Here is a 72,089-nt window from a genome sequence, read left to right as displayed (position 1 = left end):
TTAATCTCTCACCATCATCAGAAGATGTCAGGATGTTTGGCATTGGTTGCCATGATTCTGTCTTTAAGGGAACTGAAGTAAAGGGATATAGATGGACACTGTGGATCGGTCAGTAACCCAACGTTACACCTAAGGTCACAGCCAGAGTAAAAACTGGAAATTACATGCCTAAACCCTTGTGTATTTTTTCATTGTTCAATTGAAAGAGGCAGGCTATTTTTTAGATGTGGTTTGCTTGCAATTTTGCAACTTGGAACAGAATAGTATACTCTACTTATATAGCACCATTAAATTTCCTCTCATCTAATCATCACACAAGTATTTCCTTAGTGAACAGTGTATGATCAGTCCTGTGAGAGAACCAATGTCACTTTTGCTATTCTCAAAGAACTCCATGTCCACATTATGTTCTAACATAAGGCACAGAAGTGGAAACCATGTAGTAACTGTTGGAAGAAAGCACTAGGGAAAAGATCAAAGGGCGTAAGCACCCCTCAAATATTTTTTTTTACTTTGTTAAATTTAGACCTAGACCTGGGGTATGTGCTCATTTAAGTTGTCATATAACTTGCTAACTTTGTAATTTTTTAATATTAATAATATAAATGCATCATTTTCCCCTTCCTTTTCTTCCTCTGAACCCTTCCATATACCTTGCTCTTTGTTCTCTTTCAAGTCTATGGCCTTTAAAAACATAATTGGTGTGTGTGTGTGTGTGTGTGTGTGTGTGTGTGTGTGTGTATGTGTGTGTGTGTGTGTGCATGTATATTCCTATATACAGAAATATAAACTGTTTAGTCTATATAATGTTAGTTGTATGTACCATATGGTATAGAATATACAGTCAGTATGTTTCTCCTTGGGGAAGACTTCTCCACATTTCATCATTCCTTCTTTGCCTATAGTTATGTACTTAAGGTTGAGGATTCATGAACTTTCCTCCATCCACCTTAACAAGTCTCCTTTTTCAGGTCCTGTTTAAGCATCCATGCCTGGGCGACTCTATGGACGTAGCTGCTACCATTTCTAGTAGACACACATTCAGAGGGAGGTTCCTCCTCACCTTACAATGTTTTTGCCTTCACTTATCAATGACTCCAGAGCCTTATGTGAGTGAATTGTGCTGCAGATATCTCCATCATTGGGATTGGGATCTACAATTCTGCATTTTGACTGGTTATATTTTGTTTTGTTTTGTCTTGTTTTGTTGTAAGGGTATCCATCTGTTTCAAGGAACTTTTTCTTGATGAATAGTTACAATTATATTCATCATTTAGATTATAGTTAAGTATTACCTTAGTTTAATAATGTGGTAGTAGATGATTCTCTTCTAAGATCTGTGATTTCACTGCCCTGTGAAGTAGGCTAGGTTTTAAGTACCAAACATGATTTTCTTCTAGTCGAGCATGTAGTAATTAATAGTCGTTTACTGCCATGGTGTGTGCACCACTACTGCTCCATTAGGCTGATGGTGTCATGCTGGACTTTGCTGTGGTTATAGGCATCATAGCTGGTTCGGTCTGTTAGTTGCTTCCCTGTTTTGGAAATTAGGTTTCTAATTTGATAACCTTTAACTTTTTATTTAGCATTTATTTATTTGTTTGGATATAAGTATTTGCATAACAAGCAAAAGGTCACATCTTCTAGTTATTAATGTTAAACATGTATATTTATATAAGTTCAGTATAAGAAATTTGTAGCTTTCAAGAAGAGGTGAATATCTTTTTAGTATCACATGCGATAGCTAATGTCTGAAATTTCAGTATGTTTTTATCTTGACCATTTGGTTTTCCCTGGACATAAACATTGGGACTTCATGGGTTCCTGGTTATTCCACCATTGAACCCTTGTGACAAATGAAGGATGAATTCTATGTGGATCCTAAATATTGGTATCCCTTGATTATCCAGAGAAATAGAAATGACTGGTTAAAACTGGCAACTTACTTATATTTCAAAATATTATTCCTGCACACATTGTTTTATATAGCAACAATCAGCTGTTGTACAGCATGACATAAATATTTTCACCTGTGTTTTCCTGAGAAATTTAGAAGAAATTATAGAGGACTTTCATTCCTCGGTTAACTATCAGAAGTTGAGATCAGATAGAAGGATTGGATATGTTTCTTATTTAAAGGTATAGTTTCATTTTCCATTGAAGCTATTTTAGAAACAACCATGGAATCCCTCCTGACTACCTGGAGGCCCAGTCACAAACAAAATTCCATTAGTTGGTGTGAGTGAAGGACCCAGACTAGATCTGCAAAATTTCCAAGACTGCCTCTTAAGATAGGAATCATGCAATTTTGCATATGGTTGGTTACTGTCCTGAATATACATCCCTGTGTCCAGGAAGCTTCCTGTAACACTTTCTTGTAGAAACCATTTTCCTTCCTTTTAGACACAACTTCTCTCTTTGCTGGTGAGTGGGCACATCTTTCTCACATTACAACCACAAATAAATTGATTTTTTTAATAGAAAATGTTTCTTTATTTACTCTGTATAACTCTCATTCTAAAACTTAAGCTTTTACCACATATGTATATATCTATATCATGTATATATCTATATATGTATTTATATGTATATATAACCATATATGTAAATGTTTATATAAATATTTATACATATACCCATACTTCATATGCATTCATATATTGTATATATTGTACATGTATACATATATACATGTACTGTATATACATATATGTATACATAAATACTCATTTTATTTTCTATAACTCAAACTACATTTCTAACTGGCCGGAAGTTAATCTTGGTCATAGAGGAAAATATCCTCTATATTCAGTAATCATTAATTTAGATTTCCCCAGAAATCTCACACTTCCTGTCTTCATCTCCCTTTCACTCTTGCAAATTCTATGAGAAATAACAGCAAATGTTCCAGAATTATTATACATGGCATCTGAAAAGATGGTTTTGTGTTTATACATACTGAATTGATCTCAATGTTGTGTAGCCTTACTTTTGGTTGCTTTGAATTATTAATTATATAAATGATTTGAAATGGGTTGACTATCACATCTGTTTTTCAACATTTCTGTTTCCCTTGTATATCTGTGATACTCAAAAAAACATATATCAGTATCTCTTTAAATATTTTTATAAACTTTAAAATAATTCTCTAAAGCGTTCAGGCAGAACATACAATTCATCTGTTTTGGAATATAAGATATTTTTTCAATCAGTGGTGTAATTCTTTGATGTTGTAATTTAAACTTGAGTTGTAACAAATGACTCAAATTTTAGGGTTACTGTGTTAACTTATTGAGGTATTCAGCTTGAATATTAAAATTAAATATACAAATGATAAAACAAGTAAAAATATCAAAAGAATCCCTTATAGTAAACTGATTACAGGAGTCTCTAAAATTACTTCTCTCTAATGCTTGGGTAACTTGATCAATATGCAATAGGCTGCCTTGTTCATTGTGTTAGAAATCTTTATAAAGAACTTGGTATAGCTAGCATCATATTTCCAGTTCAGATCATTAACTTTAGCTCACTCATTCTGATTCTTTAGCTACTGTTTGAGTGATCTATCTTGTAATCTGACTCTAGTTTATCCTTTCATCTTTGTGGAGCTCTGAAATAACTTTCAAGCCTGTACTGTATTGATCCTGCCATATTTAATTTTTTCAGCAGTAGTCTACTATACTTGATGAAAATTTGATTCCCACTTGCTTGAAATCTTAGTATCCACACTCTGTATCAGTGAATTTCAATACACTAGCTGTTAGACACTGATTGAAGATTTCTGGGGTACTAGCAACTTCATAATGAGTTCAGAAATGCCAGTGCATTAAGAATTCCCAAATGTAAGGTGCTCAAGAATCAGTGGGGAGGTTCTTAGCTGTGACTCAAACATTGGATTTATGGAATCTGAAGTGGCCACCTCCTTTAGCCAGGCAGGAACCCCAATGGAATGATAGGGACACCAACCCACCCACAAAACTTTCAACCCAAATTTTATCCTGTCTACAAGAAATGCACGGGCAGGGAATGGAGCAGAGGATGATAGAATGGCCAGCAAATGAACCTGCCGATTTTGAGATCCATCCCATGGGCAAGCACCATTCTTGACACTATTAGTGATAGTCTGCTATGTTTGCAACAGAAGTTTAGCATAGCTGTCCTCTGAGAGACTACCCCTCCTCTCAGAAGCTGACTAAGACCCATAGCTAAACACTGGATAGAGCTTGGGAACTCTTATGGAAGAATAGGAGGAAGGATTGTGGCCCTGGAAGGGATAAGAACTCTGCAGGAAGACCAACTGAGTCAACTAACCTAGACATTTGGGGCTCTCAGAGACTGAACCACCAACCAAAGAGCATACCTGGTCTGGACCTAAGCATACCAGCACATATATAGTAGATATGCAGTTTTGTCTTCATGTAGATCCTGAACAACTGTGTGGGAGCTATCCCAAAGCAATTACCTGTCCATGGGATATGTTCTTTTAGCTGGGTTGCCTTGTCTGCTCTCAGTGGGGGAGAATGAGCCTAGCCTCATAGAGACCTGATATGTCAGATTTGGGGAGATACCCAGCAGAGTCCCCATATACTCATAGGAGAATGGGAGGATGCGGGGGAAGGATTGAGAGAGAAGTAACCAGAAGGAGGGCAATGAGCAGGATGTAAAGTTAATAAAGAAAAAAATTTCCTATTTGCTTGAGCAAAAACACTGAGCTATTTTTACCTGGCAAAATCCAGAATCATTCAAGGGAGCAAAGGAAAGTTACTAGATATAAAATTGCTTTGCTTAGCTTTCTATTATTGTGGACTCTGCTCAAGCCATGCTTGATTACATATATTTTTCTCTTTCTTTTATGATTTCTTGCTTTTACACAGGCTGTTCCTTCAGAATAACCATTCTTACCTTTTAAACAGGCAAATTCATACCTGCTTCGTTTGAGGCAGAAGGGACAATTCTTCATCTTTGAACTCCTCCCTGAACTCCTGTATCCCACTGCGAGCCATTCTCACTCCTCTAGGTGACCTTATCCCACTTTACAAATACATCATCACATGAAAAAGGACTCAAGTTAAGTCTAATGGGCAGCTAAGTGTAGTGTGGCCAAGGAGAGGGCAGGAGCTAGTTCACTCAGACACATAGTTAGACCCATTTTGTATTTTCTATAAATTAATATTTACTGCAGTGACTGTAGTATTGAAGATATTCAGTAAGACTTAAAGAGATATATTTAAAAGTGTGTGATAGAAACTTCAATAGGATTCCCCTGTTTATTAAGAGTTAATAATTCAAGTCTGTCCTAAGCAAAAAAAAATATCAATAGCATAAAACTTTTCTCAGGGTACCAAACCTAGAACGATATTTCTCCTCTCAGGATTAGTTTAGTATAGGCATTGCTGTAGTACTTAATACATCCAAATAAAGGTGAGAGTCAAGAAACAATGGGACTGTCATCAGGGTCACTTGCCTCAGGGAAATGTAATGGTAGATAGTGAGGTTCTATACCACTCCCCAAGTTAGATACTGTTTTCTACGTAAGTGATAAGGATTCCTTCAGAGAGTGGCACATTAGTACTTTAGTAAAAGAACTGACACGTATCCCTTCAGTTTGAATATACACTAGCTTACTTTTTACTGTGTTTCTGCTCTCCTCAGAAGAAAAGAGGATTAGAAAGAAGGAACAAGAGAAGAATGGAGCATGTGAAAAAGAAATTTACCATGGGCTAAGGAGTTTTGAACATCCTTGGTGTCAAGTGCACACCAAGGATTAGAAGAAGGGACCTGGGTTCACACCTTCCATGTGGGAAGTTGTTCAGGAAAGAAAGTAGCCAAAGCAGATCGATTAATAGAAAACAGATTACTCAATGTTGAAGCAAAGATCATGGTGCAAGAGGGTGGGCTTGAACTCCCATTTCTTAGCATTATGTAGCTAACATAACAGCTGTGAAGAGTGTGTGTGCATCTGAAGTGCCTCCTTAGAGAGACATACTAGCATGGAGAAGCCATCCATTGGAATTAGGCATTGGCTAGAAATCAACAACAGCCAACATGAAGAAAACTGGGGTAGAGCAGTTAATGCGACAGTGCTCATGATTTTCACTGCTTTCTTTTTGTGCTCATTATTGTAGCAGCTACTTGCTCAAAAACAGAAGAAAGCCAAAGAACTGAAAATGAAATATATCAATTTTCCAATTGATTCCCTAAATCTGAAATGAGAGCCAACAATGGGAAAGAGCTAGCCTTTACACGAATCAGCATGTGCAATCTGGTGCTGAGTTGGAACTTGGATAGAAGTGTCCAGAAAGCTGCAGAATCCTTCTCTGATGCTCATTAGAAATGTCTGTCTCCTGTAGAGAATGAAAACTCCACAGAACACGTTAGCAGGCAATGATTAAAGAAAAATAATATATTTCATATTTTATAACATTTCATTGGCCTTACCTTCCGAAAACAAGTTTACTTGAATGAGAGTAATGAATGCTAGAAGGCAAGAGGAGTTCACTAAGGAATCGTTATAACACTATAATGCCATTTTCGTTGCAGAACGTGTTCCTAGAGGTTTGAGAATACCATAGTCTGATTGTGATGAACAAAGAGGCCTCAGGATAAGACTGGAAATAAAAAAAAACTTACATTTGTACAAGTGTCTGAGGGAATAAAAGTGTCAACCCCAGTGAAGCGAGGTTTATATTGAGATAGAAAAGGATTCAGAAAACAAACACAAAAAAAACCATTGAAGCCAGTTTTTACTTGGCTTTCTGCATCTTGGAAAGGCATTGTTGTGACAGAGGATATGAACATCATGTTAAAGAGTCTCCAGCTTGGTTTGGATGTCAAACTTCCACTTTTTCAGTCGGTGAGTGCAGTTCCCAACTTAAACTTATCCTTAGTAACGGGTAGTAAGTGTGTCTCTCATTTTGACTTGGAAAGCAGATTTTGCAAACTTACAAGTGTTCATTGCATGGCACCTGACTTAGAATGAACCCTAATAAATGTGCTTTTTTCTCTTCCCAAGAGAAGTGTTTTTCATCATACTGGAGAAGCTATTGGTTCCACATACATTGTTCAATAAGTTAAGAGATTATTCACATTTGTCTTTTGGCAAAGCTCGAGAGTGTTCTAATCTTCTATTAAAGAACAGACCAAGACTCTGGTTTTGCAGTATGAGGTATATGCTGAGACTTCGCTAGTGTTGCTTGAGGAAATCTAGAACTCTGCTGAACCAATGAAATATTATCTCTTGTGTTTGGTTACTTACAAGCTGGCTTGATTCTTGAATACCTGATTAGATTTTGGAAAAGTGATAAAATAATTTTTCTGGATTAGCAAACTTGAAGGTCAGTTCCTGGAAACATTGACCCCCTTCAAGGAATGGCTTGCTATACTCTAATGACTAAAAAGTCTGCCCACGTCATATTGCTTAATATTAGTTCAACCCATATTTGGAGTTTAATAATTGACTGTTTAGTGTCAGACATTGGGCATCTCTCTGTATGTTGTTGGAAAGGAAAACACTGAATTGTTTCATAACAAACATACTAGTATCATTGTTCTTGATTGCCTACCTTAGAGAAATGACAAGGCCTACTGACGAATATATAAAACACATTGTTTATAGGACAGTCATAAAACTGAGACTGACTCAGAAAATTATTCCCTATTGGCTAGATTTTATGGTGCCAGAACATGAAATACAGGCCACCAGAAAAGGAAAGTCATCAATGCATTGACCTTAGAGGAAAACATACTGCTATTGTTTTGATAAATAGATGTGTCGTCAAATTATTTTCTAAGTACTTACTTTTATATCCATTTATTCATGCTGAAGAGCTTCTCTGTGGAGTGGGTTGTGGTTAGTGAAGATATTCACAACTAGTCAAAGTACTGGGAGTGAATGTGGCAGTTAACGGCTCTGCCCTAAATGAGGAGTCTGTATTAACTCCCACAAGGCTCAGAGAACATCATGGAAGAGAGGGCAGAAAGAAGGTAAGAATGGGAGAATAGGGAGGACTCTTGTGAAACACTGTCTTCTGGACATGACATGGCTAGTGCACTGCTGACCTCAGAGCAGCTGTGAGGACCTGTACAATATCAAGCAAGTCAGTACTCCAGCATGGATGCCCTTACCAGTATCCATCATTAGCTAATGATAGAGCTGATGCCTACTGGCTTCTGAGGGAGTATGTCTTCTCTTACTAGTGGTGTGCCCAGGGATGTTGCCTCACTGATGTTTATGGTGCAGCAGTAAAATGGATCAGTATGCTTAAAAAATGAGGACATAAAGTGGCACTGGAAGGAGCAGCAGTGTCTGGATGAAATGGAGGTAGAATTTATGTTGGAGGTGATCAGGATACATGAAAGGAAAGAGTAGACGATTTTGGAATCAAAGCCTTTCTTGAATGTGTCTTTAACACAGGCACACACAAAACAGCCTGCTCATCACACAGCCACAGTTAGGCAGCTCAAACAGCAGGTGTACTCTGCTCCACAGTGCAGAAAATGACACGATACCTCACGCAGGCATTAAGGGAAAAGGTTCGAAGTGTTAAAAATTGTTAGCCACCTGCCAGTACAGCACAACAGCAGGTGCATATGTTAAGTGTCTACAAAGTCAAAATGACTTTAAGGCTGTTGAGTGGTTATAATGTCACTCTCTGCCCTTCTAAATTTTAGCTAAGACAATTCAAGGTGCATCGTGTTTTGTAAAACTTTGTCTGCGGAAGCAACTATAATTTTACTTCTTAAAATAATTAAATTGAACATAAGATATAAAATTACAATTCTGATATAAATCCAAGTACATATATTTGTACAGTTAAAATTTTAAATTTTAACCTCTTCCCATAACACAGCTTGTTTAGACTAAGAGAATTCATGGGAAAGTATATTATTAATTTCTTCAGACTTCTATAAAATCCAGGGCCAATTATGACTATCAAGAAGGACAATAAAAACAGTCCTTGGGTTTTATTGGTGGTGGGGAATATTAGAGCTATTTCCTGAGACATGGGTTTACTTAAATATTATGAGTTAAATTCTTTTGAGTGTTTTGCTAGAATTGGTTTTGCATTAGTTTAAGAAAATATTATGTTTGAGGAATAAATATGTTTTTTGTTCAACCACAACTTAAGTTTTACAGTTCAGTGTGTTATGAAAAAATACTGTGATTTGGAAAATAAAATTTTTAGAATCACTGACATTTGTTGAAGAGTAAAAACATTTATTTCATTTTCTTCATAACAATTTCAATATTGAAGGGTAGAAAAAAACAAAATGACCTACATGTCACTATTATATCCTAATTCAAAGAAAACAAATCAAATATTTTCCTATAATGTGCAATTTTTCTGTTAAATATCACATAATTGGATGTTCATTTAAATAATATAAAATGCATTTTCTACATACTTTTACTTATTTGTGAATGATAGTTTTTCTTCTACTTTCTATTGGAGATTGCCAGTAGTTGTTGAACACAAAGACTGATGTGACAATCTAAAACTTTGTTTGTTACTGTCATTGAGATAATATTTTATCATATATACTTCTTTTAGTTGAGTTGCGCTGTTACATGATATATTCAAATGTTATAAAATAGATTCTTTTAGTTTATCCAGTATCCATATGTTCCCGATGTTTTCCAAGCAAATGGAAGGAAGTATATGAGTATCACAGGCAAAAGGACTGACAGAGGAAATGCCCGTGTTTCACTTCTGAGCTGGAACACTTCAGGCAGAGGTATTCAAACAAATGTTTTGATCACAGCCTGACTCTGGAATCCACGAGTTGAGATTCAGTGGCTGAGTGGCTTCCTGTGTCACCTTCAGGAGAAACGCTTCTTTCATCTTCAATCATACTGTGGGAAAAGCTGAACTAAATTAAGCTAGCCCAGAGGGAGACTTCCCCATCTAAGGGGGATGGGGGAAGGAGTTATGTGAAGAGGTACTGTGAGGAGAGGAAGGACTGATATTAGTTGCAAAGTGAATGTATACATAAATTTAATACTCATAATAAAAACAAAACTAAAACAAACACTTGTCTCCTGTGAGGTACGAGGATTTCTAAGTTTGACTGGAAGGGCTTTGCCGTGTCTATGGTATTTGTTTGCTTTTTATATTTTTCATAATTCGACCCATCTTTCTATTCACAAATATCACAAGTAAGATACATTGCTTACACAGTTGTAGGAGGATGGGGGATACTGAAAAATTTGTATTTGAAGGTTCACACATATTTTAGTTATAGACCATTCCTCGTAAGCTATTTTAAACTGTTTCTTCTTTTCCCATCATTTTTGGCCTCTAAAACTAAGTCTGAATTGAATCGATGGTGTAAAATTTCACATGTCAAAATGTTCCACTAGTAATAACCCACTAATAAATTAGATGTGACTTAATTGTATAATAAAAGAAAATGAATGTATTAAATGTTTCAAAGATTTCTTGGCAATTTTTAAGACTCTTGGTGCTAAGGAGTATTTGAATATGTGTTTAGAGTGGTACTATTATACAAATTGTGTTTTTATTGTGTAGTGAATTAATAAGTAGTCACACAAATTAATTTGGTAGTTTGAAATGAGACTGTGATTTGAAAACATAGAAAGCAAAATGAACTGGAAGTTCTGCTGTAACTTATGAAAGATGGACAGAATTCCATTAATTTTTTGGTCAGCACTTACCAAGCACTTACATCATGCTAGATCATGATTTAACCTATTTTTACCTACTAACTTACTGGATATTACTAACAATCTTATGTTGTAGATATGATTAAGTCTAATTTATAGATGCAAAAATGGTATAAGAAGATTTCAGTTACTGCTTAAATATTACTCCAGATAACTCTTGTTATAAGCAAAGATTTTTTTAAAAAAGTGATCTAATAAGATCAAATAAGGTAAGAGTTCAAATTATCTATATAATTTTGCTGAGGGATTTGGGTGATGTCCATGAGTCTTACTGGATGAAAGGCTAGATTAATCCTCATTAAAAATAAACTCCCTTTGAAGGAAAGAACCAGACAGAAAGAATACTTAGTATATAGGTACACAGAATGGACTATATTTGCAATATTTAACTACCAAAATGATGGTGCTGTTCTAGTAACCAATAACAGTGCGTGGGTAGATATACACATAGGAGAGGATGGCAGATGGTACATGAAAAGAAATGATCTTATTCAAATTGTGTCAGATTTAAACTTAGGAAATCCCAACACCATTACATGCTATGAAAGGACTTTGTAACTGTTTATATAATACTAGGAAGAATAAGAAAAGAGGCAAAAGAGAAGGAAATGCCAACTAGCTGCAGACAATCCACCTATCCACCTCCCTCTCCTTTCTTTCTCTTCCTAGTGTTACTTGTGCATGTGTAAACATATATCAATTTCATATAATATGTTATATATACATACATATATATACATATGCATCATATACATATAGATCATATACACATATATATTTTCACTTCACTTAGGCAAAGTAATTCTGAAACTCGCTTGTAGTTGACTGGTTTGGTGAATAGATTAGCTAAAGTTTTGGGATCGGGAAGAGATCTCCATATGAAGCTACTTCATAAGCTTTAATTTCTCCTTCTTCCCTTTGTTCCTTCTCTTGGAGGAAAAGCTGGGTAAACAGGGATGGAACTACATCTGCATGAACATCTGGAGGGTAGAAGCTATGACTGTGAGACGTCTGAGAAGTGGCAGAAAATTCAAGTCCAATTCTAGTAAAGCTCCTCTTACTCAAATCAGTTTTCTCCTGCAGCCAAACTCATTTCCTAAATTGAAAATAGAGAAGTAGAGAGTTGTACAAACAGTACGAAGAAGGAGATATAGTGGTTTGACACAATGTTATGTAGGGTGATGACCTATGACGAAATATATAGTACTGACTTAGAGAACATATTCTAGAAACATCTATTTAAAATAAGCAATGGATAGATAATAAAATTATATATTGAAAGTAAAGTTAATTAAAACACTATGAAATTCATCACCTTATTCATTTATATATATCATATATATGTATATCAACATGATACATATCATAAAATATACATATATTAAAGCAACATGTGAAAGAGTAGTTAGGCCACTTTTGTAGCACTATTTTAATTTTAAATGTTTTAATATTTAGATATTTTAAATGGCAAATATATTCAATTAGCATTTTTACGGTGCCGGCAAGTGACAGTTTTCCTAGAAGAAAAAAGTTAAACTTCCCTAGGTTTTCTGTGTGCAGCATCTTAAAGAGAGACTGGCATTTACATTGGATCAGTTGGGTGAAACTCTGCTGCCCTTTGAACTTTAAGGAGACAGAGACTTAGTCTTTCCTCTCAGTCTTCAGTGCTTTGCATATGCCAAGTTTGCTAGATTGAAACTTTTGGCCGGCACATTTAGAACTTTTTAATCCCCCCTTTTGTGAGATCAGTATAATAATCTGCCTCTACTGCCTGTTTTATACATGAGGGGATTCTCTGAAGCAAGCGAAATTCAATAACAGCGGTGGCTGACTTGCAGGATAATTTAAAGACGCAGCCTCCTGACAGCTGATTCTTCAGCGACTCCACTTCTACTGACAGAGGTAAAAGAAAATGCTGAAGTTGTCAGTCCGCTTCTATTTTTTATGAGCAAATTTGGTACTTTTTGGAGAGATGGGATGGAGGCACATCGCAGGAATGAACTTCGTGTGCCTATCTGCAAAGCAATCCTTGCTCTCCCTTGTGTGGGAATAACATTGGTGGAACATTTTTCACCCAAGGATGGCAGCGTGCCTCATTAAAATGGATTTATTAAGCCTCCAGGGCCCTGTGTAGAAGAGGGATGGTCAGCTGTTAGTTCATCAAGATGGAAAAACTGGGTAGAAATAGCCCAGTGACTAGGTTATAGGATACCAAACTGGCAAATTTTATTCACTTTCTGCCCTGATTTTGTAAGTGAGGCCAGTTTAGCCATGCAACATGTTGATATATTAAGCCCAATAATTGTATAAATTTAAAGCACAGGTCTGTGCAAAATCAGCCTGTCTGACACTCTGGGTCAGCTGATGCTTCACTGTGGGATGGTTAGAGCAGTCTTGAGTACTACTGCACGACCAATACCAAAAGTGTGCTGGTCTCTACCCACAAATACTAGAGAAATGCCTCTATTCTGACCACCAAAGGTATCACTAGACTTGGCTAAATATCCTGTGAGGAGAAATAGGGTCCACTTTCCCTCCAACAAGGACTATTGTCCCTTCTGCAAACCGAAAAGTGTTCTGTGATGTACTTTAATCGTGGTGCTGCACTATTATATAAGAACTCAATTTTAAAATCAGAATAGTTGAAAGCACCAGCTGATACAAGCTTGACTTAAGAAAACTGTAATAAGACACCAAGATTTGGTACCCAAGATTCCTCTCGGTGAGGAGTAGTACTAAAGCAATTGGTACAGGCAATGTCATTTAATGCGAGGGATCCATCCATTTAGCCAGAGAGGAAGAAGTTGGCAAGAGGCAGGTACCATAACAGCACCTCACTGGAAATACTGGGCTACAGGACAGGGGAAATGCCAGGCCGGAAACTGCAGACTAAAACAAGTACTACATTGCATTCCCAGAGTAGGATTGCATCTTCTCTCGCCTTCTCCAGGCTGCACCAGATGATGGCTTCTGGGGTTGAGTATACTCTCCACAAATTGTGTCTCAGGAGAGCATGATTGTGAGTCTGCTGGACAAAGACATCAATAATTATTGAAAGGAGCTCTGAGAGCAGAAGCCATCCAGGAGGACTTCACCTTTTCATGTATTTTCTATGGGTTGCTACATGCTAATCTATCCCCGGAGACTATGTTAAATCAATTCCTAAGCTATAATTATGAGAAGAAGTAATTTCCTATATTTAAATATCATTTAGTAATTTCCCAATGCTAACAGTAAGAGAGCACTGCTATCATTGATCTTGTCACCCAGTTTCTGAAAGAAAGACTTCCTCTTTGGATCTGAGAATTCTTTTCCTTCTCTATAATTAATTTTGATTTCCCTTTGCAAAGCACTGAAATTATTTTCCCTAAGAGTAAAACATGTTCAAACTATCTTAGGCTTTTCATGAAGCATATTAGCTCTATAATAGCTTCTCATTCATTAGTACATCAATTTATTCACAAAGCCAGTGAATCTACAAACATCTTTTGAATGTATTCTGGTGTTAGGCACACATGTGAATAAGGAACATACAAATATTCATAAAGTGATCCATGGTCTTACATAGATTTTAGTACACTAACACCTTTTAAAATTAATACATGTAATAAAATGTTATGTATTCACTTATATATAAAAAGCATTATATTTTAATATATAATATACAATAAATTATGATATTGTTACCTATAGTATATAAATATATCATTATAATATAAACATACGATGGGTCTCTATATTATAATCAGAACTCATGAAGACAGTTGTCATAAGCTATAATAGATAAGCCTACTCAGTACCAGGATGGGTCCATGTCCTAACTGAGTACTCTAAATAAATAGGAATTTGTGTAGAATACCTTAATACAAACGAGGGCCTTGGCTAGACTCATATTGTTAAATGCTTATTCCACTGACATTATGGAAGATGAATTAGTCTTGAAAGGGGAAGGGAAAGTGGGGGAGTGGTCAAGAGAGAATGATATGCAGGCTACAGTAATTGTATATGCAAGTGGCAAGTAATGGTGGCCTGACTTGAAGCATTGGTAATGGGAGAGATAGAGGTGGATTGGCTGTGGAAGGTGTAGGTGGTAGGATAAAATTTGTAGGTAGTTACAAAGATTGTATATAATGATACCAGACTTGAGAAACCAAAGTCTAGTTCTAAATCAGTCTCGGGTACATTTTTCATCATGGGCATGGACGTGATTGTATTTTAAGAGTCATCATAGACCTTCTGCATAGTTTCCTGCCTGATCAATGACACTCCTTTTGCATTCCCAAGGCTATTCAATCCTGTTCTTACCTCAGATTTCCGTGCATGTGTATACTGTTCCTCTCTTTCTTTTCAGTGTTAATATTCATTATGTTTTTATTCAGTTTTTACTTCTTTTCACTTTGACTGTCTCATATCTATAACCACTAAGTTTTTCCCACTCCTTGTATTTAACCGCTAAGCATAAATTCAACAACCCTTATTCACACATAGTGTGAGTGTGTGTGTGTGTGTGTGTGTGTGTGTGTGTGTGTGTTTCTTAAAGAAATAAAGACATGTAGGCTAACAAAACTCACAAAGTACAGTCTCAAAACCAGAAATGCCAGGTATGAGAGAGGGGACTTAAGGGGCTGTGTATGGAGGAAAGAGAAAGTAAAGAATGATGTGATTATATTTATTTAAAATGTATAAAATAGAAGATATCAGAAAACAAAGAATTTGAAGGTTGTGAAACAAAGAGAAAAATAAAAGAATTTTCTGGTAGAATTAGGAAGAAAACCATGCACTCAGGTCATAAGGACACCAGTATCTTCACATGTTAATAGCTGTATCAAGGCAGGATGGCATGTTCCTGCAATCCCACTTACTTAAGAGGCCAAGGCTAAAACCACAGCTTGAATAGCACCTCAGCAATATAGCAAGTTCAAGGGGCACATACTAGACATCTTAGTGAGATCATATGTCATAAAGAGGGAAAACAAAGTGGTAAAAGTCGGTGATGTAATTAATAGCAGAGTCTTTACCTAGCTACTGGTACCAGCCTCTGTGAAGAAAAATACTTACATGTATCTTTGAGAGAAGAAGCCGGACAATTAATTTAAAAGCTAACTACTTGAACTATGAGAGGGATCTCATGCCTGGTACTGCCTGGGTGGCCAGAAATTAGAGATTGAATAACCCAGACATTCAGGGTAGTACCAAAGACCTGTAAAGAAAAAACAAACTAAAATTAAACAAATACAAACAAACAAACTAAACTAATGAAACAATTCTGAATGCTGTTCTGACAGACTTATAGATCAGTGTCTTGTTCAGCCTTCATCAGAGTCTACCTCTAGCACTGGCTGGAGGGAAAGAATCTAAATTTCAGGTGTCCATTGGTTCCCTTCCGTCCAAGAGGAGGGAACCAAGGGAAGAGGGGAAGGCACGTTTTGGGAGTCAGAATAGATGGAGGACACCAAGAGAACATGGCTCATGGCATCAAACTATGCTGTGTTTTTAGGGACCAAAGAGTGAGAAGCAGCAAAGCACAGAACCTGCATGGGTCTGCACCAGGTCCTCTGCACATATGTTATAGATGTGAACTTAGTGTTTTTGTGGGACTCCCAAGAATTGGAGTACATGTGTCTCTGACTGCTGTATCTGTTCTTGACACTGTATTTTTTTTCCTTTTGTTTCTTTGTTCACCATTGGTGGAAGGACATTTGATTTGTCCTGCTGTATTTTGTTTTGTCCTGTTTGATTGTTGTCTCTTCAAGGCCTGCTCTTTTCTGAAGAGAAAATGAAAATGGACTGGATCTTGGGGAGATGAGTGTTTGTGAGGAGGGCTGGGAAGACCAGAGGGAAATTTTGGTATGGATATACTGTATAGAGAAGGATCTATTTTTAATAAATTTTAGGGGTTGGAGATTTAGCTCAGTGGTAGAGCGCTTGCCTAGCAAGCACAAGGCCCTGGGTTTGGTCCTCAGCTCTGGGAAAAAAATTAAATATATTAAGACAAAAGCTCCCCATCCCATGAGATTTGGAGAAAGGAAGTGACCGGATACAATAATACAAATTACTTTATTAAATAACAAAGGTATATCACTATGTTATGGAGGAAATGAAGAAAATAAAAGAAAATAAAGTGTATTCTTTCAATGACTTTAAAAAGAGCATGAATTGCAGAGCAATGTATTTAGGAAAAATGTAATGAAAGTTAGTAAGTATACAGTGGAGAACAGTGTGAAATCTCTAAGAAAGATAAAATACTATTGCCAACATAGATAGAGCTGTCAATCTTGGGCAAATATGGGGCATGTCTTCTTTTCAATACCAAGGAAGAAAGAATAGGGTAGGGAAGGTAGGCTTGTATACATATGGGAATCTATACATTTGTAGGTTGTAAGGAAAAGGTTGATAGCCATCCTGACTCATTCATACCATTAGATTCTTTTTTATCCAGTTGATAAGATATAATTGCCTACCTAAGCATACAAAGCCCTGTACACATCCATCCCTTAAGAATATTCATAACAACCTGTAAATGTGCAGAGAAGAATCTTAACATCAGCCTCCATGTTCTCTCTGTGGCTTCTTCTCCTCGTTCCCAGTCTCCTCCTCTTCCTAAAACTTTTCTCCCGCCCATCCTTCCTTCTCGTCCAATGACAGGTCTGGTTCTATCTTGTACCTGCCTTCACCTGTATGACATCATCCTACATTTCACCCTTTTGACCATTAGATTCTTAGAGAAATGCAAAGGACTGTAATTCTCTAGAATTGGAAAAAATGTGGAGGTAGGAATAAAAAAGGCTTAGACTTAGTGAAGGAAAGAATACTTTCACATTTATCATCAGAAGTTTTAGAGACAGACATCTTTTATCATTTAAAGATAGAGATCATATTGGAGAAATTAAAATTGATATGTCTTAGTGCTTCAGAGACAGCAGGATTTTAACATCTACATGCCTTATTTTATACCCAGTACACTTTTGATCGGGTTAATCTTAATAAGGATTAGCAATTATTTCATTTCACTGGCTGTTGGGTCCAGATGGATTGCAGAAATAGTTGAAACATAGAAAGGACATACTGAAAGAATAGAAGACGCAAGGGTCAAGGCAATGGAAAATTAAATTTCTCCAGAGTATGATTGGTACATTTGGAGTAGAGTCATAAGAAATGGGAAAGAGTAAGCAAATGACAGGGAGCTCTGATGTGAGATCCAGGAAGCCATGCTTTGAGTTAAAACTGAATTGTTTTGATTTTGAAATTAAAAAAAAACATAATATTGAAAAATGTGAAATTGAGCCCATCAGGTAACCACATGAAAACTGGAGTGGAAGTGACAGCAAATAGATTTAAGTTGACAAAGAACTTGAGCTAGATAGGGAGAGACAAGAGAAAAGAGGACACAGACTCTGCTGCTTTTGGTCTTCCAATTTTTTTAAGTAAGATAGTGTTTAGTTTTTTATTCTAGATTCAGATTTTTATTAAAGATGATTTGCTTTTCTCTTAAAATGTTATGGCTTTACATCTTTTTTGAATCAGTATTTTTCTATGCAGAAAGTTGATGTGAAAACAATAAGTAAAAATCCCCAAATTAAAAACGAAAACATTTTCTTGATGGGGACTTCCAGGGAGTTGCATGGATTTTCTTTTGTTTCCATGAAAATATATTAATGCGAGCATTTGAAATGGCCATTATGAACTCATCATTTGCAATATATTGCCTTCATGTATTTTTCTCTAATATTACTCTTATAATAAAACTATGTGGCTAAAGGAAATTGTACTATTGAAACAAAAGAAATGCAGTGTGCTTTTAGTGGAATGCTTAATTTCCAACATAGATCAGCAGGGACCTAAACCCACTATGTACACCATTCTGCTTTTGAACTCACTGAAATTCACCTCTGCCCCTCGAGTGCTGAGATTAAAGGTGTGCACTACCATGCCCGTGGTCTTCAGAAATGTAATCTTCTCAAAATTCTGAAAGATGAAAGACAGGAGAAGAGTGCAGAGGAAGCAACTTACTTTATAATTTCTAACCATTTTCCTTTTGATAAATTTCCTACTCTCTGTTGCTGATTTATTAAACTGTTACAAAATTAAGCACTCCGTAACCCTCTAAGGGTTGTTGAAACTTTCTTTCATCAAAAATGATTTGTAAATCTCTTTATTTCGCCTCAGTGGCAGTGGTTAGAACCCAATGCTCATTCCACTGGAAAATTGGAAATCTTCTTGCTCAGTTTGCTCGTCCCTTGGCCCTTCTCCATTTATTGTGAAGAACAGAATAATAGAATAATAAATTAATCCTCCTCAATATATTGCACTATATTATCACCCAAAGGTTACTTTGATAAGTCAGTTAGGATCATGTCTGAACATACCATAGATAAGTAATCTTACGATATGGAATTTATTCCACGCCCAATTCCTGGGTAAGTACAGTCTCTGCTCTTGTAATCACAGCACTTCCTATTCCTAGGTGATGATTTCTCTAATGGGTGCCAAGGTTCTAAAACATAACTTTCATTCTTAACAGAATTAGAGAAAGAAAAGTGTTTGAACCAATAGCAACCATCTGTAAGTGGCTCTAAATAAAATTTTCCAAGTGTATCCCATGTAGCCTGTAACCGCGGGTCAGAGAGGCACACCCATTGTGTATCACTGTCTCAGGGTGCAACTTTATCACAGTTATATTTTCATTATCATCTGATAGTCCATTCTGGAAGTCATATGTTGCCAGAAGAACTAATATTAGCACTGATGATGTGGAATAGGGCATTACAAATCCATTTGGCAAATGGCACTTGTAATAGGAGCAAAGCTTCATCTTTTCCAATCAGAGAAAACATTTATAGCATCTTCCCTATGCAAAGAGGATGCTTTTAATCTCTAGTGTATTAATAGTTTTCAATGTATGGCATTCAACTGTTTTGTCTTTTGAATTTTGTCACTGCCACTTTCATTTATTGAATAAATAAATATACTTTTATTTAATATGTTTTTCAAGCATGTTACCATGGACTATTTATACCACAATTCTTGGAAATCCTGCTTGTTCATGATTTGCTTGACTCCCTCTGTGTTATTAATGACAGAGTTGGTTAAAAATAAAGCTGTTTGCTGAGTTAATAATGATAAGGTTAAGTTTGGAGAGTTAGAAGTTTCTTACATTATAAAATGGAAGGGAGATAAAAGCCAAGAATTGGAGTTGATGAATCTCTAAAACAAAATTTTAATTTGAAAACTACTATATTCTGGAGGTTGAATGTCCTTCAAATATATATGGAATAAAACTTAGTATTTGGGTATAACCATAATCTTTTCTACCTGTGCTGCCAGTTAGACTTAATTATTTATGAGTAAATGCCTAGACCATAAACTTGGGCTTATTCCCCAACTATCTCATTAACTTATATAATCCATTTATTCTATTCTATATGTGTCCCATTTGTTATCTTCCTTTGGGTTCCTAGGACCATCTTCTCAGAGTCCAGGTGACAAATTTTCCTGCCTGCCTATCTCCAGGAGATACTATCTCTCTATATGTGAGTAGATGTCCCACATTCTATTCCTATATTAGCTCATTCCCGATCAGCTTTTATTGACAGGTGCCGCTTCCACATAGTACATAAGAGATTTTTTTCTATGCTTGTAACTGGAAGACCAGTTGAAAGTTAAACCTAATGAGCTGTTTGTAGTGCATTATTTAAATCTCCTGGAAGGAAGTTATGAGTCTCTGTCTTTCTTCATTTTATCTTTTGCTTCCTGATTCATGATGTAAGTGTCTTTGTCTAGCATATGCTTGATTTCTGTCTTTGTCATTCAACCCTATGTGTGTGCCAAAGCAATTGGACCACCTATTCATGAAGCGTAGACTTAAAAATTTTTAGTTGAGTAAACTCTTTTAGAAGTCAATTATCTCAAATATTTCTTACAATGACAGAAAGCTGATGTGTAAGCATGTTCACGAACATTGTAAAATAATCAAGCATGGAAAGGAGACAGTGTGAGTAGTTAAACTATGGCTACAGAATGATTCCTTGATGGCTCCACTCAAGTCAAATGCATGGTCACCTCCTTTTGTTTCCCTTAACTCTTTCTCTTAATAACTTTATGGTATCTGTGAATATTTTTTCTCCTTTTAGTAAATGATGTACCAAGAACCACTTGAATATGTTGCAATTTTTCTCTGCCCACTTTTCTATATCCCACAGTGATTTGTATATTACACATATTTTATTTAACAGGTAATGGATGTTTGATCTGTTACTATCATCATCTACCACAATGCAATGAAGAAGGCTCATGGCTGAGTTTAGTTTCTCATGGAGGAGCGAGAATCTTCTGATATCTGTAAGATCACTATTTCAGAGCTCACATTGTGTTCCTTAACTTTGTCCTAATTTGTTTTTCAACAGGTTCACTTAAAAATAATATTTTTGTCTTCTGTGGTTTGTAGTTTGAGATATGTCTTGCTTGGACTTTAATTGTAAAGCCAAAAGTTCTGTCGGAAACCACTAATTCATACAGAGCATACAGACTTGCACAGAACTCCTAAAGAGATTTTGAAGCTCTTTCACTGTTTTTTGTCTCTCATAATTGATTGATTTTTTTCAAAACAGTTATAAGTGAAGAAGTAATTATGTTTAAATTATTTGTGGCATCCTCCTACAATTCTAGAATCTTTGAAGAAATTTTTACTTTAACTCTTACTTAGGTTAACTAGATCAATTTGGAGAAATAATATAATATCCTAAAATTATAAAATTATATTCCTTACATAGTGTTTTTGTCTGGGAGATGAAACATCCTTAGGCACAATCTGCTTAAGAAGCTGGCATCTGAGTTCTTCTCATAGGATTTTAAAATCCTATACATTATAAAAAAGTTATATAAGCCTTCAAAAAAACCCCAATGATCCATTCATCCATCCATCCATCCAAAAAACACAATATAATGCATATACATAAACACAACAAAACAAATCTAAAACTAAACCCAAACTTAGCATATCTTGTTAAGAAAGCAGTGCTAAAAAATGTGGTCTGAATAGGATTCTGTTACAGTCTACTCCTGTTGTTCCCAAGGCAGAGAAAGCGTCTCTAGAAAGATCAGTGGCTAAAAGCAAAGCATGAGGAAAAAGAGCAACCCCCAAATAAATGATACTTAGAGTCCTTCTGGTGCAAATTGTAATTCACACAGTCCGAAACCAGTACTTCATCACATGGGATGCTGTGCTGTCTAACTGCTTTCTTTAGGTCATAGATCCAGCATGCCTGGTCTGCCTCTCATTTTCCTGCAAGAATTGTTTTCCACACTGATCATCTGCAAAGTTATCTCCCCAGTGCCTTAACCTAAAAATTGCAAGTCAATTTGGTTAACACTGACTGAATGGTCTCGATCTTTGTGTGTTACCTTTTTCGCTGATATTAATTTATAGATTCTTTCTGATGGTTACATAATGAAGTAGCCATGTGTAGTTTAGTTTCCACCATGAAACATTAATAAGAATATATTTTTAAGAAACAAAGCCCTTCTTGACATACCTTCAAAACTCATTAACAAGGATTAATAATCATCTGGGTGATCAACTGTGTTTGCTTGAATTTCAGAATCAGACACTAAAGCTGCTATTGTGGGTAAGGCCAACTGTTTTAAACCCATGACTCAGGACTGAAGTTGTGACTGCATTGTTGGTCAAAGGATTGCTTTCCATATTTGAAACAACTCTGCCTATGGTCATATGGGCAGCAGGCCCAAATCTGCTAGCATTTATTCATCAAAAGTCAAAAAGAACCCGGCAACAAAGTATGAACTCCACGTTGTCTTTCACAAATTGGTCAGCATCCTGAGCTTCATTTCAGACACTTGCATTCTTCTCCCAACAGTCTCTACTGAAGCCTTTTAACCTTCCTCAGGTTTGAATCCTCCTTAGCATTCTAGATTTAAACTTAATTCTTTCTTGTTATCACAAGAAATGCATAACAAAACTAAATGATACTCAGAACTAAAAGGATAGGAAAATACGCTGGTACAAATAAGAGAGAGCTGAATAGGAAAAGAATCTGGCAGTTTGGTTGCCAGCGAGTCTTGCTTTTCCTTTCTAGCTGGATTGTTTGCCCTACTCCCTCCACAAGAACCTACTAAAATAAAACTATGCTTCACAAAGGAGAAAAACTCTGATCAATGCCAAACTTTGAGTTCATAATTTACAGTCATACCTCGGATCAAAATGGAAATAACTGAACAGAAAATTTAGAAAGGTACACATACCAGAAATATATGAAGATTGGTATGGAGAAGTCATGGAGACAGTAGATCGTGATTAGTGTGGATTGTAGACTTCACACAATATCGAATCACTTGGGATGAAAGTCCCACTGCAAGGGTCTCTGGATTTGGTTGGTCTAGAGGCATATCTGATGGAGAAGTATATTGATTGTGCTTATTGAAGTAGGAAGAACTCCCTATTTTGAGTGACACCATTCTCTGGAGAGGAGATCCTAAACTATTTTAAGAGCAGAAAAGACAATCTGAACACAAATGTACATACAATTATCCCTCTGTGTTCTTGGCTTTGGGTGCTTTAAGTTTTTGTGACATTGACTTCCTTGGAATTGTGAGTTAAAATAAGCCTTATATCACCTTCATTCTATTTTATTACACAACAGCAATTGAAATTAAGTCACCCACCCTTCTCAAAATTTTAACCCAGAATTGCTCCTGTCTAGAGGAACTACAAGGACAAAGTGTAAAGCAGAGATTAATGGAAAGGCCATCCAGAAACTGCCATATCTGGGAATCCATCCCATATGCAGCCACCAAACCCAGACACTATTACGATGCTAAGAAGTGCTTGCTGACAGGAGCCTCATATTCCTGTCTCCTGAGAGGCTTGGCCAGAGCCCTACTGATAAAGATGCTCACAGCCAACCATCAGACTGAGCAGGGGGACCCAAATGGAGGAGTCAGGGGAAGGACTGAAGGAGCTGAAGGGGTTTGCAACACCATAGGAAGAACAATATCAACCAAACAGAGCTCCCAGAGACTAGACCACCAACAAAGAGTACATATGGAGGGACCCATGGGCTCCAGCTGCATACGTAGCAGAGGATGACATCAAAGGGAGGGGTGGCCCTTGGTCTTATGAAGACTTGATGCCCCAACATAGGGGAATGCTAGGGTGGTGGGGTGTGATTGGGTGGGTAGGGGAGTACCTTCGTGGAGACAGGGGGAAAGCGTGGGATGGGGAGTTTTTGGAGAGGAAACCAGGAAGGGGGATAACATTTGAAATATGAATAAACAAAATAACCAATACCTGCCCCCCCAGAAAGAAAAAATAAATTAAGACATAGGGGTTAACAAACTAAAATCAGCCATAGAAGATGACATTGCAGTCCCCATTAGCCAGCTTGTCAGGGATATTCAGTCCCTCTCACAAATCAAGGATGTTATCAATCTTCCACAGTACCCATAGATGCCTTGTGGTATACACCGTAAAGGTTCTCTTAGGGTTTGCTGCTGTGGATTCTTCCTCAGAGGACACCTTTGCTCACTGGTTAAACAAATTGCACCACTCCTTCTGATCATCCCAAAAGGAACAAGAACTGCACTCCTTCTCTATCTCCTGTAAGAAGCTGTCAATATGCACAACCTGAGAACAGGGACCACCACATCCTATTCCAAGTCCTATGAATAAGACTGAGTCTGTGAACCCTTTGTATTTTGAAGGGAAAGGCACTAATTAATAAGATGTCTATAGTAGGTAAAGGAATGATAAAGGGAAGGGAATCAAATTAAAGCAGCAAATATGAAAAAAAATGTTAAATTATCAAGGAAGAGAAGAGCTAGGATGAAAGGAATAAAAATATATCAAAACTCATGACCAATTATCTAAATGACTTTAATAACCCTTACATAGTCATAACTTACATATTGAATATAAACAGGTCCAATTCTCGATTGAAACACAAAAGAGGAAAAATTAATTAAAAAAAAAGACCCAACTCTATGCTACACATAAAAGACTCATTTGGTGCTACGAAATTGTGTAGACAGATGACGAGGGCAGGGTAAAGAAATCCAATGCAAATGGAAACAAAACAGTTGGCACCGAGTAGCTATGCCTGCATCAGCCAAAATGCACAAATAAGTAAAAAGAGGTAAGGCTGAATATTATATAATTTTAAAGATGTAGTTATGCATCTCGATGGCCCGCAGTGTGAAAACACTGAAGCTGGAGATTGGAAAAAGTGAAATCTGAAGATCCCCAGACAGTCAAGTCAGTTTTAGGCTCAGGACAAAGGTAGTAGATCAGAGTCACTTGTCCCTCCACGATTTCCTGCTGGAAGAAATCCACATGTAACTTTCATTTGGCTGCATTCAATTGAAATTAACAGGAAATGAGCTGTCTTTGCTGCCTCTCAGTTGTTTGTTAAGGGTTTTCAACATCTCCTCCCTCAAGATCAATATACCTAATTCATAAAGGAGAGGTCATTTGAGAGGAGAATGTGGTCAGTGAGGGAGGAAGCCATTTTGGCATGCTGTCACCTCACAGATCACCCCGCCTCAGTCGTGTCCTACTCTTGGCCCACCACAAGTTTAGGAGCTCAATATCTTTGGTTTGTCCTCTTTTCTGTCCTATATTGATACATTTACAAAGCTCAGCTTTTAAGATGCTGGCACAATCTAGATGTGTGGCAACACCCAGGAGATCCTGGCTCATACATTATGTAATTGATGGAGGTGGGGTGGCTTCTAATTGTTAAACAGAAGTAATTGTGAGCACTCCATTTGCTTTCACTAGGCTTCTGCTCATTGCTGGCTAAATAATATTCCTATATCATGTTTTCAAGATCTGATCATTACTCTGCCATACTGATCGTGTCCTTTGACATATTAAAATATAGCTCAGCCTCACAAAAGATAATCAAGTGACACGGGTACATGAATAATAGTACATGGTGAAATCAGGCTTACATCAGGTTTGAGTAGCTGCTAATTTTTAGCTAATTATCAGATACATTTTACTTGTACTATTTATAGTATATCATTTTTTATAGATCCTCATTTGTATTTCTTTTAGTGTCAAACAGGCTGTCACCATCTCCTTTAGTGTTACATATCTATTTCCTCAATTCAGGTTAAGTTATGCCTCCCCCTCCACGTACAAAAACAAAACAAAACAAAACCAGAGGCAATGAAATTGGTGGTTATTGAATTGAGTAGAATAAAGAGAGTAGATAAACTCAGCTATAGATTCAACTAACAGTCTTGAGTCGGTTATGCTTGCTATAACTTAGAAATTTCACCTCTATCAATAGAACACAGGGTTTTCATGAAAAGAGATTGTTGTAGTGCAACTTCTGGCAGAAGGAGCATTTGGCATTTATAGCACCAACATTGAGTGGATGCTTTGGAAGCATTTCAAGGCTGTCTGCGTCTTGTTTTGTGAAGGAAAGCTGTGCTCATCGCACCAGCAAAACACTTTCACTCAGGTCCCTGCAAATCTTCAACGTTTAGTAATCCATAAAGCATTCGAAATTGCATTTACTTATGTACTCAATCTCTCTGAGCTATGAATCTTCTCAAGTCTCTTAAGCTTGATAAAGATAAACATGTGGCCTTGAATAGCAAGCCAGTAAGCAGCACCTGTCCATAGTATCTGGTTCTTGCCCCCAGCATCCTGCCTTTTTGAATTCTGGCCCTGAACTCCTTCAGTAATGGCTATGATGTGGTAGTATAAGTCTGGTTTCCTACCAGACTTTTTGGTCATAGTGGGTCATCACAGCAGCAGTAACCATAGTGAGGAATATGCTATTGTATTCTTAATGCAGAGATTTATAATTTTGACTTATCAAATAGTTCCTGAGGAGCTATGCCTCTGTCATGTTTTCGAAGTGTGGTGGTTTGATTAAATAATATCCCAATGGTCACAACAAGGTAAGGGGTGTAATCCGGAAACAATTGGTATCAGGTCTAAGGTTTCCAGACTTTACTGGTGAAAGTGAAGCTCTGTCTTTAGCTTTTGGCATTTCAGAAGCTATGCAGCATCCCAGGGCTGCCATATCATGATCAGGTGAGTATGTTTAAATTAATTTTTTAAATTTATACATTCAAGATTTTATTCCCCTCTTGGTCCACCCTCCTACTGTTCCACATCACATACCTATCCTCCCCCTGATCACCATCTTCACTAGGATGTCTGCACCCCAACTACCCCACCAGACTGTTAAACTCCCCGGGGTTTCCAGTCTCTTTAGGGTTAGATGTGTCTTCTCTGACTGAACCCAGACCTGAGAGTCCTCTGCTGTATATGTGTTAGGGGCTTCATATCAGCTGGTGTATGCTGCCTGGTTGGTGATCCACTGTCTAAGAGATCTTAGGGGTTAAAGTTAATTGAGATTGCTGGTCCTCTTACATGTTCGCCCTTCTCCATAGCTTCTTCCAGCTTTTCCCTATTTCAACCACAGGGGTCAGAAGATTTTGTTGATTGGTTGGGTGCAAATATCTACATCTGACTCTTTCAGCAGCTTGGGTCTTTTGGAGGGCAGTCATGATAGGTCCCTTTTTGGGAGCATTCCATAGCCTCAGTAATGGTGTCAGGCCTTGCCCACCCCTGACACACACACACACACACACACACACACACACACACACACACACACACACCATTTGAACTGGATTGCCCCTCTGGGCCTGTCCCTGGACCTTCTTTTCCTTGGGCCCTTCTCCATTCCCATCCCTGCAATTCTTTCAGAAAGAAACAATTACTACTCAGAGTTTTGACTGTGGGATAGCAACCCCATCCCTCTCTTGATGCCCTGTCTTTCTGCTGTGTCTATTTCCAATTTTCTGAGGTGGGCTCAACAAACTACCTCTCTCCACTGTAGGGCATTTCATCTAGGGTCCCCCTTTTGAGTCCTGAGGTTCTCTCAACTTCCAGGCTTCTGGTGCATTCTGGAGGGTCCTCCCAATCTCCTACCTCCTGAGGTCTCCTGTTTCCATTCTTTCTGCTAGCCTTCAGGCTTCAGTCCTTTTCTCCTGCCAAATACCAGATCATCCCCCCATCCTTTTTCCCTCCCCTATCTCTCCCTCCATCCCCCCCTGTGGTTGATTTCTTTTCTCTTCCAAGTGGAACTGAGGTATCCTCACTTGGTACCTTCAGCTTGTTGACCTTTTTGAGTTCTGTAGACTGTTTCTTGGGTATTCTGCACTTTTTTTTGAATAGTATCAACATATTAGTGATTACATACCATGCATGTACTTTTGGTTCTTAGTTACCTCACTCAAGATGATATTTCCTAGTTCCATTCATTTGCCTGCAAAACTCAGGATGTCCTCATTCTCAATAGCTGAGTAGTAATCCATTGTGTAAATGAACCACATTTTCTGTATCCATTCTGTTGTGGAACATCTGGGTTGTTTCCAGCTTCTGGCTATCACAAATAAGGTCACTATGAACATCGTTGAACTTGTGCCCTGTGGCATGGTAGGGTATCTTTTGAGTATATTCCCAAGAGCAATATTTCTGGATCTTTAAGTGTGTCTATTTCCAATTTTCTGAGGAGATCCAAACTGATTTCCAGAGTGGTTATACCAGTTTGCAATTCCACCAGAAATGGAGAAGTGTTCCTCTTTGTTGTCACTTGAGGTTTTAATCTTAGCCATTCTGACTGGTGTAAGGTAGAATCTCAAGGTTGTTTGATTTGCATTTATCTGATCTCTAAGGACTTTGAACATTTCTGTACATATTTCTCAGCCATTTGAGATTCTTCCGTTGTGAATTCTTGACTGGGTTTTTTTGGTTTCTTGGTGGTTAGCTTCTTGAGTTCTTTATATATTTTGGATATTAGCCTTCCATTGGATGTGGGGTTAGTGAAGGTATTTTCCCAGTCTGTAGGTTGCCAATTTGTCTTATTGACTATGTCTTTTGCCTTACAGAGGCTTTTCAGCTTCATGAGGTTCCATTTATCAAGTCTTGATCTTAGAGTATAACCCATTGGAGTTCTGTTTAGGAAATTTCCCCCATAGCAATTTCAAAGGTCTTCCCCACTTTATCTTCTATTAGATTGATCGTATGTGGTTTTATGTTGAGGTCCTTGGTCTATTTGGACTTGAGCTTTGTGCATGGTGTCAAATATGGATCTATTTTCATTTTTCCACATACAGACAGCTGGTTAGACCAGCACCATCTATTGAAGATGCTTTCTTTTTTCCATTTTATATTTTTAGCTTCTTTTTCAAAGAACAAGTGTGTGTAGGCATGTGGTTTACTCTACCCAAATTAATTGGCATTACAAACTCAATCCTTCCTGTGATAAAAATCCATATGTCTCATGAGTCTCTCAGCTTTAAGACTGGTGAGTTTTAAATGCTGAGCTGTTAGGCTCCTTATAGGCAATGAGAACCTTTGTTGAACCTTAATACTAAAGTTGACAAAGATTCAGACAACAGAGGAAAGACTATTTCCAGTGCTTTCGTTCAATTTCCAGATGCAATTATGTGAAGGTAATCTGTGAGAACAGGGGGTGAAGCAAAAGAGAAACAGTAGTTAGGAACACATCAGCAAAGTGAGTCCACCACAGTGCATGTGAAAAACATTTTTAGTTATGCCTCCAGTTGCAAAAGGTCACCTTCGTACTAAAGAAGTGTGTGAGCATAGTTGGTTTATATGTTCCTTCTGATAAGTAACTCATTACCCGTTATTCTATGAACTCAAATCTATTACCCACCAGGCATTGTCTATTCCCAATGTTTTCCCTTTTCTTAACATGAGAGCAATGCATCATTTCATTTCTATTTCTATGTCCTCTCTCATACTATTCTGTCTGTAATTCTTTCCTTTTCCCCATCTTACCTAATTTGTTAGAATATGGCTGCAAAGATGTGTCTTTTATAAGTCTCATAGATTACTATCACAAAAATATATCCCCCCACTGACTTCTCCTTTGCTTTTGTAGTGTTTCTGATAAATTTAATTTCACCTTATCTTATCTATGTTCTTAGATCATGTATCTTATCTATAGCCTAAAATTTCCCATCAACAGTCTCATTGAATTATAAAATTATTTCATTAACATAGTTATTATTTAAATAATATGAATTCATAACAGTATGATAAAACAATGAAAAACTTTAAAGATAACATTTTTGTTTAATAAATTTACACTGCTCAGAAATATTATATGTTGGTATTCTAAAGTGAATATTTGACTATGACTGATTAAATAAGTGGCTTAAATGGGAGGAGTATATAATCATTCTTCATGATACTAATTGGAAAGTCAATTCCATAAAAAACAAGTTAGTAGCCATAACTTGGAGATTGAAAATGCACAGAGAAATAATGTAGAAGAGTAATCTCAAGTATTTTCAACAACCATGAAAAATAAATACATTATATGATTATTTTAATTTATCAACTAAGATATGATCAAAGTCTACCAACAGTGTGTTATTTGTTCAGAGGTATAGCTTTATAACTATGACAAATGTAGTAGAACCTGGCCCAAAATTCTCAATCCTCGAAGCTCACAAATAGGAGCTCAATACTAGATAATGCCAGGAGAGCTAGTAAAGAAATGCCTTTCTGATACGTTTGTCAATTGAATGCTTGACTAATTCAGGTCAAAAATGTTTTGGAGTCCTATTTTAAGTACTTCTCTAAAAGTTATTGTATATCAGTGAGCAGAGTTATGTATGGGTATGAAATATTTACTGGAGCTGATGATCTAATGTAATCTGTAGACAAACACAAGGGAAAAGGCAGGGGTCCTATACCAGTCTTCCCATTTTAGTGAAATGATTCTGTATACTACAGTCCTTCTCTAGACAATTTACTGGTCAGTATTCACATGATCATAAAACTGGAGGAGGCAATTTTGCATTATTAAGGTTAATAATTCAGCAAATTAAAAATGTTTTCATAAAAGAGGAAGTACAAGCGATTTGATGGGTAACTATCATTCCAACAACCTCCAGCCAACTGTCCATGTGGCAACCTGACTTGCTTTCAGCCTTAAGAACTTTTCAGAATGCTAATTGATCTATCTCAGTGCTGAAAACTATCCCTTAGCACAAAGCTAAAGTTCTTATCTGTCCTCTGCTTGTCCCCACTCTGTCTCCTCCATCGGTTTCCTTCAAATGCACCATAACCACACAGAGAACATAGCCATTCTACTTAGCTCAAAATTCTCTTTTAGAGTCAAGCAAACCATACATAATTTATGCACAAATAAATTTCGGCATAATGAATGGAAAAATCAATGGCTGGGTAAGCACATAATATCTATTAATTATGAAAGAAGGAAACTAAAAGGAAGAAATAATGAAAATGGATGTAGAAATAAAGAAATCCATTAAAGTTATGTAATCACAACAGGATAGATAAGAGTTATATTTGTTTTTTAGGATGCAGAATTATGATAAAATGCCTTTTAATAGACTACAAACTCCTTTTCAAAGACAGAAGTTATATACTTCTCTTGTGGTGGGAGACTGGATTGAAACATGGCAACAGCGAAGGGAGTCCTTTTGAACATGAATGGCATAACAACACTTTGGAAAACTGAAAACTAAGATATGTGCTTTTGGATGCTTGAGTTAACACCTCTTAGTGCCTACTTCACTCTCCTTTATGGAAACCTCCAGGCACTCTGTTTTAAAAGAAAAAAAAACAGTAGAAAAATGGAACTAAATAGACAAGATGCACTGATCCTTAACAGCTAGATTTGGCTTGTACTGTGAGTTTTAAAATGAATTTAATTAAGCCAGTGGAGCATTGTTCCTTAGGTCTTCCTAATTAGTCAATGAGGCCTTCATCATTTCTAATTGTCTTGAACAGAGACCATGATTACAGAAATGAACCACTAGCTGCTCTAAGGAAATTTAGTTTCTTACAAATATCAACAATTGGACAACGTAAACAAATTAAAACCAAGTGACTCACATGGGCTCCCAGCTAATCTTCTGTAATTTGGGCAAAGAACAAACAACACAAATAAAAGGAAATGATTAATAAAGCGTGATGAGAATAATGTATAAATGTGTGCACATATATCACATACACTCACATAGGCTTACCAAACATGAGCCAGCGATTGTTTGGCTAATTAATTGTTTAGTTAATAATTCCTTTCCCCAGAATGAAAAGATGTCTCAGAGACTTCCTACACAATATGAAAAGTGCATTAAAGTAAATTAAAAGTGTTTTAATAAGCACATTTTCAAGGACAGGATCTGAATCAAATGTGGTTGTTTAAAGCATTTGATACATACATCCTTGTTGGCGATTGACATTGGAGGTGATCCCAGCCATATTGGCGATTGATATTGGAGGTGATCCCAGTCACACATAGGAATTTGGTACCCAACAGGTTATTCTACCTATAAATTAAAACAATTCAATATTTTGGCAATGGGATAAATACACATGATCTGAAACTCAGATATGAATTCCTTTTAGGGATTGTTGTAAATATTTTTTGCTTAAGAAGCCAACTGACTTCTTTATGGATGTAATTAGTACAAGTTAGAATAAAATCCCATACCATTTATGGGCTCTCTTACAGTATAGTTCAATACTATAGAATGAATGTAATGTCCATATATCAGCTTTACAGTGTTTTTGTTTTTGTTTTTGTTTTGTTTTGTTTTTTTTTAATCCAGAACTGTTTTAGGTGGTTTCAGGGAGAAACAAACAACAGAGCTGAAGAAAATCCATTTACTGCTGGAAGGTTTTACTCTATTGATGTCTTGTGTGTTATAATTTCATTATTATTCATTGGCAATAAACAAAGGAGTATGCTTTGAATTACAAGTTTATTCGTTACCTAATGTTTTCTTTGCTGATGTAGGGTTCTTTATTGAATGAAAAAAAATGACTTGGTGACTAGCCTTTGGGGAAGGGTTAGACAACGCAACTGTTCTAAATATTGCCAAAGATAAAAGGGATTCTTAATATTATGAACCTTTCACGTGTGTAGGAAAACCACTAACTTCCTTACTGCAAATAGATAACAGCAGTTTCAGAAAGCAGGAGCATCTCAGTGGTATTTGAATACAACATTCCACTTTAGGAATTTCACTATTAGAAAATAGTGAATGATACAACCAAGAAAAGAATTCTTTATAATTTTAGATTTAATTGAACAACTAATAGCTAAAAATACTCCAATAATGATTTATACATTCAAATGTGACTGAACACACTTACAGACGTTTTGCAGAGATAAACTCGGTGTCTCAGTAAGGGTTTCTTTTTCTTCTTCTTCTTCTTCTTCTTTTTTATTAGATATATTTCTTTACTTACATTTCAAATGTTATTCCCCTTCCCAGTTTCCTGTCCATAATCCTCCATCCCCTCCCTTCCCCCTCCCCCATACTGGTATTCCCCCTATACTTCCCCCTTATCCCCCCCCCATATGCCCCTGCACTGGTAGTCCAACCTTGGCAGGATCAAGGGCTTCCCCTTCCCCTGGTGCCCCAACATGGCTATTCTCTGCTACATATGCAGTTGGAGGCCTGGGTCAGTCCATGTAGTCTTTCGGTAGTGGTTTAATCTCTGGAAACTCTGGTTGGTTGTCATTGTTGTTTTTATACGGTTGCAAGCTCCTTCAACTCTTTCAATACTTCTTCTGATTTTCCCCAAGGGCTCAAGGTTTCTATTCCTGCACAAACATCATGACCCAAGAAGCAAGCTGGAGAGGAGGAAAGGGTTTATATAACTTAAACTTCCACATTGCTATTCATCACCGAAGGAAGTCAGAACTGGAACTCCAGCAGGTTAGGAAGCAGAAGCTGATTCGAGGCCATGGAGGGATGTTTCTTACTGGCTCGCTTTCCCTGGCTTGCTCAGCTTGCTTTCTTATAGAACCTAGGACTACCAGCCCACGGATGGCACCACCCACAATTGGCTGGGCCCTCCCACCCTTGATCACTAGTTGAGAAAATGCCTTATAGCTGGATCTCATGAAGGCATTTCCTCAGCTGAGCCTCCTTTCTCTGTGATAGCTCAAGCTTGCATCAGGTTGACACAAAAACCAGCCAGTGCACCTGGGATAGATAAATATGAAATGACAGCATGGCTAGATGAGACACAGTTTATATTGACCCAAAGGCACAGGCTTGCTTTCGAGGTTATAACACAAAAGAGCACATTTGCTGCTAGATACGTGAGGTCCTAAAGTTGGACCACTGTCAATGACTCAAATTGACAACAGAGCTACCATGTAATCCAGGTATCACAGAGTGTGTGTGAAATGAGGTTAGCATAACAAATTGGCATATCATTCAAGTTTATTGTGGTAATAATAATTTATAATAGCTAATATATCGATTCAATTTGTTCATATAAATGGACTGATATATAAAGAAAATTATATATACACAACCCCATCTCTCTCTCTCTCTCTCTCTCTCTCTCTCTCTCTCTCTCTCTGTGTGTGTGTGTGTGTGTGTGTGTGTGTGTTTCTATTGGTTTGCTGAAATATGATCAAAAGCAACTTGAGAAAGAAGGTGCATTCCACTTACACTGCCAGCCAGGTAACCGTCCATTACAGAAGGTGAGTCAGAGCAGGAACATAAACTTGTCAGAGACTCAGAGGCAGGAGCTAATGCAGAGGCAATAGAGGAATTCCTTTATTATAGAATCTAGGACTGGCAGCCCCGGAATGGCACCATTCACAATTCCTGAACTCTCTCCATCCATCACCAGTTAAAAAAATGCCCTGAAGACTTTGCTATAACCCAATCTTGGGGAGGAATTGTCCCAATTGAGGTTCCTTCCTTTCATATATGATTTGCAGCTTCGGTCAAGTTTACATGGAACTAACCAGCACAACACATGCATGCCTGTGTGCCCATAAGTGGTTTGAAATATAAGAGGGGTGCAATCCTCTCATTTGTATTTTGTTGTAAGTGAATAATATTATATTAAAAGAAATAAGCTAAGCATATGAAGTAGAAAAATACTTCTGTTTTACTTATTGTAAAGATTAAAGGACATTGATCTGAATGCAAGACAATGGATGTGTGAGACCAAGCATGTCGAAAAGAAGCAGGGTATATACAAAAGTGTTTGGCTTCTTTGTATTTTGTATGCTGGAGGGCATCTCCAGGATGCTACGGAGACCTGGGATAAGGAAGGCACGGAAAAATCAGTGGGGGTGATCTTAGCCATGACTCACAGCATTGGGGATGTGGAACTTGAAGAAGCCACCTCCTATACCCAGGTAGGAACCCCAGTGGAACAATAGGGACACAAACCCACCCGCAAAACTTTCTACCCAAAATTTATCCTGTCTACAAGTAATGGATGGAACAGAGACTGAGGCAATGGGCAATAAATAACTGCCCCAACTTGAGACCCAGCCCATGGCCAAGCACCAATTCCTGATACTATTAATGATACTCTGTTATGCATACTGACAGGAGTCTCCCACGGCTGTCCTTGGAGAGGCTCCATCCACCAGCTGACTCAAGACAGATGCAGAGATTCATACCAAAACAGTGGATGGAGCTCGGGGACTTTGTGGAAGAATATGGGGAAGGATTATGGGCCAGGAAAGGTATAGGAACTCCACAGGAAAACAGAATCAACTACCCTGGACCCTTGGGCATATTAGAGACTGAACCACCAACCAAAGTGCATACAAGGGCTAGATCTAGGCCTCCTGGCACTTATATAGTAGATGTACAGCTTGGTCTTTATGTGAGTCCTGAACAAATGTAACAGGGCCTATCCCAAAAGCTATTGTTTGTCTGTGGGATATGTCCCGCTAGCTGGGCTGCTGTGGCTGGCCTGAGTGGGAGATGATGTGCCTGACTCAAGAAAGACTTGATATGCCAGGGTCATGGGATACCTAGGTGTGCCTCTGTCCTCTGAGAAGAGAAGGGGAGGGAGATTGTTGGTATCAGGAACCAGCTTTAGGGTTGCAGATCGCTTCCCAACCTAGCAATGATGGTGACATCACCCATAGGCAACAGGGGCTTGCTCATCTGTTGCCATGGCAATTGCCATATAGTCCCAGAGTCCACCTGGCTCATCTTCCACCCTTACCTGTGAGCAGTTATGTCACTGCCCAAATAAAAAGCAAACCCTTCATGACCTTCACCCCCTCTTCTCTTCCATTTTCTCCGTCGCCTCCTTAGCCCTTACCGCTCCACCCCCAACAAAGCTCTCTCTCATGGAACTGTATTGGCCTGGTGTGGTGTGTCCAGACACCGCGATTCTAACACAACAGGGATGGTGGGAAAGATTGTGGCGGGGGCGGGGTGACAGGGGGCAGTGAGAGAGATGTAAAGCAAATGAACAAAAAGTAGAAGAAAATATTGCACTGAATCCCACTAATACATACATTTAGAGAGTGTCGATCAAAACTAAAATAAAATAGTACTGTCTGTGTAAAACAACAAAATCAAAGACATATATTATTATATCAGGTATATTCTGTAGCCAGGTTCCTGTTATGTATCCGTAACTAAAATTAACATTAATCTATCCATTTAGGAATATGTTGCTAAAGATGATCCAGGAGGAGCCTACATAGTCACTTAAGCATAATTAAATACTCCTTCTTTATTATGACTCAGAAAATGTGTTATGTTTCATAAAGATCTATCTTGGTAATAATGAAATAAGCTTAAGGCAAATTATTAAAAAATATGTAATTAAAATGCCCAGGGACAGAGCTAATGTATTTTCTTTGGCCTTTAATTCTTTTTTTTTTCTTGCCATACATGAAAATCTACTCTTTAGTAGCTTCAGAAATCTACTCTGCAGATCCGCAATGAATGTGACTGGATCTTTGAAAAGTAGTATTTTCTAAATAGTTCCTATAAACTCTTTAGTTTTTAATTTACTGACTAGTTTACCAATTCTTGCTTGTGACTAACAAAATGGTTTGTAAGGACACACTACCTAGCCTAGAGGAGCACTGGATTCCTTACTGACTCTATAGCAGTGGTCCTCAACCTTCCCAGTGTTGAGACACATTAATGCAGTTCCTCATGTTGTGGTAACCACCACTATAAATTTTTTTGATACATCATAAAGTGTAATTTTTTTAAAAGAATCCTAATGTAAACATCTGATATGCAGGTTATCTGATCTATGAAACTTCTGACAGCATTTTTCAACCTCTAGAGAGAGAGGTCTCGACCCACCGGTTGCAAACCACTGCTCTATAGCTTCTGCTATTGAAGAGGTTGTGAGAATTTCTTCCCTAAGCGTCCTCAGAGCAAATCACAATCCTGACACAATCACAGGTATTGAGTACTTCAAATGTAGAATTAATCATAATATCGATGAGATTCAACTCGGCATGCCTGGATGGAATGCTGCATACTTCTGTAGTAAGGTGATGACCAAAGACTATTAAGGTTACAGTTTAAAGGGGCTCAGATTTATCTGCTTGTATGATTTTTATGCTCTCCTTAATTTACCTGCAAAAATACTGTTTAAGACCCCTCTAACCAAACCTAGACTTCTTGAAATCTACTAATTTGCTAATAACAATCCATCGCTGATATATACTAAGTTCACTAACTAGCTAATATTTTGAACTGTAATATTCCATGTTCGTGTACAATCATGCTAATTAACTACTTCTAGTATAGATTAGAGATAAAGATAGTTAAATGTTACCACCGGCTGCCTTCAGCAACTGAGATACAATTTTATTTTTTTTGCATTTGTTGCTAATTACCCTTCCACGCATACACAAATAGAATTGTATTGAACTGGAGGGATGTTTTGAATTGAGTTATTCTGTTGTTCAATATATTTAAAACAACTTTTGAAAATTACAAACCTATAGGATATAATCATTTAAATTTTTATTTTAGAAATGAAATGAAATGAATTTAGCCTAAGTGTGAGTATTTTAGAAGCAGGGGTAATTTGACCATTTTGTAATAGCCCAATTTGGTGCCATAGATTTTGTTATTAAGTCTTTAAGGATTTTAAAATATGTGCAAAGATTTTTTTTAATCACATTGAATTTTTGAGAATTTATCCATGGGTCAGCCTAAAGATGCTCATCCTATTTCTGGACTCTTGCCACTTCTTACTATGTCTATGACAGAAAACAATTTCATGTGCGTGTGTGTGTGTGTGTGTGTGTGTGTGTGTGTGTTTGTATGTGTGTGTGTGTCTGTATGTGAGTATGCTTGTGTCCATTTCTGTGCATATATGTATGTGTGCATGTATGCTTGATTCAGCTTAAAACATTGTAAAATGTAATTAATTTTAACACAATGGATTCATGTACATTGCAACTTTTTATAAACTCATTCAAAGAAATAATATTTAATAAAAGTTTTCTAATGGGAAGTACTCACCACATATTTTTAATATTAAAATATTTTATACCAGTCTCAACCTAAACTTTTAAAGCATTAAAAAGGTTTGTTTTTTATATTTTTCTTTTTTAAACAGAGAGAGAGGGGGGGGAACATGGAGTAGGTGGGGAGTTTTGGGAGGAGTTGAAGGTGGAGAAAATATGATAAAATATATTGTGTAAAATATTTTTATGGGCTGGAGATATGACTCAGTGGTTAAGAGCACTGACTGCTCTTCCAGAGGTTCTGAGTTCAAATCCCAGTGACCACATGGTGGCTCACAACCATTTATAATAGAATCTGATGCCCTCTTCTGGTGTGTTTGAAGACAGATACAGTGTACTTATATATAATAAACATATAATAAATAAATGTTTATTATATATATGTATGTATATATACACTTGTAATATATTTTCTGGGAAGGGGACTGAGAGGGAGGCAAAAAATAAAGCATGTAATGATCAAATTTTTTTTTAAATAAAAATGTTTTAATTGGATTTTTCTCAAGAATTGTTCCTGAACATGACTGTTTTAGTTTTTGATTAAATTCTGTTAGTCTACCAAACAATTTTTAAGTAGGACATTTTCGTAAAGACCTGCCTGTGCTCTGCTCATGTCCATCCTGATTAGTACCTCTCTAGATTATCCTTCCTTTTTCTAGCCATTTCCTTTCTTCAAATTGTCTCGCTGCTTTCATTGTCACAGATAGTAGCCGATAACACATTTAAATCGCGATATTTGGATATGAGAGAAAATCTGGTATTTTGTCTTTCTCCTCTTTGTTTCTCTGTCTCTCTGTCTCTGACTCTCTCTCTGTCTGTCTGTCTGTCTGTCTGTCTGTCTTTCTCTCTCTATCTCATTCCCCTGTTCTTCTTTTTAGATCTCATTCCCTATCATGATACAATTGTACCTTTTCATATTTATATTTATCTTTAAACCTAGCTTCCCCACATGGGAGAAGGCCTGTGATGTCTGAATCTGACCTAAATTGCTTAGCCTGACGCTCTCTAGCTCCATCCATTTTCCTAAAATTTTCACAATACTTTATTTTAGCCAATAAAATGTCATGTTTCATGTGCACTGCATTAATCTGCTGATGGGCTGCATTGGTCACATGAGCTAACAAAGAATCAGTGTGTGGGAACATGAGGCATTTTATGTGTTGTATGTGTTGGGGAGGTCTCTCAACCCGTATGTGATGATCAGAGGACAACTCAGGATGTCAGTTCTCTGTAGTCCCCAGGATTCCCTGGGATCAAGCTTAAGCTGTCAGGCTTACCAGCAAGTATCTTTACACAGTGAGCCACCTCACTAATCCTGAATATGAGGCTTTAAATATAACCTTTTCCCACATAAATGCTTTATATACATACTAAAACTTTTTAAGAAAAGTTCTTTCCTAAAAATCTAATGAACTAATATTGATATAAAATCAATTAGTACAATATTAAAATGTTGACACACATCAATAAATATTTATTCTAGGATTCTCTAAATAAACTCTCCTTTCAGCATTTTTAGAAACTTGCCTTAAGCTCAGGAAATGATAATAGATAAATATATTTATTGAGTCCGCACGGAAGACAATACTTTTTGATGTTTACATTTTGGCTCTTAAATGCAGTTCTTAATCCATTAAAGTAAACATTCTAAACTAGAGTTGTATGGCTCCATTAACTCTTTGATCTGTATCTCCTTTCTGGCTATTTTTTCAGACCAGCCACTTAGCATGCTTCTTTAATAGGTAAGAGAACATACACATGGAGGGCCCCATGGCTCCAGCTGCGTATGTAGCAGAGGATCAGTGTGAGGAGAGGCCCTTGGTCCTGTGAAGGCTTGAAGCTCCAATGCAGGGGAATGCCAGGGCAGTGAGGTGGGGGTGGGTGAGTGGGTGGAGGAGCACAGACAAAGAAGCAGGGGAAGGTGGAGGGGATGTGGGTTTGTGGAGGGGAAACCGGGAAAGGGGGTCGAATTTGAAGTGTAAATAAATAAAATATCCAATAATAAAAAGAATCATCGATCCATCTCAATTATTCTTGAAAAACACAGTGAGCTTCATTTGCTTCCCGAGTCCTTCAGGGGCCAATATAGCAAATGTTCATGACTTTTCAAAACAAATCTGGCATCAGAGCCAAGTTCCTTCCCACAGGAAAGATCTGATCTAAATCTCCAAGCCGGTCCTCCCCACTGCTTTCTGAGATAAGTCCTCTCTCTCTGTTCCTGCCTATTATCAAAACCCTGTCAGTGGTGAATAGCAGAGGTGTGTTTCTGTATGAATTTTTCTCTATCAAATTATCTTTGATCATGGAAATTTTAAAATACGTTTTCAGCAAAGTACATTCTGTAGTCACATACCATAATATATAAATCACTTCTGAGAACAAGTAATAAAAACAATAGAGGTAGTAACCCAGACTGATGAATGACAATGTTTATTGCACCTATGTCTTGATACCCAAAAGCTTGGAACTCCTGCATAATTGGACTTTCATTATAGTCATTAAAGCACCTGGCCTTGAGAACAGTTCTTGAAGCAAATACACAAGGCTTGAGATAATGGTTCAAAAATCAAATAGCTGGGCATACAGATCTTTACATTTTTTTGGGTTCACAAGTACAGACAATAGGGATATCTATTAATGTATAATTTGCTGACTCATCAATTGTCCTTATGACTCAGGAAAAAAGTGCGCTTGATGATTTTGTTGCCTCTAAAAGCTAGTTTGCTGCATGAAATGCAAAGTGACTAAGGAAGTCCTTTTTTTTCTAGATCAATCCAGTTTTATATTTCTCTTGACGTTTTGAAAAAGGTATATTATAAAACTTTTCTTGGCATCTCTTTTTTGGCTCCTTCTAGATGTTAATCTTTTTGACACAAGAAATTTATTTTTCACCATTTAGTTAGACTCTATCCTGGAAATATCTTTGTCCTTTCATTTTCAGAATCAACATTTAAGGAAACTCAGGGTGAATTAGTTAAGAAGGCAATTACCGTTGATATAGAAGCTGGACTGGTTAATTTCGCCAACTCTACACAGTTCCCGGAGGAGAGAACTTCAATTGTTGTCCCTATCAGATTCGCCTGTAGACACGTTTGTTTGTCGTTTTCTTGATTGTTTGTTGATATGGGTAAGCCCAGCCCACTGGGCCTGATAGGACCCCTGGGCAAATAATCCAAGAAGGCATTAGGAAGGTAGCTGAATGGGAACCAGATAACGTGCCCATAAGCAGCTTACCTCCATGGTTTCTGCCTCTGATCCAGGTTGAGTTCTTGCCAAACTTCCCTCCGTGATCCTATGTTCTGAGAATGTGTAATCCAGATAAACATTTTCATACCTAGTTGCTTTAGGCCTCAGCAACTGAATTGGTCACAGCAATAGAAAGCAGAATTAGACAGAAATAATGTTTTTACATTTGAAGAACTTTTTATACAGGATAAGCAAAATAGTTAAGAACAAGTGCACCTTCAATTTTAGCAAAGATTCTTCTGGGTATCAGTATCATAACAGAATGACACTTGAGCTACTAAAAATAATAGCTCCTCACAAATATATTCTGAAATTGAGCATCTATACCTATGATTAATGAATAATAGAATCATTGCATCGATTAACACTGAGCAAGCATAAATTAATACATAATGACATGCATATATTTTCTTTTTTAAAGTTTTCTTTTAATTTATTTATTTTATTCTTTAATCCTTTTTTACAGTCCAGACTGCATCCCTCTTTGTCCCCATCCCATACCTCCTCCCACCCCTTCTCCAAGAGAATGTCCTTACCCTTCCACTCCCACACCCAGGCATTCCCACTCCCTGGGGCCTCAGGTATCTCAAGGGTTAGGTACATCTTCTCTCACCGAGGCCAGACCAGGCCGTCTTCTGCTGTATGTGTGTCAGGGGCCTCATATCAGCTGGTGCATGCTGCCTGGTTGGTGGCTCAGTGTGGGAGAGATCTGGGGGGTGCAGGTCAATTGATACTGCTGGTGTTCCCATGGGGCCACCCTTCTCCTCAGCTTCTTACAGCTTTTCCCCAATTCAACCATAGGTGTCCCTGGCTCTGTCCATTGGTTGATATCTGCATCTGACTCTTTCAGCTGCTTGTTCAATCTTTCGGAGGGCAGTCATATAGATCCCTTTTGGTGAGCACACCATAGTATTAGTAATAGTATCAGACCTTGGGGCCTCTCCCTGAGCTGGATCTCAATTTTGGCCTGTTGCTCTGACAGAAGGAGGTCTCCTTCTCCTCAAGCTCTTCTCCATTTTTGTCTCTGCAGTTCTTTCAGACAGGAACAACTCTGGGTCAGAGCTTTTGCCTGTGAGATGGCAGCCCATCCCTCCAATTGACACGGAGGTGGACTCTACAAGTTCCCTCTCCTCACTGTAGATCATTCCATCTAACGTCCCTCCCTTTTAGTCCTGAGAGTCTCTCACTTCCCAGGTCTCCGGTACATTCTAGAGGATTCCCCCACCTCCTACTTCCTGAGGTTGACTGTTTCCATTCTTGCTGGTAGCCCTCAGGGCTTCAGTCCTTTCCCCTCTTCCCTCTCCCACCCAGGTTCCTCCCTCCCTCTCCACCCCTCCTCCGATGACTGCTTTCTTCTCCCTCCTAAGTGGAATTGAGTCATCCTCACTTGGGTCCTTTGAGTTGTTAACCTTCGTGAGTCCTGTGGGTGGGGTCCTGGGTATTCTGTACTCTTTTGGCTAGTAGTGAGTACCCATCATGCATGTCCTTTTGTGTTTGAGTTACTTCACTTAGGATGATATTTTCTAGTTCCATCCATTTGCCTGCCAAACGTAGGATGCCTTCATTCTTAATAACTGAGTAGTATTGCATTGTGTAAATGATCCACATTTTCTCTAAGCATCCTTCCATTGTGAGACACTTGGTTTGTTTCTAGTTTCTGGCTATCACATATAAGACTGCAATGAATATAGTGGAACATGTACCCCTGTGGCACAGTGCCACATATCTTTTGGATATGCCCAAGAGTAGGTCTTCAGGTACATCTATTTCCAATTTTCTGAGGAACCTCCAGATTGATTTCCAGAGTGGTTGCATCCATTTGCAATCCCACCAGCAGTGGAGCAGTGTTCCTTTTTTTCCACATTCTTGCCAACATGAGCTGTTACCTGAGTTTTTTTATCTTAGCCATTCTTAATTGGTGTAAGGTAGAATCTCATTTTCATGTTAATTTGCATTTCCCTGATCAGTAAGGACTTTGAACATTTCTTTAGGTTCTTCTTAACCCTTCAAGATTCCTCTGTTGTGAATTCTCTGTTTAGTTTTATACCCCAAATTTGACTAATTTGTTTGTTTGTTTTTTTGGTGGTTAGCTTCTTGAGTTCTTTATATATTTTAGATATTAGCCCTCTCTCAGATGTGGGGTTAGTGAAGATTTATTGTATCTTGGAAACATCATTACTAAACAAATTCATATAATTTAGTAGAATGAATTACAAGTCTTTGACTGTTTTCATTTTGTTTCCTAAATACATAAAATCTTTTATAAAATATCAAAGATATATTATATTTTCAATATATGCAACATTTCATTTTAAAATATAGCATTTTTAAAAATATACAAATGTCTCTTAATTTTCAAGATAAAATAAAAGATAGATAAAATCCTTCCTAGAGGATTGAACGACTAATATGTATGTTAGACTGCTTTGGAGAATTCAAGTATCAAGTGACTGAGATATTTGTTACAGAATGACTTTTTTAAAAGATTTATTTATTTTATGTATGAGTCACTGTTACCAGCTTTCAGACATACCACAGTAGGGCATCAGATCCCATTACAGATGGTTGTGAGCCACCGTGTGGTTACTGGGAATTGAACTCAGAACCTCTGGAAGAGCAGTCAGTGCTCTTAACTGCTGAGCCATCTCTCCAGCCCACTTTTAAAAAAGTATTTATTTATTATATATAAGTATACTGCAGCTGTCTTCAGATACACCAGAAGAGGGCATCAGATCTCATTACAGGTCGTTGTGAGCCACCGTATTGTTGCTGGGAATTGAACTCGGAACCTCTGGAAGAGCAGTCAGTGCTCTTAGCCACTGAGCCTTGACCTTTTTATTGCATGCACATTTAATTTGCATCATCATGATTACATGTCTTATAAGATGAAGTTCACACTCTGTTTCATCTCTCACACTCTTCTAGTTTCATGCCCTTCCTTCACATCCCCTCCCTTCAATCTCATTTCCTCCACTTGTATTCTGAATGAAGTCACAGTTCAGTTTTCATACTGGATGAATTAAAATGATCTCTGTAAAAGCAATTATTTCTAATATCTCTAATGCCTAGTAGCTGCTCTCTTTCTCTCCCCTTTTCCCCCATTTTCTCAGTCTCACAATTCTTCCTGTGAGGGGTGACTGCCAAAATGTGGTCCCAAGAGGAGGGACTAGCATCATACATTAGAAATGCACAGTTCTCAGAACCTATCCACACCCAGTGCTTTCAAATCCTCACCCTACTCCACTATCACCTCTCTAGAGAATGGGCATGGATACTGACATCTTACCTATTTATCCAGATGTTTCTGAGGAGGCGGAAAGCCTGAGGAACCATAACCAAGAAAAATCCAGTGACCAAAATCTATCCCATTGCCCACGGATCACTGTAAAAAGGGCATTTGGGTTCCTGGATTCAGTCACTTGTCTATTGTTAAACAATGCTGTACATAGAACCATGTAAGAAGGAAACCTTCAAGCCTGTGTTTCTGGTTAGAGATTTCCATGTCAGAAAAATTATTAAGATGGGATCTATACTGATGCCATGCATGTTCTCATATGCAGATATTTCTGAGAGTGACTGATTTCTCAATTCTGTATGTTATAATAACCCCTAAAATCATTGGCAGTGGCACAAGACCCAATTCTATCACTAATTTAGCTATTTCCTCCTACCTTCTTCTTTTTTATTTGTTTCTATAATTTTTCTGCTATTTCAACTTCTGCCACCAGGTCTTAAGGAGTTATATTTAAACCTATCTTCAGAAATAAAAATAAATATTTTTTTTCTAATATAATAGTCCTCTCCAGGGTCACCCTCATAATTTTCAGGAAGTTTCTCCTTCAGTAAGTTTCCATTTCACCACTAAATGCCCATCTCATCCACTTTTCTCTCCCTATACTCTCTTTGTCCATTTTTCTTCCACCAGATCCCTTCTGTCATATGGATTGTTCCTTTAAAAAAAAATCTAACATTAATTTTTATTCTTTAAGAATTTTGTGCATATATATATGTATGAATGTATATATGATTGTTTGTTTGTATGTATACAATGAAATATAATCATATATACCCCCTCTTTCCCCTCCAACTCTTTCATCTACCCTTCTATCCACATTCCAACCTCGTGTCCTTATTTTCTTCCTCGTAAAAATGAGTCAAGTAAGTGCACTCATTGTTGATTGTATATGCACGTGTGTGAGATTCTTCACTAGAGTACTAGAAATCTACCACAGCCCTCAACAACAAGGATTCTCCCCTTTTTAGCTGTTGCTTTCTGCTCTGTGAGTTTCTCGCTCATATTAGAGTATCAGGTGGAGTCTTGTGCCGTCCTTGTGTGGGTCACCCTAGCCACCATGGGTTCATGAGTACAACAGCCAAAGTTGATCTCTCTCAGATCTAACTGATGACCAGTCAGTCTCTAGGGCAGGCTCTTCCAGATATGCAGAAGTCAATGATGTGAAAACTTTTAAATAAAAGGGAATTATTTTGTATTTTCCTGGATAGGGCTTGGGTGTGGCAGATGATTGCCATAGTTATGATTTCTTCTTTAACACCAACGTTGATGCCAAATAGTGATGCTTCCCAGAAGATATTTTTCTAGATGCTTTCTTGCTTATCTGTTTAAGTAAATACATTGCATTGTAAATTGTCTACCAATATCTCCTCTTACTTCTCTTGGTCTATTATAATGTTGACACCAAGGATATGCTTTTTACTTGCCTTGTATAACTCATCTGAACTGTTTGCACATGCCAGACCCAGCCAGGTATGCTAAAGAGAAACGATTCTTAAAATTAAATTCAAACGGTTCAGAAACCAATTTCTTCTTTCTTGATATTTTTTAGATCACGGACGGGCAAAAGCATCACAATTCATTTCAGAGACACATATATCAGTTACAGGGCCAACTGTAACTATATGTTCTCACAGATTTATTATTTCTGTTTTACATGCATGAGTGTTTTGCCTGCATGCACATATATCCTCCATGTGTATTCTTGGTGCCTGCAGAGGCCAAAAGAGTTTGCCAGACTCCCTGAGACTGTGGTTATGGAAGTTGTGATCCACCATGTGATCACTGGGAACCAAACCTGGATTCTCAGCAGAGTGGCAAGTGCTCTAAATCTAGTGAGAGAGCCTTTTCTCCAGGTCTCTGCTGCTATTTTTAACTTGAAAGCCACTAATCCTAGCAGCTTCTTTGAAGGGCAATTCCTTAGGCACCATCTCAAATCAAGTGCATCCACATCCGCATCTAAGGAGACTACAGATCACTCATCTCCAGTATAAAACTTAAGAAGCTCCTGCTTACAAGTTTAGGTCTCAAATGCACCAGTTTGGTTAATGTCATACAATGCTTTCTGTAGAGTTATGTATATTTGATTTTCATCTATATTTTAATGACTGAGTTTAAAAAAGTTTAAAATCGTAAGATTTGTTTATTTTTGGTTTTCTGCCAAATCCATAAAGAACAAGTGATTCTGAGCTTTGACAAATATGGTGGTTCATCGTGTATGTGTAAAGGCATCTTCATTTAATATAATTTCTCCTTGAGTTTCCTTGTTTCATGCTTTCCACATCTGTAGAGCTATTAAACAATTCAATGATTATATTATGAGATTGGGATTCCAACTTAAGCAGCCTCTGCATTGTGCCTATAGAGGAAGAGCCCCACCTAGTGCCTTTGCAGGACTCCAGCAGCACTCTGGCCCATGTGTTGTAGAAGGATCCAGAAAACACAGGTCATCATCTTGGAGGAGACACACAGGCCTTTGTCCTCTTCTCTTTTTAAATTGGTGAGACATTTCTCTTGTAGGAGGTTACCGTGTATCAACAAGGAATTGATGTCCCATAACAGGGCTCATTTGTTCCCTCTTCTTCCTTGTCCTACTTGGGAGCTTGGGGAACTGAAACCATGTTGATTTTGCTACATGAGTTGGTAAGTAGTAAGCTGTCACAACTGGTCAAGGCTTATTGTGTCCTTTTCTACTTAATCTACCGTGGAGGGCAAGGACAACTCAGAAGTGGCTCTTTACAAACTGCTCAACCTCTTTGCAATAGAGATTTTATTTATTTTATGTGTCAGTTAAAATGTTTCTAGGTAGGTTCATTCTTCAGGATGAAGTAACACATCGGTGGTTTTGTTTTTGTTTTCTTTTTGCAGGAATTCATAAAAAACAGGTTACTTTTCACATTAAGTAACATTGATTTATTATACTCTAGAGCAAACTAAATTTTCTTGTAAAACAATTAGAAAATCTGTGCATAATAATTGACCATACAATTAACAGGACTATTTCTAACAAGACCAGTAGATGAAGTAAGTTTCTTCGTTTTCTTGCCCATTTATTTGCCCTGCTGAGCTTGTCTCCTTTGTATTCCTTTGAAATCAGCTATATATTATTAAGATATCTGAGGTTTAATGGCTTTGGTGCCTGTATAACCCATGTGTATACATTATGTAATATTATATATATTAATAATGAATAACTAAACCAAATAAGCTGCTTTTTAAAAATTTACATTAAAAAGATAAAAAGGAAATAATATAATATCATCTGTAGTGTAATTACCTTAATTTTATACTTGCTTAATTTATTTTTCAACATGTTAAGTTATATTTCTATCTTATAGTTTATTGTACATTGACTTATAGTTCTAAATTTTTATCTGTCTTATTTCTCTGTGCCTATAACAATAAAACAGTGTGTGTGTATATATTCCCTTATTGTAATAAATTTAATTACTTTGGATTATAATACTTTAGTGACATCCTTTTGCTCAATAAACACCTTTTGCCTGTGGAATAATTTTCTTAGGGATAATTCAAGAGAAATGCGTTGATTTTAGGCCACTTATGCCTGGGGCTGTCATTTACAATGTGGAACAAAATGAGAATCTTTATACATTATAGAAGGAATAAAAGGAGTCAATCTACATTGATTTGGCTTACTTAGGACTTATATGGTTTAACACATACATTTCTCACAAACCTCTCAGTAAATTATGAATATCTATTAGACAAAAACAATAATAGTTTGTTACAATGTACAAGTATTTATTATCAAATTACCATTTAAATTTCAAGCACTACGTACTGTTGCATTCGACCCATGGCAACACTGGGTATTATCATTTCCCAATGAATCCATCCATGTTTAAAAAGTTGATAACTGACATTTATAAATGATGTCCAACATTGTTTAAATGACATTTCTAGATGTAAGCAAAAACTAATGTCTTTATTTGAATACCTACATCTCACATCCTCTTCTATGTGTTAGAATTTCAATGGCTAATTTTGTTTATTGGTTGATGTTTTCAAACAAACATAGAAGTGATTTATGTGGCACAGTGGATGAACTTCCTAGCAGTGCTATTTTATAATACATGTCTTTCCCATTGTGGCTCTAAGCCACACAGTTTTCTCTCTAACAATTGTTTACAATTACTTTTAAAATTCCTGTTGAGTTTTAAGCACCAAGAGTTAACCTGTCAGTTAATCCATTTGTCTCGATCTAATTTTAAATTTGCTCCCAAGGAAGGGGCATAGTAGTTTGGAATGTTTCCATTTTTGACTTCTATTTCTAATCAAATTAAATAATTGTATGATGTGGTGTTTAATACATGTTCATATTGCTATTCATAAAATGAAGCATGAGAAAAGAGATAATTCCAAAGGCAATAGATTAATCTATATGTACTTGCAGGGATGATAAACAGAAAAGGAAAGGAAGGAAGCTGTCTTCCAGTGGATAATCAAGGACAAACTTTCATCTGATTCAAAGGAGCAAATTTCTCTCTAATTTTTTTCAACATCGCTGTCAATTTTAGAATTACAATTACAGTTTATTGCACTAATACTTATTACTGGTGAACATCACCAACAGAAGTTGCTCTATCTCTCATCAAAGACACTGTAGTGAGGAATCAAATGCATGGTGGGTAATCTGTGTAGAGTTTACTCCAGCAGAGAAATCATTTGGTGTGTGTAATCCAATATTGCTGGGTCATTTTCTTTTACATTTCTCAACTTATTTGTCAATAGACAGCATTATCCATGTTCTTTGTTGTTTCTTTTTTATGGATATTTTCTCAATTTAAATCTAAGCTTCTTAAGAATAATTACTAAATAATAGGGTCTTCTGTATACTTAGTATATATAACATATCACCTACTGATAAGGAAATAATAGATGAACATTTTTGAAAGCTTTCAATAAAATATGTCAGTGAAGCATCTGTGGATATGTTACTGAGGCTAGGCAGTTTTTATGACTTAGGTAATGAAAATACATTTTATATGCTTTTTGATACATACATCTTATGCTGTGCTGTATATAAAATTCATTATCTAGAAAAAAGGCCATCAATGCCTGACAAACCAAATATGATCCAGCTTACTTGTAGAAAAAAATATTCTAAAAAGGAATGAACCATGAAGTGACTAACCCTATTGATAACACCTCTAAAAAAACGAACATAGGGGGCGTGCATTACTTTTATTATACGATAATGATCATGACCATGGGGACTTACATAAAAAAGACTTATGTAGGTTTGTGATTTCAGAGGCTTAGCGTCCATAATGACAGGGACAGCAGAGCAACAGGCAGTAGGTTTAGTGGCTACACAAGAAGCTGGAGGAGGGAGCAGGGGTGGCTTGCATGTGTATTGAAACTCAAGCAGAAAACAGAGAGTAAACTCACTCGTAGTAGGCCAGGCTTTTGATTATCAAATCCCATTCCCACTTATACTTCCTCTGGTAGGATGATACCGCCCTAAACTCTTCAAACAGTGCCACCAACTGGGGTCTAAGTTCACAAGACGATGGAGGACGGTTCTTATTTAGACTTCTGCAGAACGTTTGGCAAAGCTACAGTCTACAAAGTTGTAAAATTCTACCTATGAAGAGATTTCAGCATGTCCTTAAAAGAAAAAGGAATGAGTATGGTAGTATTCTAATTTGGGAGTTATTGGTTGCAGAGAACAAGGAAACTGTTTCCGCAACAATCCGGAAGTAGCTAATCCACGACTCAAGGAGGAACTGATTCCTGTAGCTTACAGAGAGCCACTTCGCTCAAAGCCATAGCACGCCTCACAGTTCTCACGTCATTAGCATGCCTGTCAGGAAACAGACTGGGCAATAGTGGCCCAACCAGGGTCAACTCTGCTATTCTAGCTTCAAACCTTCTTGATGGTGGTTGCCCACTGTCTGTAGACCCAAGCTGCAGCCCAGTATTTTTTTTCTCTTGAAATCTTGCTACTTTTTTGTCTTTAAAAAAATCAATATTTTCCATATCCTAAGGATTAGGAGACTGAGACAGTAAGATCTCAAGTTTGAGGTCAGTCTGGCCTACCTACTAAAGCCTTGTTACATAACTCAAAATGCAATACAATAAAATTTTTGAACACATGAAACTTCTCAGTTTTCTACTTTAGAGATTCTAATCGACAATAGAATTCAATATCATTTATGGATGGCATTTTAAAATCCCTGGAATCTCATTGTTAGAAAGGTAAAGGCAGAGACAGGAGTTCAGGCAAACCTGGACTCCATAGTGAGCTTCAGGTTAGGTTAGTCTAACTGTCCTCTAAATAACCTAAAAACAGTAAAAGGATAGATAGATAGATAGATAGATAGATAGATAGATAGATAGATTAGATTAGATAGTTAAGATAGCTAGATAGACAGATGATAGAAAGACAGACAGAAGGTTGGTAGATAGGTGATAGATAGGTATATATATATAGATATAGATATAGATATAGATATAGATATAGATATAGATATAGATATAGATATAGATAGATAGATAGATGATAAAGAGATGATAGATATTTTTAAAGATTGTGAAAGTGGTAGATTGTGTTCTTTTTTTTATTGTGTTATGAGTTCAGTTCTATAACTGTGTAAATTGCTAATATCTATTCATTCTTAAGAGAGTACACAGGGTCAACATCCTTAACCAGTTTCTAGTGGCAGATACTTATGTGCCTGTGGAGTTTTTATAAAATCTTGCCAGGAAGTATTTCTTTTGATAACATCGTCCTCTGTCCTTCTCCATGTACCTGGAAGAAGAGAAATGAAAATATTCAGACTTCTCATGGCCTGTTTTTTTCTGTACATTAGTATGACTTAGTGTTAAAGTTAGAATTTCAAGAACTCAGCCGAAAGAAAGATCTAATGGATATCATTGTCAAATCTTGTAATGCAAGTGCTGCCTGGTTGTACTTAGTTTTAAAGGACATGGAATTGTGTATATTTTATGGTCTTGAAAAATGTTGACAAAGTATTATCATAGGGTACATTTATTGTACTGTCTTTTTTGTTGATGAAAGATACAGTTTTAAGATAACAAGAGACACGTGCTCCACTATGTTCATCGCAGCCTTATTTATAATAGCCAGAAAATGGAAAGAACCCAGATGCCCTTCAACAGAGGAATGGATACAGAAAATGTGGTACATCTACACAATGGAATATTACTCAGCTATCAAAAACAACGAGTTTATGAAATTCGTAGGCAAATGGTTGGAACTGGAAAATATCATCCTGAGTGAGCTAACCCAATCACAGAAAGACATACATGGTATGCACTCATTGATAAGTGGCTATTAGCCCAAATGCTTGAATTACCCTAGATCCCTAGAACAAACGAAACTCAAGACGGATGATCAAAATGTGAATGCTTCACTCCTTCTTTAAATGAGGAAAAAGAATACCCTTGGCAGGGAAGGGAGAGGCAAAGATTAAAACAGAGACCGAAGGAACACCCATTCAGAGCCTGCCCCACATGTGGCCCATACATATACAGCCACCCAATTAGACAAGATGGATGAAGCAAAGAAGTGCAGACCGACAGGAGCCGGATGTAGATCGCTCCTGAGAGACACAGCCAGAATACAGCAAATACAGAGGCGAATGCCAGCAGCAAACCAGTGAACTGAGAATAGGTCCCCTATTGAAGGAATCAGAGAAAGAACTGGAAGAGCTTGAAGGGGCTCGAGACCCCAAAAGTACAACAATGCCAAGCAACAAGAGCTTCCAGGGACTAAGCCACTACCTAAAGACTATACATGGACTGACCCTGGACTCTGACCCCATAGGTAGCAATGAATATCCTAGTAAGAGCACCAGTGGAAGGGAAAGCCCTGGGTCCTGCTAAGACTGAACCCCCAGTGAACTAGTCTATGGGGGGAGGGCGGCAATGGGGGGAGGGTTGGGAGGGGAACACCCATAAGGAAGGGGAGGGGGGAGGGGGATGTTTGCCCGGAAACCGGGAAAGGGAATAACACTCGAAATGTATATAAGAAATACTCAAGTAAATAAAAAAAAAAAAAAAAAAAAAGATAACAAAGCATTGCTTCCTGGTTGCTGCCGCTGCAGAGAGCCCCTGGGCAGCACCCCACGAGCGAATTGAGCCTCGGGACCACAGGTAAGACCAAATTTTCTGCTGCAAGAAAGCTGCCTGGTGAGCTTGGGACACACGGAAGCAGAATTTCTCTAGGACCGGGAACGTTCTGTGTTTACCGGAAGTCCCACACCCGCGGATCCCGGCCCGCAGCAGCTCTCTGCTCCCAGACCCAGTGAGAGAGAGACCCAACCTCCTGGTCAGGTGGGCACTCCTGAGGCTGCAGAGCGGAAGAGACCACCAACACTTCTCACCCCTGCCCACATCCCTGGCCCAAGAGGAAACTGTATAAGGCCTCTGGGCTCCCGTGGGGGAGGGCCCAGGAGCGGCAGGACACCTGCCTGAGACACCACTGGAACCTGAAAGAAACAGACCGGATAAACAGTTCTCTGCACCCAAATCCCGTGGGAGGGAGAGCTAAACCTTCAGAGAGGCAGACAAGCCTGGGAAACCAGAAGAGACTGCTCCCTGCACACACATCTCGGACGCCAGAGGAAAAAGCCAAAGACCATCTGGAACCCTGGTACACTGAAACTCCCGGAAGGGGCGGCACAGGTCTTCCTGGTTGCTGCCGCTGCAGAGAGCCCCTGGGCAGCACCCCACGAGCGAACTTGAGCCTCAGGACCACAGGTAAGACCAATTTTCTGCTGCAAGAAAGCTGCCTGGTGAACTCAAGACACAGACCCACAGGAACAGCTGAAGACCTGTAGAGAGGAAAAACTACACGCCCGAAAGCAGAACACTCTGTTCCCATAACTGACTGAAAGAGAGGAAAACAGGTCTACAGCACTCCTGACACACAGGCTTATAGGACAGTCTAGCCACTGTCAGAAATAGCAGAACAAAGTAAAACTAGAGATAATCTGATGGCGAGAGGCAAGCGCAGGAACCCAAGCAACAGAAACCAAGACTACATGCCATCATCGGAGCCCAATTCTCCCACCAAAAAAAACATGGAATATCCAAACACACCAGAAAAGCAAGATCTAGTTTCAAAATCATATTTGATCATGATGCTGGAGGACTTCAAGAAAGACATGACCACACTTAGGGAAACACAGGAAAACATTAATAAACAAGTAGAAGCCTACAGAGAGGAATCGCAAAAATCCCTGAAAGAATTCCAGGAAAACACAATCAAACAGTTGAAGGAATTAAAAATGGAAATAGAAGCAATCAAGAAAGAACACATGGAAACAACCCTGGATATAGAAAACCAAAAGAAGAGACAAGGAGCTGTAGATACAAGCTTCACCAACAGAATACAAGAGATGGAAGAGAGAATCTCAGGAGCAGAAGATTCCATAGAAATCATTGACTCAACTGTCAAAGATAATGTAAAGCGGAAAAAGCTACTGGTCCAAAACATACAGGAAATCCAGGACTCAATGAGAAGATCAAACCTAAGGATAATAGGTATAGAAGAGAGTGAAGACTCCCAGCACAAAGGACCAGTAAATATCTTCAACAAAATCATAGAAGAAAACTTCCCTAACCTAAAAAAAGAGATACCCATAGACATACAAGAAGCCTACAGAACTCCAAATAGATTGGACCAGAAAAGAAACACCTCCCGTCACATAATTGTCAAAACACCAAACGCACAAAATAAAGAAAGAATATTAAAAGCAGTAAGGGAAAAAGGTCATGTAACATATAAAGGCAGACCTATCAGAATCACACCAGACTTCTCGCCAGAAACTATGAAGGCCAGAAGATCCTGGACTGATGTCATACAGACCCTAAGAGAACACAAATGCGAGCCCAGGTTACTGTATCCAGCAAAACTCTCAATTAACATTGATGGAGAAACCAAGATATTCCATGACAAAACCAAATTTACACAATATCTTTCTACAAATCCAGAACTACAAAGGATAATAAATGGTAAAGCCCAAATTAAGGAGGCAAGCTATAACCTAGAAGAAGCAAGAAACTAATCGTCTTGGCAACAAAACAAAGAGAATGAAAGCACACAAACATAACCTCACATCCAAATATGAATATAAAGGGAAACAATAATCACTATTCCTTAATATCTCTCAATATCAATGGCCTCAACTCCCCAATAAAAAGACATAGATTAACAAACTGGATACGCAACAAGGACCCTGCATTCTGCTGCCTACAGGAAACACACCTCAGAGACAAAGACAGACACTACCTCAGAGTGAAAGGCTGGAAAACAACTTTCCAAGCAAATGGTCAGAAGAAGCAAGCTGGAGTAGCCATTCTAATATCAAATAAAATCAATTTCCAACTAAAAGTCATCAAAAAAGATAAGGAAGGACACTTCATATTCATCAAAGGAAAAATCCACCAAGATGAACTCTCAATCCTAAATATCTATGCCCCAAATACAAGGGCACCTACATACGTAAAAGAAACCTTACTAAAGCTCAAAACACACATTGCACCTCACACAATAATAGTGGGAGATTTCAACACCCCACTCTCATCAATGGACAGATCATGGAAACAGAAATTAAACAGTGATGTCGACAGACTAAGAGAAGTCATGAGCCAAATGGACTTAACGGATATTTATAGAACATTCTATCCTAAAGCAAAAGGATATACCTTCTTCTCAGCTCCTCATGGTACTTTCTCCAAAATTGACCATATAATTGGTCAAAAAACGGGCCTCAACAGGTACAGAAAGATAGAAATAATCCCATGCATGCTATCGGACCACCACGGCCTAAAACTGGTCTTCAATAACAATAAGGGAAGAATGCCCACATATACGTGGAAATTGAACAATGCTCTACTCAATGATAACCTGGTCAAGGAAGAAATAAAGAAAGAAATTAAAAACTTTTTAGAATTTAATGAAAATGAAGATACAACATACTCAAACTTATGGGACACAATGAAAGCTGTGCTAAGAGGAAAACTCATAGCGCTGAGTGCCTGCAGAAAGAAACAGGAAAGAGCATATGTCAGCAGCTTGACAGCACACCTAAAAGCTCTAGAACAAAAAGAAGCAAATACACCCAGGAGGAGTAGAAGGCAGGAAATAATCAAACTCAGAGCTGAAATCAACCAAGTAGAAACAAAAAGGACCATAGAAAGAATCAACAGAACCAAAAGTTGGTTCTTTGAGAAAATCAACAAGATAGATAAACCCTTAGCCAGACTAACGAGAGGACACAGAGAGTGTGTCCAAATTAACAAAATCAGAAATGAAAAGGGAGACATAACAACAGATTCAGAGGAAATTCAAAAAATCATCAGATCTTACTATAAAAACCTATATTCAACAAAACTTGAAAATCTTCAGGAAATGGACAATTTCCTAGACAGATACCAGGTACAGAAGTTAAATCAGGAACAGATAAACCAGTTAAACAACCCCATAACTCCTAAGGAAATAGAAGCAGTCATTAAAGGTCTCCCAACCAAAAAGAGCCCAGGTCCAGACGGGTTTAGTGCAGAATTCTATCAAACCTTCATAGAAGACCTCATACCAATATTATCCAAACTATTCCACAAAATTGAAACAGATGGAGCACTACCGAATTCCTTCTACGAAGCCACAATTACTCTTATACCTAAACCACACAAAGACCCAACAAAGAAAGAGAACTTCAGACCAATTTCCCTTATGAATATCGACGCAAAAATACTCAATAAAATTCTGGCAAACCGAATTCAAGAGCATATCAAAACAATCATCCACCATGATCAAGTAGGCTTCATCCCAGGCATGCAGGGATGGTTTAATATACGGAAAACCATCAACGTGATCCATTATATAAACAAACTGAAAGAACAGAACCAAATGATCATTTCATTAGATGCTGAGAAAGCATTTGACAAAATTCAACACCCCTTCATGATAAAAGTCCTGGAAAGAATAGGAATTCAAGGCCCATACCTAAACATAGTAAAAGCCATATACAGCAAACCAGTTGCTAACATTAAACTAAATGGAGAGAAACTTGAAGCAATCCCACTAAAATCAGGGACTAGACAAGGCTGCCCACTCTCTCCCTACTTATTCAATATAGTTCTTGAAGTTCTAGCCAGAGCAATCAGACAACAAAAGGAGATCAAAGGGATACAGATCGGAAAAGTAGAGGTCAAAATATCACTATTTGCAGATGACATGATAGTATATTTAAGTGATCCCAAAAGTTCCACCAGAGAACTACTAAAGCTGATAAACAACTTCAGCAAAGTGGCTGTGTATAAAATTAACTCAAATAAATCAGTTGCCTTCCTCTATACAAAAGAGAAACAAGCCGAGAAAGAAATTAGGGAAACGACACCCTTCATAATAGACCCAAATAATATAAAGTACCTCAGTGTGACTTTAACCAAGCAAGTAAAAGATCTGTACAATAAGAACTTCAAGACACTGAGGAAAGAAATTGAAGAAGACCTCAGAAGATGGAAAGATCTCCCATGCTCATGGATTGGCAGGATTAATATAGTAAAAATGGCCATTTTACCAAAAGCAATCTACAGATTCAATGCAATCCCCATCAAAATACCAATCCAATTCTTCAAAGAGTTAGACAGAACAATTTGCAAATTCATCTGGAATAACAAAAAACCCAGGATAGCTAAAGCTATCCTCAACAATAAAAGGACTTCAGGGGGAATCACTATCCCTGAACTCAAGCAGTATTACAGAGCAATAGTGATAAAAACTGCATGGTATTGGTACAGAGACAGACAGATAGACCAATGGAATAGAATTGAAGACCCAGAAAAGAACCCACACACCTATGGTCACTTGATTTTTGACAAAGGAGCCAAAACCATCCAATGGAAAAAAGATAGCATTTTCAGCAAATGGTGCTGGTTCAACTGGAGGTCAACATGTAGAAGAATGCAGATCGATCCATGCTTATCACCCTGTACAAAGCTTAAGTCCAAGTGGATCAAGGACCTCCACATCAAACCAGACACACTCAAACTAATAGAAGAAAAACTAGGGAAGCATCTGGAACACATGGGCACTGGAAAAAATTTCCTGAACAAAACACCAATGGCTTATGCTCTAAGATCAAGAATCGACAAATGGGATCTCATAAAACTGCAAAGCTTCTGTAAGGCAAAGGACACTGTGGTTAGGACAAAAAGGCAACAACAGATTGGGAAAAGATCTTTACCAATCCTACAACAGATAGAGGCCTTATATCCAAAATATACAAAGAACTCAAGAAGTTAGACCGCAGGGAAACAAATAACCCTATTAAAAAATGGGGTTCAGAGCTAAACAAAGAATTCACAGCTGAGGAATGCCGAATGGCTGAGAAACACCTAAAGAAATGTTCAACATCTTTAGTCATAAGGGAAATGCAAATCAAAACAACCCTGAGATTTCACCTCACACCAGTGAGAATGGCTAAGATCAAAAACTCAGGTGACAGCAGATGCTGGCGAGGATGTGGAGAAAGAGGAACACTCCTCCATTGTTGGTGGGATTGCAGACTGGTAAAACCATTCTGGAAATCAGTCTGGAGGTTCCTCAGAAAATTGGACATTGAACTGCCTGAGGATCCAGCTATACCTCTCTTGGGCATATACCCAAAAGATGCCTCAACATATAAAAGAATCACGTGCTCCACTATGTTCATCGCAGCCTTATTTATAATAGCCAGAAAATGGAAAGAACCCAGATGCCCTTCAACAGAGGAATGGATACAGAAAATATGGTACATCTACACAATGGAATATTACTCAGCTATCAAAAACAACGAGTTTATGAAATTTGTAGGCAAATGGTTGGAACTGGAAAATATCATCCTGAGTGAGCTAACCCAATCACAGAAAGACATACATGGTATGCACTCATTGATAAGTGGCTATTAGCCCAAATGCTTGAATTACCCTAGATCCCTAGAACAAACGAAACTCAAGACGGATGATCAAAATGTGAATGCTTCACTCCTTCTTTAAATGAGGAAAAAGAATACCCTTGGCAGGGAAGGGAGAGGCAAAGATTAAAACAGAGACCGAAGGAACACCCATTCAGAGCCTGTCCTACATGTGGCCCATACATATACAGCCACCCAATTAGACAAGATGGATGAAGCAAAGAAGTGCAGACCGACAGGAGCCGGATGTAGATCGCTCCTGAGAGACACAGCCAGAATACAGCAAATACAGAGGCGAATGCCAGCAGCAAACCAGTGAACTGAGAATAGGTCCCCTATTGAAGGAATCAGAGAAAGAACTGGAAGAGCTTGAAGGGGCTCGAGACCCCAAAAGTACAACAATGCCAAGCAACAAGAGCTTCCAGGGACTAAGCCACTACCTAAAGACTATACATGAACTGACCCTGGACTCTGACCCCATAGGTAGCAATGAATATCCTAGTAAGAGCACCAGTGGAAGGGGAAGCCCTGGGTCCTGCTAAGACTGAACCCCCAGTGAACTAGTCTATGGGGGGAGGGCGGCAATCGGGGGAGGGTTGGGAGGGGAACACCCATAAGGAAGGGGAGGGGGGAGGGGTATGTTTGCCCGGAAACCGGGAAAGGGAATAACACTCGAAATGTATATAAGAAATACTCAAATTAATAAAAAAAAAACTTCTAATATCAAATCAAAAAAAAAAGATAACAAAGCATTATGCTTTGTCAAAATAAAACTAAAGACAAGGCTTAATACTGAAAGTGCTGCGTGTCTCTCCTAACTCCAGTGTAGTGAAATGCATGCCAATGCCATTTGGTATACTGTTTTCTATATGATACTGTGCTCTATTGCAAGCTGCAGTTGGACATAGGTCTGGGATGTTTCCTCTCTTCTGAGTACCTCGACAATTGCCTAATTCAGCTTTTCTACAAGTTCCTCCTGCTAAGTTGTGTGGAGATTTCTGTGAACAAACTCGGTCTCCTCAGCTTTCCCCATATGATGTCCTTCAAGAGTAATTGGAATACACATTGCTGTTTCCATGTCTGTGTTTCTCTTTCCTTAGGTAATACTGTCCTACCATAAACTATCCATTGAGAATTATCCTAGCTAGGTGTCTATTGCTATGGAAAAGAGGCATGGCCAAAATCAACTTGGGAGAGCAAACTGTTTATTTCACTTATTTCAATTCCTGACTCCTTATGTCACACACACTTCATCACTGAGGGAAGTTAGGAAGGGAACCCAGAGGCAGGAAGTGATACAGAGGCTATGGGAAAACACCACTTTCTGGCTTGCCCACTCCCCAAGGATTTTTTAGCATGTTTTTTCATACCCCTCAGGCCAGCTGCCTGGGAGTGGCTGGGTCCTCTCACATAATCACTAATTTAAAAGGTGCACCAAAGGGCAATCTGGTAGTAATATTTCCTCATTTAAGGTTCCCTTTACTCAAATGACTAGTTTGCATCTAGCTGCCATAAAACAAGCTATCATACTCACAATGCCAGCTCACTAATACTCTGTGTTATTATTGCTAATACACCCTTCTTTGACTCTTCTATCATGGAACTCATTGGTGAGGAAGGACATGAAGACAAGCTGTCTGCTCTGTGGCTCACTGCCTTTCAAAGTTATTGAAAGCAGCTGTTTTCATTTGAGTCACTTTTCAACAGGAAATGTCTAAGAGTTTCCACTTAAAAGTAAAACTTCCAAGCGTCTCTTGGAAATTAGAAATGATGCAAGACCACCCCTATTCCTAGGGGACAAATGTTACTTAAGACAGTACTAGCTGTCCTCTAAAGGAAGCCTTATTTACTCTATTGCTTCACGTTGTGTACCAATTCCCCTGCTCCCCATGTCAATCAGTTGGACAGTCAGTTTCTATTTACCACTTACAATTAGCCCCTTTTCATTTATTGAAATTTATTCCTAAACACTGTAGAAATTCAAGATTTTACCCAAACCTTGTTTCCTCCTACTCTAAGAAATTACCATTTATATCTCCCAAGTTATAGCCTCAGTGATTTTATCTTCTAAGGTCCAAAATCCAGCGATTTTTTTTTTGCTATTTTTAAAACATAATATAGTCTTAGCTGTATTTTTTTTTTGATTTTTTTTTATTAACTTGAGTATTTCTTATATACATTTCTAGTGTTATTCCCTTTCCCGGTTTCCGGGCAAACATCCCCCTCCCCCCTCCCCTTCCTTATGGGTGTTCCCCTCCCAACCCTCCCCCGATTGCCGCCCTCCCCCCATAGACTAGTTCACTGGGGGTTCAGTCTTAGCAGGACCCAGGGCTTCCCCTTCCACTGGTGCTCTTACTAGGATATTCATTGCTACCTATGGGGTCAGAGTCCAGGGTCAGTCCATGTATAGTCTTTAGGTAGTGGCTTAGTCCCTGGAAGCTCTGGTTGCTTGGCATTGTTGTACTTTTGGGGTCTCGAGCCCCTTCAAGCTCTTCCAGTTCTTTCTCTGATTCCTTCAATAGGGGACCTATTCTCAGTTCAGTGGTTTGCTGCTGGCATTCGCCTCTATATTTGCTGTATTCTGGCTGTGTCTCTCAGGAGCGATCTACATCCGGCTCCTGTCGGTCTGCACTTCTTTGCTTCATCCATCTTGTCTAATTGGGTGGCTGTATATGTATGGGCCACATGTGGGGCAGGCTCTGAATGGGTGTTCCTTCAGTCTCTGTTTTAATCTTTGCCTCTCCCTTCCCTGCCAAGGGTATTCTTTTTCCTCATTTAAAGAAGGAGTGAAGCATTCACATTTTGATCATCCGTCTTGAGTTTCGTTTGTTCTAGGGATCTAGGGTAATTCAAGCATTTGGGCTAATAGCCACTTATCAATGAGTGCATACCATGTATGTCTTTCTGTGATTGGGTTAGCTCACTCAGGATGATATTTTCCAGTTCCAACCATTTGCCTACGAATTTCATAAACTCGTTGTTTTTGATAGCTGAGTAATATTCCATTGTGTAGATGTACCACATTTTCTGTATCCATTCCTCTGTTGAAGGGCATCTGGGTTCTTTCCATTTTCTGGCTATTATAAATAAGGCTGCGATGAACATAGTGGAGCACGTGTCTCTTTTATATGTTGAGGCATCTTTTGGGTATATGCCCAAGAGAGGTATAGCTGGATCCTCAGGCAGTTCAATGTCCAATTTTCTGAGGAACCTCCAGACTGATTTCCAGAATGGTTTTACCAGTCTGCAATCCCACCAACAATGGAGGAGTGTTCCTCTTTCTCCACATCCTCGCCAGCATCTGCTGTCACCTGAGTTTTTGATCTTAGCCAATCGCACTGGTGTGAGGTGAAATCTCAGGGTTGTTTTGATTTGCATTTCCCTTATGACTAAAGATGTTGAACATTTCTTTAGGTGTTTCTCCGCCATTCGGCATTCCTCAGCTGTGAATTCTTTGTTTAGCTCTGAACCCCATTTTTTAATAGGGTTATTTGTTTCCCTGCGGTCTAACTTCTTGAGTTCTTTGTATATTTTGGAAATAAGGCCTCTATCTGTTGTAGGATTGGTAAAGATCTTTTCCCAATCTGTTGGTTGCCGTTTTGTCCTAACCACAGTGTCCTTTGCCTTACAGAAGCTTTGCAGTTTTATGAGATCCCATTTGTCGATTCTTGATCTTAGAGCATAAGCCATTGGTGTTTTGTTCAGGAAATTTTTTCCAGTGCCCATGTGTTCCAGATGCTTCCCTAGTTTTTCTTCTATTAGTTTGAGTGTGTCTGGTTTGATGTGGAGGTCCTTGATCCACTTGGACTTAAGCTTTGTACAGGGTGATAAGGATGGATCGATCTGCATTCTTCTACATGTTGCCCTCCAGTTGAACCAGCATCATTTGCTGAAAATGCTATCTTTTTTCCATTGGATGGTTTTGGCTCCTTTGTCAAAAATCAAGTGACCATAGGTGTGTGGGTTCATTTCTGGGTCTTCAATTCTATTCCATTGGTCTATCTGTCTGTCTCTGTACCAATACCATGCAGTTTTTATCACTATTGCTCTGTAATACTGCTTGAGTTCAGGGATAGTGATTCCCCCTGAAGTCCTTTTATTGTTGAGGATAGCTTTAGCTATCCTGGGTTTTTTGTTATTCCCGATGAATTTGCAAATTGTTCTGTCTAACTCTTTGAAGAATTGGATTGGTATTTTGATGGGGATTGCATTGAATCTGTAGATTGCTTTTGGTAAAATGGCCATTTTTACCATATTAATCCTGCCAATCCATGAGCATGGGAGATCTTTCCATCTTCTGAGGTCTTCTTCAATTTCTTTCCTCAGTGTCTTGAAGTTCTTATTGTACAGATCTTTTACTTGCTTGGTTAAAGTCACACCGAGGTACTTTATATTATTTGGGGCTATTATGAAGGGTGTCGTTTCCCTAATTTCTTTCTCGGCTTGTTTCTCTTTTGTATAGAGGAAGGCAACTGATTTTTTTGAGTTAATTTTATACCCAGCCACTTTGCTGAAGTTGTTTATCAGCTTTAGTAGTTCTCTGGTGGAACTTTTGGGATCACTTAAATATACTATCATGTCATCTGCAAATAGTGATATTTTGACCTCTTCTTTTCCGATCTGTATCCCCTTGATCTCCTTTTGTTGTCTGATTGCTCTGGCTAGAACTTCAAGAACTATATTGAATAAGTAGGGAGAGAGTGGGCAGCCTTGTCTAGTCCCTGATTTTAGTGGGATTGCTTCAAGTTTCTCTCCATTTACTTTAATGTTAGCAACTGGTTTGCTGTATATGGCTTTTACTATGTTTAGGTATGGGCCTTGAATTCCTATTCTTTCCAGGACTTTTATCATGAAGGGGTGTTGAATTTTGTCAAATGCTTTCTCAGCATCTAATGAAATGATCATGTGGTTCTGTTCTTTCAGTTTGTTTATATAATGGATCACGTTGATGGTTTTCCGTATATTAAACCATCCCTGCATGCCTGGGATGAAGCCTACTTGATCATGGTGGATGATTGTTTTGATGTGCTCTTGAATTCGGTTTGCCAGAATTTTATTGAGTATTTTTGCGTCGATATTCATAAGGGAAATTGGTCTGAAGTTCTCTTTCTTTGTTTTAGCTGTATTTTTATCAAAATGGTGTCTTGGAAATAATTTATTCAACTAGCTACTAAACACTTCAATAGAGCAGGTGTAAAACAATGTATAAGGTAAAATCAAGCAGAAATGAAGAGGGTTTTAGATGGAATTTAATTCACTACTCCACATTACAGAGCTGTTAGAAAGAGAAAGAACCTGAAGAATGCTTGCACTTACTGACTCTGTTTCCATGGATCTGAAAAGGAAAAGGGGTTGAGGTTGTCTAATGTGACTCACTTCACAGGGGAAGGCCTTGGATTAGAAGAGTAAGGTATGTCTTCTCGTACTCGCCATTGTCATCAGATTCACCTCCCTTTGATGACCTCTATCCTATGCTCTTCAGCATGGGTTCGCTAGTTTTATTTTTTCCCAATTTATGGGCCTTTTTTGGGGGACAGAGTCTTATTTGTCACACTACCCTACTTGGACAAGAGCCAGCTATTTTAACAATATTCTACCTAACAGATTTGAAGGGTGCTTTCCACCAACTGTACTTTTGAAGGCAAGAGGGGTTTCCTATATAATCAAAAAGCATCTTGCATGTCTAAAGGCATTAAAATGGCATAGGTCCTATTTTTGAATGACTACTAGACTATTCATTTCTGAGGGTTCTAGCTTTCTTGAGGATGTAGATACATGATCAGTTTCATCCGTTGTTTATTATTACAATGTGTATTTTTATTAAATAATTTTCTTTATTTTTAACTCATTTCTTTATTTTTTATTGGATTTTTTTATTTACATCTCAAATATTATCCCCTTTCCTGGTTTCCCATCCATAAACCCCCTCTTCCATCACTGCCCTTCTTCTATGCAGGTGTTCCCCCACCCAACCACCAACCTCTTCCTGCTTCCTGGCCTTCACATCCCCCTACATGGGGTGGGTCCAGTCTTGGCAGAACCAAGGGCTTCTCCTCCCATTGGTGCCAAACAAGGCCCTCCTCTGCTACATATGCAAATGGAGCCATGGGTCCAGTCTTTGGGTAGTGGTTTAGTTCCTGGGAGCTCTGGTTGGTTGGTATTGTTGTTTCTATGGGGTTGTATACCCCTTCAGCTCCTTCAATTTTTTTCTCTAACTCCTCCAATGGGGACCCTGTTCTCAGTTCAATGGTTGGCTGCTATTTGTCACACTCTGGCTGAACCTTTCAGGAGACAGCTACATCAGACTCTTGTCAGCATGTACTTCTTGGCATCAGCAGTATTGTCTGGGTTTGGTGACTGTATGTATATGGGCTGTATGTGTAGGCTCTGTTGGAGATGTTGAATTTTCTTTGTCTTAAGATTAGAAGTTTTGAGTCAACTGTTCCCTCCCAATAAAACATACAATATAACACATAACATATAGGGCTTTGAAGGTAGACATCCAGCTGACCAGTGGGCACTCAACCAAAGGTAATCTGTCTACAATATCAGAATTTGCACTAAGTCATAAATCCATGTTCTCTTTTTGGAAAAGTGTGGTTTCCACTTTCACGTAGATGCTTTACAGACTATCAAAGAATAAGTAAAATGTTCATTATCAAGCAGTTTCTTTCTAAATATGGTTTCCTCTCTCCCAGTAGTTAGGATGATTAATGGAACAAGGCAATGTCATTTCTCTTGGGAGGAAAATGGCAAGATCAAGGCAGTTTTTCCTGGGAAGGCACTGTTACTGGCTAGGGTACTATTTGTACCATAAACGATGACTTGTGGTTATATTGGTCTGCAGCAGGGATGAGGTCTTGCTTCCTTCTTGCACTCTGTGTCAACACCCACACCAGTGCCACAAAACATGGTGGAGCATACATATTGCAGAGTGGGCACTACTCTATTATTTACTTCTACTGAGGAGAATCATTGATCAAATTCAACTTATCTGTACTAAGGATTTATTGCTCCTTTTTATTTTCTTATATGAGGATTAATGATTGAGAATAGTTAAGCCTGCTTAACTATGAGATATATGCGCACGCACACACACCACACACACACACACACACACACACACACACACACACACACACACACACACACACACACACACATTTTTATTAGGCCAAGAACTGGTATTCCTTGAATGTTGCATTGCCTTAACAATATCTTTGAGCAGAAAGTTTGAAACTTCTCTCAAGGGTTTTGGGTTTGATAATGTGTCTTTTCTGTTTTTCTTTTCTTTGTTTTTGGTTTACATCCAGTGCTTTATTAAAGATTAAATACTCTCAAAGAAGTAAACCCAGCCCTAAGCCATCAGACAGTGATATGTATGGGAGTGATTTGCGAGGTCCCTGATCTGTGCTCTGAGGGGTAGTCAGGTAGGCAGGGCCTAGGCTTACCCGTGAAGCAGATGACAGGCAGGTCCCTGTCCTTGGTGACTCAGTGCTCCTGTGTGCCCAGGAGATGTAGTTGGCAGGAGTGACTGCAACAGTGTTGTCTGAGGAGCGATGCTGAGAGAAATCACCCTACAGTTGAGCCAGTGCCGTGGCAATCAGATTGGGTTCCCGTTCTGGAAACAGCTGTGTGCTGAGTGTGGCATCAGCCCCAAGGGGAGTACACCACGTAGGGCACTGACGGCAAGAACATCTTTTTCTAACAGGCAGATGATGAGAGTTACATCTCCACCCCACCCACCCCCTTACCTAGGCTGTGCTGCTGGACCTAGAGCCCCCGGGTGAGTCATTCCATCCTCAACTCCTATGCCAAGCTCTACAACCCAGAGAACATTTACCTGTTTGAGCATGGAGGAAGAGTTGGCAGCAATTGGGGTAGCAGATTCTGTTGTTTTTATTTTTCCTTACCTCCTTTCCCCTCCCCTCCCCTTCTGTCCCCTCCTCCTCCCTTTACCCTTTTCTCTTCCCCTCCCTTCCTTTTTTCAAGTAGATCCTAAAGTTTTGAATTATTAAACTCATTGCTGAAGATTATAAATCAGTCATGGTAATATAGGAAATCTAGTATGTAAATACTCTGCAACTTTGACTAGAGAAGAAAGAATAGTTCCCCCATGAAAAATGAAAGGGGCTGGTGGCCAGGGAAGCCTCATGTTTTCATACAGTTTGAGCTCATCCCTCTATACCCAGAGGATCCTAACCCCTGCAGTAAGAATGATGTGAATACTTCCTGTGCTTTTATCTATACACAAGTACTCAGTAGGCCTTGAGTTCATTTTGGTATTTTGTATACACTCCCTACTGTATCAAATCTGAGATGATAAAGTCAATCACAGATGCCTAGCCTCACTGTCATTTTGCAGTTAAATGTTTGGGTAAGGTAAGTTGAAATGCTCAGACAATATTCTGTACCTGTGTTGAATATTCTACAAGGGTAACTCATTTATTTGAGCTTCTATAATTGTGGAGAAGTCAGAAAGCTTCAGATTCAGAGGCAAACAATCATGGGAGTGAGACAAGACCTGAATCAAGTCTTCCTGAAGATTTGCTTGCCTTTGTCTTACTGATGACCACACTGTATTGCTGATGCACTGATTCCGATGAAGCAACCTTTCGTATATTAAAAGATTCCTCCCACTTTAATCACCCCAAAAATTCCAGAACTTACAAACCTAGTTCACACACTGCAGCCAAGACCTGCCCCCTGAAAGCCTAGAAATCCGCATTCAAACTTCATTACTGATATGCACACAGGATGCTTTGGAACCCACTCCCACACTTAGATCCTAAGTCATCTCACATAGTTTCATAATGGTGCCTGCCAAATCTATTCTGTAATATGTCCTCCCAGTGCGTATTCCCTGGTAAAAGCACCTCCTTTCCCCACTTTGATCTGTTGTTCAGTATCCTGCTGCTGGCTTTACAACTGACTCTCGATCATCTCTTCTGTGAAGGGCTTGTATAAGCATAAGTCAGCGGTCAAGATTCCTCTCACTTTAATTTCCTTTGAATAAAAGATGGTGCTTCAGACTCTGGCCACAGTGTGCATAGCCTGTGGTAAAGCTTTCTCTCATTCTTTACTTTGTAGTACAAAAGAAACATCAGTCTGAGTTCATTAGGCCTGTCTGTGTCCGTGTGCTTTCTCTTGGCTTTTGTTTCTATGCTGCTAGAAGGGACATTGAGTTTTTTTTTTAAACCTCCTTCTTTATCGTTCAGAAAATACTAACTCAAAATTGTAATTCTCTGTGAAACCTTGACAAGTGTCAAAGAAAATCAAGTAACATGTCCTTGAACTTCTGAGACTGTTAGCTAAATAAATGTCTTTTCTTTATAAAGTCAAATAGCTTCACATATTTTATTCTGCTTTTGTGTGGACTATTTTCAAATTATAATATTTCAATTATAAAATAAAAACTAATACATTTTTGAGAAAATATTTATTAATTTATCTTTCCTATCAGCCATGTTGCTTATATGAGACTGCTCTACCTTGCCATAATGTGCATAAGATGCACACAACTCAATAATATTCCTAAGACTGTAAGATCTTTCGTTCATCAGGGAAAAGAACAGCATCATTTATACAGTGTACAACCATTGTGTCCCAAAACGTCACAAGGCCTAGCAAATAGTGTACATAAGTTTTCTGAGCATAATTAATTAGTATAGAAATACTATTGCCAATCTTACAAATAACAGCTTCTTATAGACGCTTCATAAGTAGTTAATATTTAGTAGCTATTTTTCTGTCCTTAATCTGAATAGGCAATAAATGTTATAATTCTCCCTTTCAGTTGAAAAGGAGGGAAATTATCTTTGAAGAATTATTTTCCAGAGTTCATAGACATATGGTAAAGCCATGGTTTGAAACTTTTGTGCCTCCATGGCTAAACATTCCCTAGGATATTGTGCAGAAACTTCTATGGTACACAAATGGTCTTTAGTCTTAAACATTCTAGTCTTGGTAAAGGTAAGAGCTTCACTTAAACCAAAGGTAACATGACTGCTTTTATTTCTTCATGTATAATCTTTAATAGGTTGCTTACTTCTAGAAAAACTTAAATCGTACAAGTGGATATATATATATATATATGTATATATATGTATATATATGTGTGTGTGGGTGTGTGTATGTATATATATGACAATATCCTTAATGAAAGTAGATATGTAAAAAAAGAAAAACCTCAGGACACTGTAAGCAATCTAAAAGTGGTAATAAACAAAGAGAAGTATTCACTACCATGAGGTAGAATTCATCCCAGAGATACAAGAATGTCACAATACATAGTCAGTAAATGTGGTACGTAAGATCAGTACACTTCACAGTCATTCCCTGTTGATCAGACTACGGTGCACCCATTCTCTGTAACCCTCCCTGCTACCACATTGAACTTCAGACAACATTCTAAGTGCCCTGTCGTTACCTGGAAGCACATCTCTGCAGCCTCAGCCAGTATGAAGCAGTTTGCTGATTTCTTTTTTCAAAATTAAACTTTGATTATGTCAATTTATCAGACTCAGTTCAACAAGCTTCTGCTTCAAGCTTCTGTCCTGCTGGACTGTTCAATTTATTATTTTATGGCTTGAATGTTACAATCACGATGGGTTTGACTCCTAACTGATGGTAGAGGGTGGAACTTAGAATGTAAATGATCAAACATTACAGAAGAATTGTAAACGAGTGTTAAGGAAATATGGAAGAACAGTCATTTGGTTTGGTTCGTGAGAGTGTTGTAGATATAGTCCTATATGAATTTTAAGTTAGTCTAATTTTATTATTTTTAGTAGTCAAATTTATAAATGTAGGTTGCTTACCTCTAGAAAAACTTAAATCGTAGGAATATATATATATATATATATGTCATTATCTTTAATGAAAGTAGATACATAAAAAAAGAAAAACCTCAAGATAGTTCAAGCAATCTAATAGTGATAATAAACAAAGAGAAGTATTCACTTCAGTGAAATAGAATTCATTCCAGGGATACAAGAATGTCACAATACATAGGCAGTAAATGTGGTATGTAAGATCAAATGAAAGAAGGATGAAAGCCATTGGATCAAGACCAATATCTATTCCTTATAAATAATGAAGATGCTTTGGAAAGAAGAAATGCATATCAATTCTTTAAGGGCAAGATAAAATAAGCTAGCCTCTAATATACTGAAAGGAAAAAAAAGCTGAATGATTTCTCATAAATCACTGAATCAAGTAAGGAATGCTCATTTTTCACTGCTGTATTCAGCATATTAGGAGCCACAGACAATAAAATTAGTTCAGAGAAAGAAATAGAATGGGCAGAATTTGAAAAAAGAAGTTAAGTTGATTCCATTTTCAAAGGGCATGATCTTGTTTGTACACAGACAACCTCTAAGATGTCATCAAAACCTATTAGAATTACTTAAACGTTCTGAAAATTACATAAAGAAAAATTAACATATAAATCAGGAACATTCTTATATGCCAATGGTGAATTCTTTGAAAAGTAAGTTGTAGAGCAATGCCATTTTACAGTAAAAAAATACAATCCCTAAAATTTAACCAAAGAGTCGAAAGACTTTAACAATGAAAACTACTTAAGTGCTTATTTGAAAATTAAGGAGAATGTGCAAACAATCATCATCCAAAGACTACACATTGACGGACCCATGGCTCCAGCTGCTTATGTAGCATAGGGTGGCCTTGTTGGGCACCAGAGGGAGGAGAAGCCCTTGGCCCTGCTAAGGCTGGATCCCCAGTGTAGGGGAATGTCAGGGTTGGAAGGGGTGGGTGGTTACGTGGGGGGAAAGGGGATAACATTTGAAATTTAAATAAAAAATATCCTATAAAAATACATAATTTAGAGCTGAAATCCTATGGCTGAATAAAATAACTCTGCTGTCTCCATAAGAAAGGAAGGAAGGAAGAAAGAAAGAAAGAAAGAAAGAAAGAAAGAAAGAAAGAGAGAGAGAGAAAGAAAGAAAGGAAGAGAGAAAGAAAGGACACAGCATGTGTATGGACTGAAAAAAAATCCAGAATTGTTAAATGTTCACATGACCCAAACTATAAATTCAATGCAATAGATTTAAAAATACCAGTAACATTCTTTAAAGTTCTAGGAAACTGAATCCCAAAGTATGTATAAAAAAATCTGAATAACTCAAATCTTTTTGAATAAAAGGCACAAAGCCTGAATGATTATGCTGTCAGGCTTTAATATATACTGCATAGACATTGTGATCCACACAGCACTGTTTAGCATAAAACAGACACAGACTGATAGGACAGAACAGAAAGCTAGAAGCAACCCACACATTTCCAGTCAAAAGATTTTCATAATGGCGTGAAAAAAAAGTGCATCAGAGAATTGGCAGCGTTTTCAGTAAATGGTGCTGGAGAAATTTAACATACGCAGGAGGAAGAAGGTAATTAGACTCTTATTTTTCATAAGCTACAAAAAAAACATCAAAATTGATTAAAGACTTAAGGATAATACCAGAGATCATGAAAATATTGGAAGTGAAACATAAGAGGGCTGCTTCAAAGTATAGTAATGGACAAAAGTATTTTCCAAGCCATTAAAAGCCGAGGAAACAAAACTAAAAATAGATAAGTAGCAATTGAACAAATTAAAAATATTCTTCAGCACAACAAAATGAACAAAGTGAGTGGATTACAGAATATAAATTATTAAAAGTAATAAAATAATATTAATAATGTTTTAAAGCTAGCTAATGCGAAACTCCAGAAACTTAATAAATAGCAAAATAATCTATTACGAATGGTCAATATATGTAAGTGCAGACTTCTCCATGAAGACTTGGAAATGGCTAATAAATATTTATTACATACTATGTACTATATATCACATATCACATAATACATATTTATTATGTATTATATATTTATTATACATTATGTATTAAACATTATACATTACATATTAGATATTATATATATGTGTATCAAAGGTCAGCATTGCTAATTATAAGAGAACTGGAAAAAATAACCAACAGTGAAAAATCTTATCCCAGCAAGAAGAGCTATTGTGAAATATTCCAGATTAACAGGTATTAGCAAAGATATGGAGTATAGGCAATACATCCACAGTGTAGGTGTAAGTTTCAATTAGGGTAGCCATTATGGAGAACAACGTGGGAGTTCCTCAAGATAAACATAAAATCAGTATGTCAAAGGGACATGTCTACTGCTTGGTTTAGTGTTGCAGTACTCTTAATAGCTAAGAAATGAAAACACTAAAAGTGTCCAACTAATGATGAATAGATTGGAAAAAAATTGTAATGTATACTATAGAATACTATTCAACCGTAAAAGCAATAAAACCTTGTCATTAGCAACAGTGTGGATGGAACGGAATATCATTATACTTAATTTAGTAAGCCCAGAAGCAGGACCCATCCAATGTGATCTCACTCATGTTGTATATTGTTAAAAAGTGGATGTGCTGGTGCATGCCTGATAGTCAGTGTTCTAGGTGACTGAGGCAGGGGATCATTTGGGTCAGGCTGAGCTTCAATGTGACAATTGTCTCAAAACTCAACATGACAAGACAGACACAATACAGCACAATACAACACAGC

The sequence above is a fragment of the Rattus norvegicus genome, chromosome 14 (genome assembly GCF_036323735.1).
Source record: "Rattus norvegicus strain BN/NHsdMcwi chromosome 14, GRCr8, whole genome shotgun sequence".
In the NCBI taxonomy this organism is placed as follows: domain Eukaryota; kingdom Metazoa; phylum Chordata; class Mammalia; order Rodentia; family Muridae; genus Rattus; species Rattus norvegicus.
This window is presented reverse-complemented; position numbering follows the sequence as displayed.